At 41.3% G+C, this 72,089-nt stretch overlaps 2 protein-coding genes across 3 annotated transcripts; both read left to right on the top strand.

Annotated features, from left to right (window-relative positions):
- The first annotated feature begins 14,377 nt into the window (after positions 1-14,377).
- Positions 14,378-33,821, top strand: DEF8 (differentially expressed in FDCP 8 homolog). 2 transcript variants are annotated; one of them, XM_072117405.1, is made up of 12 exons: positions 14,378-14,572; positions 15,586-15,708; positions 15,896-15,993; positions 17,493-17,642; positions 18,137-18,278; positions 25,564-25,728; positions 26,896-27,023; positions 27,934-28,047; positions 28,172-28,252; positions 30,462-30,602; positions 31,157-31,266; positions 33,000-33,821. In XM_072117405.1, exons 2-12 carry the CDS (start codon positions 15,597-15,599, stop codon positions 33,097-33,099), a joined length of 1,341 nt encoding a protein of 446 aa, XP_071973506.1. In that variant the 5' UTR covers positions 14,378-14,572; positions 15,586-15,596; the 3' UTR covers positions 33,100-33,821. The 2 variants fall into 2 exon arrangements, with proteins under 2 accessions (XP_071973506.1, XP_071973507.1); XM_072117406.1 differs by lacking the exon at positions 27,934-28,047.
- Positions 33,822-38,591: 4,770 nt separating this feature from the next.
- Positions 38,592-54,979, top strand: LOC140070656 (mitochondrial inner membrane m-AAA protease component AFG3L1-like). The gene is made up of 16 exons (XM_072117404.1): positions 38,592-38,752; positions 39,266-39,353; positions 42,192-42,289; positions 45,167-45,316; positions 46,211-46,279; positions 46,456-46,580; positions 46,824-47,094; positions 47,827-47,964; positions 48,383-48,536; positions 49,774-49,881; positions 50,041-50,166; positions 50,266-50,376; positions 51,161-51,276; positions 52,843-53,043; positions 53,117-53,311; positions 53,971-54,979. The coding sequence occupies exons 1-16, from the start codon at positions 38,654-38,656 to the stop codon at positions 54,172-54,174; spliced, it is 2,253 nt and encodes a 750-aa protein (XP_071973505.1). The 5' UTR covers positions 38,592-38,653; the 3' UTR covers positions 54,175-54,979.
- The last annotated feature ends 17,110 nt before the right edge of the window (positions 54,980-72,089 follow it).

The following is a 72,089-nucleotide window of genomic DNA, read 5'->3' as shown; positions in this document are numbered from 1 at the left end:
AAGGCTACTCCGTGCACCTTCATCTAGCGAAAATGGCCTGTAGCTGGTTGCCTCTGCACCGCACGGCCATAGACCTCGTTAAGGCTGCTCCAAGCACCTTCTCACTACCGCAAATGACTCGGTTGATGGCTGCTCTGCACCTCGAGGTCATAGACCTCGTGAAGGCTGCTCCCCACACCTTCACAATACCGCAAATGGCCTGTTGCTGGCTGCATCATTCACAGCACAGCCATAGACCTCGTGAAGGCTGCTCCCCGCACCTTCACACTACCGCAAGTGGCCTGTCGCTGGTTGCATCATTCACCGCACGGCCATAGACCTCAGGAAGGCTGCTCCCCACACCTTTACACTACCGCAAATGGCCTGCTGCTTGCGGCCTCATGCACCACACGGCCATAGACCTCGTGAAGGCTGCTCCTCGCTTGACGGCTGCTGTGCACCTCGCGGTCATAGACTCTTTACCCATCTTGACATTAAAAAAAAAAAATAATAATTAATAAAATTCTATGAAAAATTAATGAAAGTCTTTTTTTATTTTCCTATTATGAGAAGAAGCTAATATATTCAGAGTTCTCACATATGCGAGGTGAAGGGGCGGCCAGCTCCCCATAAGCTAAATCAGGTAACGGTGGCTGATGTGCCCGGGCAGAGCTGCACACTTGGAGGGGGCGCTGTGTTGAAGATGTTCCTGGGCCGCCTACAGACACCACATCGATGGGTGATACCACTCACAACCCATGGGCAGGGGGAGGGGGGGCGCTGTGTTTAGAGTAAAGTGGACATATCTCCTTATCCTGGACAAACCCCTTAAGGACAGTGCTTTTTGGTTTTGCGTTGTCCATTTTCACTTCCCACTTTCAAAATTCCATTCCACAATTTTTTTTTTCCATATTAGGGCTTGTTGTCCGTATAACAAATTGCGCTTCCTAGCGATGGTACGTATGTAACACTCCAGGTGTGGGGACTGGGAAGTGGCAAAACGGTTTCAAATGAAACACAAAAAAAAGCACATTTGCCCCATTTTCTTTTGGGCCCTGTTTTTCAGGCTTTCACTGTTCACTCTAAAATGACACTTTGGGGCAGATTTACTTACCCGGTCCGTTCGTGATCCAGCGGCGCGTTCTCTGCGGTGGATTCGGGTCCGGCCGGGATTCACTAACGTAGTTCCTCCGCCGTCCACCAGGTGGCGCTGCTGCACTGAAGTTCCCCGGAGGCGCGCTGGAATGCCCTGAAATTCACCAGCCTATACCTGGTGAAGGTAAGTGTAATTTTCGCTACACATTTTTTTGTCTTAAATGCGGCGGTTTTTCCGAATCCGTCGGGTTTTCGTTCAGCCACGCCCCCCGATTTCCGTCGCGTGCATGCCAGCGCCGATGCGCCACAATCCGATCGCGTGCGCCAAAATCCTGGGGCAATTCAGGGAAAATTGGCGCAAATCGGAAATATTCGGGTAATGCGTCAGGAAAACGCGAATCGGGCCCTTAGTAAATGACCCCCTTTATTCTTTGGGTCAGTGCGATTGTGGGGATACCAAATTTATACAAGTATTGTTATCTTTTAGTACATTTAAAAAATGAAAAATTTTTGTCAACAAAAAACCCCCTTAAATCCTTAATGTTGCCATATTCCTTGGGTTAATAACTTTTTCATCCTTCAGTGTGCAGAGCTGTACAAGGTGTCATTTTTGCAGAACGAGTTGATGTTTTCATTGCTTCCATTGCTACCAAAAAGAAGGGGGGTTGATATAGACCAGAATGTAACGCAGTATCTGTAGAGGATAAGTGATGTGATGTATGTACACAGTGACCAGCAGCTGGTTTCTCTTCTTCCATTGCTCTTTCGCGTTAATATACGGCTCTTTTTTTCAAAGAGTTCGGCCATGGCCCGGGACCAGTTGCTTAGGGAACACTGCTATAGGCGTCCCCAAGGTCTTATCACCAAAGATGTCTCCTAACCCTCCATTATAATAAAATAAACACAAAACCCTCCGAGCACAAGCAGGTGCATAGCTGTAAATGCAGCATGGAGGCTTCCCCTGACCTCCATATTGATGTATGATTACTGCACAGGACAGAGAGATTACTGCACAGGACAGAGAGGTTCTTGTGAGCTGTGCTGTAGATGTCTTTGCCTTAAAACACATCCTAGAACATGGCTAGAACATCCTCTCCAAAGCTAGTTTTCTCTCTGTAGTTCCTCATAGCTGTATATGACCCATATGGGTCAGCCATACAGCAGTCTTCAGCTGGTTTGCTTGGTCCATTAGTCTAGGCTCATAGAAAAACCCTTTTGGCACCTTCACTATTCAAACTTGTGGTTGGTTAAATGGGGTGTAATTCTTCTTCAAAAAAGTTGGTGGAGAGTCCATTATGCTCTATACAGTTAATGCATCAGATAAGTAACTACTTACAGCTCTGAGAATACTTAGAGAATCTAGTCTGGTGGCCTGTATAAAGAGGGTTTCTGGTATCTGCATTAGTTCAGATGATGCAATCAGGGGGTTCATTTTGGGACACATAAGTGTGCAATGTTGTCCATGTGAAATTCAAAATGGATATCTCTCCTACTCTAGCGGATCCAGAACACTTTTACATTGCACCTATAGCCTATCAGTATGAAACTGTACAGTTTATTACCTAGTTTCACTGTGGTCACACTATAGAGGACCTCTGTACTTGTAGTCAAGTCCCCCACAAAGATGGGCAAGAGCAGCAGTACAAATGAGAAAAGATTATACATAAAGAGTCTTTTGAGGATGTTGAAAACTGGGTCCATGACTTGACCCATGACTTGGCCCATAGCATGATGAATAACATAACATACAAAAAATCATTGATTCACCAGTTTCTTAATGAGGCATATACACGTATTCTTGCTTGCTGGAGATCTACGGATCCTCCATCAGTAGGCCATTGGCTTCACAGGATCAATGATATATACCGAGAGCCTGATACACTCCAACCAGAGCTGCTGGGGAGGGCCGACATAAGGCTGTACATAAGGAATCCATAGGGGGTGAGGGGGGCTTTATAAAAAACCCAAAAAACATGAAGTGGCTGTTTAGTATGATGAACTAGAGAATATTTTAGGAAAACGGAAGACTTTTAGTTTCTGAATTTTTAATGCTGCCTCGTGTTTACTGCAAAGCGTGCTATTGAGGCTTTGTAGCCCCAGGGCCTATTGATACCTGGAGCCGACCCCATGTGCTTCTGATGGATTTCATTGTACATGGTCTTTCTGGATATCCGTTAGTTCCACATCTAGGTTTAGAGAACTCCTAGGCTCTTGATTTTGACAAATTCACCCCCCCCCCCCCATTTATTTTTCTCTTTTCCACTTCTCCTTCCTCTGCCCCCTTTTTTTCCTCTCTTCTACTCTCCCATCTCACTAATCGATAGCTATTATTCTTGTGCCCCTCAAAGGGTTTTTCCTCTGTATTTGGTTTTTGGTATAACATTACACTCTTAAGTATTTTTGTTTTTAGAGGTTCCACGATCAAAGGAAAATGGCTGCTTCTTCCAAAAATATCCATCCGATATTATAGCTCTGCTCTAGTGAAGTGAAATCCTTTTCAAAACTGCTGGGTTTTTTATGAAGGGCCAGTCATGTTTTGATAATCCTGGAGACGTTCTGTAGGATTGATGTAGGTCCATATAGAAGAACGAGGCTGAAGAGCAGTTTGTAGGTGCCCTACATGGTAATGAAATGTAGTAGTCCAATAGGAAAATGATATGGGTAGACACCAGGAGCTTAACTGTAAGGTGTTTACCGTTTTGTTGAACTGTATTGGAACTTGAGAATATGGGGGTAACGAATACTTGCTTTTGTACTAGAGCCCACATAGGACCATCTCCATGTTCTCCAAAACAGCCACACTCCATGGGAGAAATTGACTAATTCTAGTGAAACTACCTTGTAGACCGTACTTGCTGGGAAAAGGCACCAAACTCCTTCAAACCTTGTAAGCCCCCGAGTCATATAACATAGTCCAGGTAACACTGCATGTAACACTCACTCACCACCAGTCTCATGATATCAGCAACTTATTATGTGCAACCAACTCTTAGAGACCACCCCTTGGGACCTCCCTATTTTACTCTGGAAAATACAACACAGGAAACAAGAGTTTTTTTCTCTTAACCATGTTTTTAATTATCAGCTTCATATACACGTAGATAACGTTCCATCTAGACTCTTACAAAAGTATATTTTTACGTTATTGTAGAAGAATTTAGAAGAGAGCAGTTTGCTGCACGGCCAAAATCTACACTTCCTGGCTTTCCCAATGTCAAGGGTTGACACAGAGGCCTCCAAAGTTTTTGAACTTTTTAAGATAGACATGTAGAATGTGTTACAGAGGAAAAAAGCTATAACAACTATGCTCAGCTTCAAAGGCCATTGTTTTAAAAACCCAGTTTCTTCAACCTCATCAGTGATCTGCAAAGTACAAGATTACACAAGTTGGAGACATCAGATGAATGCTTTATGGTTAGGGCACCTCATACATGATAGATCAAAATTGTTTGCATATTTCAATACTGGGCTGGTTAGGCTGACTGTCTATTACATTTGGAGCTCCACAACTCTCCTCTGTAGGTAGATGTTGGGAGAAATGAGGATTGATAGGATTGGAGAGTTGATTTCAAAATTGCCCCACCCCTTTGTTTTCAGAAAGCCACAAATCGGTTCTATCCACTCATTACTAGTACATTTTTATCTACTGTGCCAGAGGTCAGACACTTGGCGATTAAAACAAGTCCATCACCCTCATTCGAGTGAAGTTTTACCTTCCTATCTTAAATTAGTGCATGGGGCCCCCTTCCCCTTAAAAAAATATATACATATTTGTACAGACATTTATATACTTATTGTTACGGCCACACACACGATCCTCAATACGGATTGCGGGTAGAACCGTGCCCTTCCATGTGGCGCGGCACGCCCGGCCCTGACTTACCTCTCCACCGCTCCTGCTTCCCGGCCAGGCCACATACTCGCTCCTGCTGCCTGCCGAGGCAGCGTCCTTCCGTTGCTAGGGCACGCGCGCCATCTCTTCCAGCCTTAAAGGGCCAGCGTCCTTCTAATTGGCGCTGGCTAATCCGGCTCATCCCTTATAATCCGGCACCTCCCTTCACTCCCCGCCAGATCATCAGCATTCTTCATGGAACTTCCGAGGTTTCCACACCTCGCTTCCCACAGCGGTTCCTGTTGAAGTAACTGCCCATCAGCGTTTCCAGGCGCTCCTGTCCTCCAGCGTTTCCAGACACCTCCGTGTTTCCTGTATGTCTTCCAGCATTTCCAGACGCCTCCGTGTTACCTGTGTTCCTCCAGTGTTTCGAGACGCCTCCATGTTTCCTGTCTCCAGCATTCCCAGCTCTCCTCCAAGGATTTCTCCATTCCTGTCTGCCTGGGTCCTGTGCTAGCTTCTACCTGCTTGCCTGCAGTGAGTTCCAGCTCATCCTGTCGAGCTGTATTCCTGCTGTCATCCCAGGCTCAGACTGTGTCCTACATCTCTGTCATCCCTGGCTGTCACGGCGGGCCTAGTCGCACCCGTGGAACGACCTGTTGGCACCCCGCCGCAGCAAGACCATCCCACTTTGCGGGTCTGGTGAAGACCAGGTGCCACTTAGACTCCACTTACGGGTTGCGGCTAGTACCCTCTCCATCTCACGCGGTGGTCCAGAGGGTCTACTGGTCCACAGACTCCTCCCTCCAGACTCTTCCCATAGAGACTTTTAGTTCTTTAGTTTAGTTCTTTCGTTTAGTCTGTGGACCATTAAACTTATATACACCATAAAGTTCTACACTGATACAGACACTTTCATACACTTTTACACTCATACATACATTTATTCACTAATATGTACACAATTATGCACTGATATACATTAATACACTTATATTATACAGTGATATACACACAGTGCCCCACATTTATTAAAGTGTTTGCGCCACTTTTTTGTCTGACTTTGCACTGAAAGGAACATGCAAACTGCAGACAAAAATCTGGCGCAGGGTTTTTAATTAAATGGGCCATACTATATAGTACATACACATTGTATACATACATACATATAGTATATATACATCATATACTTACACAAACAGTATTAAGAACGGGTAGGAGCGTGTTCACACTGTACAGAGCAAACACCCACGATGTACACTACCAAAGGATTAAAATATATGTCAAGGAAGGTTTAGGGAAGAGGGAAGAGTTGTGAGTGTATCACTTAAAATATAACTTTTATTTATTCTTGTAATAAAATAACCAAGACTCATATGCGTCTATAAAAACTGTGAGGTTCTAGTGTGGCGCGGCGAACCACACTCAATCAATGTCCTGGGGGTATATATACTGTAAGCCTTGGACAGTAATGCAAGAGGAGGTCCCCTTTATTTGATCAATCCTCTTATAATGTAATGTCACGTCCTCTTAATAATTTTTGTAAGAGGATGAGAGGAGACAGTGATATGTAATTTGCATCATCCAGCGGCAAGTGCCAATGTTCTGCACGCCACTGGAGAACACAGTGCTCCTGCGTAGGCCCCTAGAAGAAGCCGGGGTGACCAGTGATCAATGCTCATAGGATAGGGACACCTACTAATATCGAGCCAGTGCATCACTGGTTTCCTGCGGCTGATAAAATCCACACCACGTGCCTGCACACGGAGGCAAGAGATAGTGAGCCGCTGCTGCTCTGTGTCTAGACAGACACGGCGCATCAATACCAGCTAGGTATCTGACACAGCGCGCCACTGTGTCTCGATCCATACGCAGGAGCACTGTGTATTCCAGTGGTGTGCAGAACAATGGTTCTTGCCGCTGGACGATGCAAATTACATATCACTGTCTCCTCTCATCCTCTTTCAAAAATTATTAAAAGGACGTGACATTACATTACAAGAGGAGTGATCGAATAAAGGGGACCTCCTCTTGCATTACTGTCCTAGGCTTACAATATATAGCCACTGTGACATTGATTGAGTGTGGTTCGCCAAGCCACATTAGAACCTCATGGTTTTTATAGACGTCTACAAGTCTTGGTTATTTTATTATAAGAATAAATAAAAGTTATATTTTAAGTGATACACTCACAACTCTTCCCTCTTCCCTAAACAGTATTAACACACCATATACACACATGCACAAGCATATGATGCTTCTCCCTTCCACCCTGGCAGTCGCCGGATCTATGAGGAGGCTAATGTGCTGTGGTGCCAGGTCCGACCTGGTTCAGAATTACGCCATAGCCTGCACCTGAACAGGCGCAGGCTATAGGCAATGTGCAGGTGCTGCAGGGCAAGAATGCAGCACAGTGCAGCAACCCCACCTCCCGGGCTGATTGGTGTACCGAAGGGGAGAAGTTGCAATTCCCGGCCTCTGTGCCAGCAATTGCGACTAAAACACAGTTTATACACCTATTTCAGGAGTACAAACTGTGATAAATGTGCCCCATACTGCGTGTACACACTGATAGGGATTTCTATGCAGGGCCCCAGCAGCCCTCTTGACTTTTGTAAGGTAAGTCCTAATTAACTCTTTCATGGTTGTCCTGGTACCAGGAACTTGAACATAAAAACTAAGACACACGTCAGTCTCTTAGTGTATGTAAAGATCTTCTCTCTCATTTAATATCTCAAATTCATAATATCACAGACAGAAGAGTCATCACAGATATTGTTTATATTATCAATAGCTACAAAAAGTACTGAGAATGTCTCTTGAAGATAAACAATATCTGTGTACAAGGTCCCTGAGAACTGAGCACAATTAATTTTTTTTTCCCAGAATGTGCTGATGACCAATAGCTTTGCAGTATACTATTCACGCCTCTTTCATGACTCTTCTGTCTGTGATATTATGCATTTGAGATATTAAACGAGAGAGAAGATCTTTACATACACTAAGAGACTGACGTGTGTCTTAGTTTTTATGTTCAAGTTCCTGGTACCAGGACAACCATGAAAGAGTTAATTAGCACTCACCTTACAAAAGTCAAGAGGGCTGTTGGGGCCCTGCATAAAAATCCCTATCAATTGGCGTCCCTTTTTGTTTGGGTGGGCTTAGGAGAGAACAACAACAACACCGAGACAGCCTCCGTGAAGGGCCCCGCCAGCTTGGTGAACAGAACTGACCAGAGAGCTCTCAGGGTAAGATATTAATTTTTATTGTCTACCTTGATATGTCACTTCTGTTTCACTAATTGGACAGACCGGGTAAGACTGTCTCTGTGTCATATATTTGCCACTATTGTTCACTGTAACCTAAGCTCATAGTTTTGGCAAAGAACCACTTTGTAAGGTGATTGGACGGTGACTGACAGAGACTGGACAGTGACAGATGGTCAGACAGTCTCTGAAGCAGTGAGACGGGAAGTAGTAACCCTTAGATGTCTGCAATGCTAGAGTGGGAGATATTCTGTTGTGATAGTCAGATTATCATAGTGTCTGGGATACTGTTTGATTGGGACTGGTTTTTCCCATAGATTGTGACAGAGTTCAGATTGCGGAGACCCACCGTGATCAGATGTGCATTTAGCTCTTTTCGGAGAGTCTGATGGGTCTCGTGTGACTGTGAGAACTAGTGAAGGACAGCAGCATGTTTTAGTCAGTCTGGAAGACAGTGACTTGGTATAGAGTCAGTCTAGTCAGGCAGTGGCTTGGTGTAGCGTCCCTTGTGAGATATTCTTTGGTAGCTAGTTTCTTTGTTTGTCAGTAAATCGAGATGTTGGCATCCGCTGAATCTTGGGGATGTGTCCCTCTAACGGTATCGTAGTTGTAGATACAGAGGGCACAGCAGAGTGAATTGGAATTGAGCCAAGTGCATTGCATTGCAGACAAAGGGATAAGGGAGATTGTTTTTCACATGAAGTGGAAAGATGCAAAGAGACGGTTGTTGAGTTAAGTAGGACTGATGGAAAAGTGCTAGTTGAGATGATCGGACATAAGGGCTGGTAGTTTTGTGCTGAAATGAAAAGTCATAGTGAAGGTTTGAGAGTTTTGGGATGTGTCAGATGATCTGATGATTGTACAAGTGAGAAAACTTGATCAGATTTGCAAACAGACACTTAGAGCCTCTGACTTTGACAGACGGACCAGGACAGAGTGACAGAAATCCTTCAGAGTGCCCATTGAAGAAAGAGACAGGCAATAAGGGACATTTCAAAGTTTTTGATGTGGAAAGAATTTGAGAAAAAGAGATTTTATTATATTTTCCTTGGAGTGAAAGATGGCCCCTGGAATCCAGACTCCACCCCTGTATCTGGTGGTTAGAGAAGAAGACACGCTCTACCATCCTTCAGTGGCGGCCACCTTAAGACAGTTTGTTTTTCAGTGGCGGCCATCTTAAGTTATATTCCCTTCAAGTCCCTGAAAATTAATTGCCTATGACTCTACTCTGTTGGCAGCCATAAAGGCTGGTTGTGGGACTTTGTAGGATAGCAGCTGACCATGCTTGAAGCGTCCTGGCATGCTTGAAGCGTCCTGGCAGACGTTTGAAAACAGACGCCGGCTGGTGATATTTCACCGTTTCGGGTGTCTGCTTAGGGTCTTGGAGTGTTTATTTGAGTATTATTAAAATTTATTTGATCCCGACAATTAGAGAAAAATTACTATAAAAAGTGTTGCAATGTCTCTGGTACCTGCTTTCTGGCGTTTAAGGGGTTAACTAGGCAGACCATGGGGGCAGACTTCTGCGTGGTTTGGATTGGAATTCTGTGTCTGTCTTATCTACGAGAGAGACAGTGACCTTGATGTTCTCGGAAAACTGAATTTCTCCATATTGAGTTGCTTGGAATCTGTGTTCTGTTATCTTGTGGTTCACAGGCTAGTAATAATATTTACAAAAGATAGCTGCGTTTAGAGTTCTCACTGACAATCTAAAAAAAGGGGCTTGAAGGAATTTGATTGTGGAACAAGTATGATGTGATGTCCTCCTGTGTAACCCACGAACAGACTAAGCAAGAACCAGCCCCCCAACTGTATTACAGAGCCTATGACTGACTTTTGTTCCTTTTTGATTAAAAACCAACACAGGTGTACCTGACTTTTGTTGAGAAGTTGGAGTCTGGCCAGAACTTTATAGAAAGCTCAGAACACTGGGCTGGAGATGTGGTGGAGGGACTCTGACACATTGATAGAGGGAATAGAGTAGTTTCACAGACCACGCCAAAGTGAGACTGACAACATTTCCGGAAGTCTCAACCAACCAACCCAAGTGGGCGTGTTTCGACTGCGGGGAGGAGACATTACTATAGTGAGTGGCTCAGGGTCACCCCAACCATGACTATCACTGTAAATATAGGGCTGACCAGGGTCACCCCAACCATGACTATCACTGTAAATATAGGGCTGACCAGGATGCTCCCAGGGTATCTACGGTTGGTGCAACAAAACAATGACCTTCTTTAACATTGACAGCACAGGTAACCCTGTATTAGCAGTGTCTGATGTGTACAGGATTTGTGGGGATAGGAGAGTCAGGTCAGGCCTAGAGGCTGGGAAGGTGAGTGTACTGTGATAAAATCTGTGCATTCCTTCCCCGTGATCCCCAGGAATAAGGTTGATCAGACACATAAAGAAAAGGTAGAGAATCCCAAAGGATTCTGGAAGCCTGAGAAAAGCACCTAGATGACAACATTTATAGAGATACAGTGGGAACACCAAGGGGGGGGGGTCCCGATGAGGTCAAGGTCCATAATCAGATATGGGCAGGTCTAGAGTCCATCCAGATAGCTATGAGCAAAGATGTTGGTTGGATCAACAGTTTTTATTGTAATAAACAGAGATTTGTGAATTATATCCGAGATGCTTCCCAGAACCGCATGGCTTTGGACATGATCCTTGCTGAGGAGGGAGGAGTCTGTAAGATGGTGGGAGTGGCTTGTCGCATATACATCCCAGATGACATCGCCCCCTATGGATCCATTACCCATGCACTTGAAGAGATTGAAGACTGTCCAGGGAACTCAAGAGAAACTCTGAGGTGGACACTTTGTCCTTCACTTTGTGGTTGGGGGATTGGAAGGGGGTGATATTGGGGATTGTGATTTTGCTCTTGTCACTTATTACGTGTTGTGTGGTCCCCCTCATAAAGTCCACCATGTCCCAGATGGCCGTCCAGGCGGTAAGAACCAGGACAGGAGAAGTGCCCAGAGCGGAGGATGATGCTGTCTATTGGAGAACCAGCCTGTTTACAAACCTATGAACCATGGGAACTCAGTGATGTGATTTGAGTGTGCAGACCTGGAGTGACTGGCCTCCAGGGGATCTGGTGAAGAGTTAACAAGTCCAGCAGGTAAGGGCTTAGCCTACCTGTGGGTACCTGGAGCTTGAGGAGGTCGCACAGGATGGAGTTACAGGCCAGCAAAGCTCAAAAGGGGGAATTGTTAAGGAGATTGCACTGGTTTCGGACGCCATCTTGACTACTGTCCGCCATCTTAGATATAGCAGACATGTTCGCTGACCACTGTTCAGTTAAATTCAGTTCAAACTTAATTTTATGTAACCTGTTTCAGTTCAATATTATGATTCTGGAGTCCGCTTATCTTCTTTTTCTCAGGAAATTAGTATGAACAATATCTGTGTACAAGGTCCCTGAGAACTGAGCACAATTCATTAATTTTTTCCCAGAATGTGCTGATGACCAATAGCTTTGCAGTATACTATTCACGCCTCTTTGATGACTCTTTTGTCATATCTTTTGATATTATTTGAGATATTAAACGGGAGAAGATCTTCACATACACTAGGAGACTGACGTGTGTCTTGGTTTTTATGTTCAAGTTCCTGGTACCAGGACAATCATGAAAAGGTTAATTAGGACTCACCTTACAAAAGTCAAGAGGGCTGTTGGGGCCCTGCATAAAAATCCCTATCAACACATACAGAATATACCTATACTCATTCGACACATACACTCACCGGCCACTTTATTAGGTACACCATGCTAGTAACGGGTTGGACCCCCTTTTGCCTTCAGAACTGCCTGTGGTCATAAAGGGATGGACATGGTCAGCAGCAATACTCAGGTAGACTGTGGTGTTGCAACGATGCTCAATTGGTACCAAGGGGCCCAAAGAGTGCCAAGAAAATATTCCCCACACCATGACACCACCACCACTAGCCTGAACAGTTGATACAAGGCAGGATGGATCCATGCTTTCATGTTGTTGACGCCAAATTCTGACCCTACTATCCGAATGTTGCAGCAGAAATCGAGACTAATCAGACCAGGCAACGTTTTTCAATCTTCTACTGTTCAATTTCGATGAGCTTGTGCAAATTGTAGCCTCAGTTTCCTGTTCTTAGCTGAAAGGAGTGGCACCCGGTGTGGTCTTCTGCTGCTGTAGCCCATCTGCCTCAAAGTTCGACGTACTGTGCGTTCAGAGATGCTCTTCTGCCTACCTTGGTTGTAACGGGTGGCGATTTGAGTCACTGTTGCCTTTCTATAAGCTCGAACTAGTCTGCCCATTCTCCTCTAACCTCTGGCATCAACAAGGCATTTCCGCCCACAGAACTGCCGCTCAGTGGATGTTTTTTCTTTTTCGGACCATTCTCTGTAAACCCTAGAGATGGTTGTGCGTGAAAATCCCAGTAGATCAGCAGTTTCTGAAATACTCAGACCAGCCCTTCTGGCACCAACAACCATGCCACGTTCAAAGGCACTCAAATCACCTTTCTTCCCCATACTGATGCTCGGTTTGAACAGCAGGAGATTGTCTTGACCATGTCTACATGCCTAAATGCACTGAGTTGCCGCCATGTGATTGGCTGATTTGAAATTAAGTGTTAACGAGCAGTTGGACAGGTGTACCTAATAAAGTGGCCGGTGAGTGTATACACACACACAAACACGCAGAAAGCGGATACGAATACATACAGTATATACAGCATAAAAACTGCTTATACACACAGATTCAGCAAATACAAACATACACATCATAATGTGTTTATGATGTGTATGTATCTGCTGCATAGATATGTATACACCATATAAACATACATATTTACTGTATTTGTTCTCTATCTTCTCCATTAGGTTGTTTCCTCTTCAGCCACATGTCCTCCCTGTCGAGATTACCACAAAGACATTATGGGGGAGATTTATCATGCGCCGAGGTATGATTGCGGCTGCGCCTTTCCGCCCCTTGCTGTGCCGGATATATCAAAAGGCTTAGGCCTCTTGGTGTAACTGACGTGCAGCAATGCAAAATAATTTGTGATTGTTTTACTGCTTCATCTCCCTCTTATGGTCTTCATTGTTCCTACATCTTGGTTCCCTAACATTGTTATCCTGCTGCTACACCTAACACTCTCCCTTGATTGTTGCAATATGACTAAACAGATAATCTACAATTTATAATGCCTGCAATTGTGGTAATATACAATTGTACTATCCTGATCTTGCCCTCCAATCCCAAATAACCCCCTAAGAATAACGCACACACACTACTCATTTTGGTTTACACACACGCCGTTGTGGCCCCCACAATTACTGCCGCTCTATATTACATGGGCTCCATACTTTACATTACACCCCCTCAATGCACCACCCATGGGCCAAGGATCTTTTAGACTAGCGAATCCCCGGTATCATAGTTTTTTCTGCTATTTGGTTCCATGCACACGTACGCATGAGCAGGCGTGTGCCATGAGCCACAAGCAGGCTGGAGAAGATGGGGGTGAGTGCTGCTCCCCCCTCCCTATTACATAGGGAGATGAGCAGCCTCACTGTAAATCAGGGCAGGGATAGGATCTTCCCTATGTTTTGTGGTGTGGTCGCCCATGCACGTCTATGGCGACTGTAAGATGGTGGCAGATGTGTATGGAGCCTCCGATAGGCCATGAGGAACACTTGAGTCTCTCTTGTGCACGCTGCCATTGTACATTTCAGCCAGTAGACGCTACTCCAGTGGTAAAACCCTTAGGCCTGATATCCCAAAAAAAAGATTTTGCTCATTGCCTACTACTTGGAAAAATGCTATTTTTTTTACTACAAACATTCTCACATTTATCGGGCAACCACTGATCCTCAGATCAGGGCCAGACACAATGCACCCAACCTACAGTCCTCATACACCAAGTGTCTCCTTATGATTTCCTCTCATCTACACAGTAATATAGGTTCAGCTATGCAAGGGGTCACACACCAAGTATTGCTAACATACAGTATATTCCATGCTAGGTGTAAACTATCCTGTCCAAATTACACCTTTCCCTCCTTGACTTTTATATTCCAGCACAATGGTATTTCTACCCCTTATCAGGCAGCTACAACATGGCCGGAATAATAGAATTAGGAGAAAAAAGCCATTTTATTTCCTTGTACCTGGAGGCGGGGCTGAGAGCACGGGGAGCGGCCTGCAGTACTCGCATCTTGCCAGCAGAGGTCACCACGGCTATCACATAGGAGTTATGGGCGTCTGATGACTGGAGCCGGGTGATATCGGACCCGCCCCGTCTGACAACCGGAGGGACCTGGAGGGGGGGTAGTGGTCACCGGGCAGGGACCGGAGGACGGCCGCTCCTGGACGGGGAGGCCCCAGACTGACAGGCCGGACATGCAGAGGTGAGGTGGAGGAAGTGTTTACACCGGTGCATGTAGGGTGGTATGCGGGCACCTATAGCTACCTGGCAGCTACATCATACAGTACCATATACACCACTATATAATGTTTTATCACGTGAATGGCTCCAATTACTGCTCTTTTGGATCATTGGTTCTGAGATCTGTTAGGAACAAGATCCCAAAATAATAAACTCCACATATATATTCCTGCAACGCGCCATACCAGATCTCCCATAGGTCCCCTTTGTATATAGGTGCCGATGACATGTAGTATAGTGATGTCACTGCGCCATACTGTGCATGCGTTACAATGTATCAGCGCCAGTGTAATCAAAGTGGGGCCCAGGCTTTTTCGCGGATATGGATATAGTTTTGGTTCCCCATCAGGTCAGACAAGGGGGTCTGCAGGTAGGTCAAATGCAGTGGATATTTAACATTGAGTTGTGTCTGCAGACAACGTGTATCGTGCACAGATTTTTACGTGTGGAAAAGCGGACGCATAATCCATTAGCTGAAAAGTGTCAATTCTTTTGCTGCAGTTTCCAGCGCAGAATTCAGAAAAGCTCTACCACCCCTGCTGCAGCATTAAAACGCAACATAAACTTGACAAATTAATTAAACATGATATTTTTTATTAAAATTTTGTTTGTTTTACATCACATACGCATTTACATGCTGTGAGGCAGAAATTGATCAGTCATATGGAAAGTCCCTTCTAAGTTGCAAGTCCGACCCGCTGCTTTGTCTAACCAACAACAAGTTGTTTGGGACATTGTGGTTTTGCGCAGGCCCCTAGAGGTGGTCGGGGAGGCCATGGCGTCTGGTCAAGAACAGTTCCTTTGTAGGAAAGAAAAGTCCTTCTTAGTTTAATACTAAGCCTGAGGTTAGCCCTTACCTTAGGGCACATTCACATGGCCGTCTGCGGGGACGTACATGCGGCCGCAATGTGTGATCTGCAGCCCGTGTATATCCTATAAAATATCTGTATATTAGGTGTTGCTACTCTCTTGCAGTGTGACTGGATATGGAATACAATGACAAGCTGGCCAGGTTCCGCCAGGGTCATCTCAACCCCTTCAATAAACCAAAAGAGGAGGAAAGTCCCCGGGAGGACAGAGAGCAGGAGACTTCCAAAGGTTTGTTTATTCATGAGGGCCCAACTAGGAGAGATGGAAGTTCTTGATACTTCCCCCTCCTATCAATATCCTAAATGATAGATCCACCTAGTTTATATCACTCTCTATACTTTGACACATACTAAGGTACATTGCAGGGCTGCAGAAAAGTAGGGTCACCAGTTTATATATGACTATATATTTTCAGAATCTCCACCTGGATCCCCTCTGCGTTTGCCAGAATTCCAGTGCCCTGAGCGAGTAATGGATTTGGGTGTTTCAGAAGATCACTTCTCTCGACCGGTGGTGAGTAGGGCAGAGATCTACAATCTGTGGAGTCAGTAAGACAAATTTCTGACTCCAGCTCTACCAAAATGTTCACTGCCTCTAGCAGTGCTGAGATAAATGCATTTCTCTCTAGTGGCATTTTCCTCTGATCTTTTGCACTCTAGCACTACTGAGCATGTACATAAATTGGAGTGCACATGCATCTTGACTAAAAACCTAGAAGAGGATGCACAACCCACAAAGACAAGCCACATGCAGCTTGTCAGGCTGCAAATTGCAGCCCACACCCTACTGACAGTCCAATAAGCAGTTCCATAACTGATGGGGGCATTCATGGGTGCAGAAAGCCAGGTAGCAATGAGGGAAGCTGAGAAGTCCGTGCTGCTCCCGGGTCCTCTCCTGCTTCTCCAATCTGTGTCCTGCCTCCTGACACTAGTTGTGGCCGTCGATGTCAGGGCCCAGAGCAGAACACCCCCAGGATCAGGAGAGGACCCTGCAGGGGTAAGTACTTGTCAGCTGTACTATACAGTTCCTAGATCCTCTACCTTTCCTGCTGCGGGTTCTGATACTGGCACATACAACCAGCACGGGACACAGAGCAGAGTTGCACATGGAAAAGAGAAGAAGATGTTGTGTGAAGCAGAAGGGGAGCCAGGAAAGATTATTTATTTATTTTTGTTTGTTTGTTTTGGGGTCTCTAGTACTAGCTGTCTGATCTGGGGGCCTCAAGTATTTGTAGTTTTCTGTTCTGGGATCTTCAGTAATATTAGTCTTCTATGGGGTCTCCAGTATTATTGACTACTCTGAAAGAAGTATTTGGTTGCTGGTATTTATTACTGTACTGTGGTATTTATCATTTCTTGGGGGGTGCATTTGAAGCTGTACTGTGGTTGATCTAGGGTCCTGGTTGGTGGTGTGGCCCCTTATAGTTGCGCAATATGACAATTCAGCCCTTGGGTTGTTCACCCCTGCCATGAATCCTTATACCAGAAATAGAACTGAAATTTTTTTTCTTTATTTATCATTTTCAAATACATATATATCCAAAAGAAAAAAAACAAGATCAAACATTACATACATGACATGCAATTACACCTAACAGCATAAAAGAGAAAAAAAACATAAATAACAAGAAAAGAAAAGAAACCCTCCAAAATACAAATATATCCCCACTATTTTATCACTGGCACCGCAGCACCGTACACACAATCCCTCTACCATATTTTCTGAAGCTACTGATCTTCATTTATTGTGTAGGTTTTAAATGTATAGAACTGACATTTAACCCCTTCCCGACACGACGAGCCGGTCCATTTTATCATGACTCCGACTCCACCAAAATGGTCTGATAACCCTCTGTGTCAGACTTCCAGTCATTCACATTTTTCAGCAGTGTCAGAAATTTTTTTCTCCAAATCCAACATTGAGAACGGTTGTGGTCACATACTGGTTGCCCTAGATACTGAGCTGATTGACCAACAGTAAGTGTAATAGTTTTCTCCCTATTTTGACTCCAGGGTCTCTATCAGGCGTCTGATATCCAGCAGTTGAGACAGGCGATTGAGGAGTGTAAGCAGGTGATCCTGGAGCTGCCCGAACAATCAGACAAGCAGAAGGACGCAGTGGTCAGACTCATTCATCTTCGGCTCAAACTACAGGAGCTAAAGGTGAGTATTGTTTTTTGCCTATTTCCCAACTTCATGTTCTTGACAAACAATACAGGAATGATTATCCAAAAGCCCTTTAGTATACATGAGTAATTTACTCCTATTCATATTGATATAGTTGTTTTAATTTGCTGGTGTACTGAAATATTTAAACCAGGGAAGAATTTGTTGCTTTATTATACTCAATCATTTGAATCAAAACAAAATCTAAGAAAAAATCATTGTGCCCTAAATGAAGTAGTAGAAAATAAACAGTGCTGAATAATTTGTGTTCAAGGGAAAAGATTAGAAATTCTGCCTGAAAAGAAGAACATTTAAAACTACAATTTAATGAAAACCTTTAAAATTGGGCCACTCTTCAGCCACTGAACTATCAATTTTATTCAGGCTTTCAACAGTGTGGGGATAGTGACACGGTATGAATGTGTCCACAGTCTCACTCTTAGTATCACTTAGTATTCTGTGAATATCATAAATTTATTTCCATTGTGCAGGACCCCCGCGAAGATGAGCCTAACATGCAGATTATATCAGAGCATCGATTCTACAAGGAGAAGAGTAAAAGTGCAAAACAAGTGTGTGATAAGTGCAGCACAATTATTTGGGGCTTGATCCAGACTTGGTACACGTGTACAGGTAAGAGACCATGAGGACACATGGCACCGTTCTACATCCAGTTAAAGTCCTTCTACTACTTTGTTCCTGTCCTACATACCTTTAAATCATTGTCCTTAAATAAAAACTCTACCTTTCAAAATCATGCCTAGGTCAAATTTTGGGCTGATAAAGTTGTTGTTTTTTGTATAACTGTAAGTAATGTATGTTCCAAATCGCCTACAAAATAAACAAATAAAATCCTGTTGTTTTTATGCAGCACGCTCCCCTATTGGCCTTTTCAGAAGACAAGCAGGTCTTCCTTAATGAGTAGTCAAAGCCATTGACTGGTTCCATCTGCAGTTACCATCATATATTCTCCAGCCTCATGCTGTATGCATATCTTTAATTAGCACCATTTAATAATGGAAAAGGGAATTCACAAAAATGTGTGTATTGATGCTTTATTTATAGGATATGTTTAAAAAAAACATGGACTTCAATGGGTTGTCCAATGGGTTTCCACATATAGTTGATACTATTTGTATAATGAAAGGTTTTGCAATTTTCCCAAATACTTTCTGTATCACTTTTCTAGATCTCAGCTTGCTGTCATTCTAAAGGAAGCTTCATTGTTTCAAGTACAGATCTAGAAAACCAGAAGGAATCAATACATAAAGTATATTGGAAAACTTTGTGAATTAAACAAATAATATAATTTATTTGTTGAAACTCAACAACCCCTTTAACTATTTACTTGAATTTGTTAAACTTCACTTAGGCACAAATAGGACATTGTGGTCTATCAAGCTATTGCATTAGGAAGATAGCAAACAGGGGACACAACAGCGCTCATAGGGTGATAACGTCGGATCAGGGTATAGGACGTAGTTAGACAGTCGCTTACCTGGTTTAGTTGTGCTTACACATAAGGCACAACTCTCGTATTGGCATATAGGGTCTTAGTAAGGGTCGAGGTGCAGCCGGCGTAATTGGGGTATCCAGACACGAGGTGCTAAATCGGCAGGTGTGATAGAGTCGGTACAGGAGAGCCAAGAGCAGAGGGCGCACGACAAGACTGGGTTTTCTTTTTTATTAAATCGTCATAAGTACACAGAGGATACACAACGCGTTTCGGGGAACTGTGGTCCCCTTTTTCAAGTGGATAAAGATTCTGTGGGTAGGCGAAGTACAAAAGGGGGATATGTGCATATATAAAATTTATACAAACATTTAAATACAAAGAATGAGGGTTTAGTAAATATGGAAAAATACACGAGAAGAAAATCCATAGATGCATAAATATTAGAACAAGCACCTATTAGATAACAGAATTCTTAAATATATACGACATATATATATACACATACGACATGACATATATACGAAAAAATATAAATCACGTTTCTTAGTATAATTGGTAAAAACAGTTGATAAAATCCAGTATTGATGTAAATTTAATCATAAATATTTATGGTGAGGGATGATGGTTAACCTTCTGGTTAAGAGTATTCATAATACATAAAATTGTGATGTAGCATAGGGATATATACAGAACTTCAATTAATCTCTTAGTTAAAAAATTTATAATAAATATAATAATAATATGTATAAAAAATATATAACAAATTGATGAATAAATGGATAATTAAATAATTATTTGATAAATACAAGGTATGGGTTCAATAATAATAATAATAATAATTAAATTAATTAATAAGTACATGGTATAAAAAATATATATGCTATATACAGATGCTCATTTCTATTTCCCCAACCAAGTGTGATGACGGGCTTACCAATCGCTGGAGTGATAATCGTGGGCGCTCCAGTGTGTGCGCGCGCCAGAATGCATGTTGATTAAATAGCCCGCGGTGTCTCTGTTGGAGGCGGGTGGTGACAGGTTATTGCGCATGCGCGGTCGCTGAAGTGTCGCGTCCCGCGTGCTGGAAGGTGCACGCGGGTTGTGCGCAAGCGCATTGTTGACGAGGAGACCAAAAACATGGCGTCCCAGGGTATGGCGTCATGTATTGTGTGTGTGTGTGTAACACAATGGTGTATTAGGACTTGATCCTATGTGGTGGAAAGTTAATTGCTAGTCTTTATGTAAAAGGCAGTGTGGAATTGTGATTAATGGAGGGAAAGGATTATGTAAAATAGGTAAAACAGGTCACTTGCTTAAAATAAAAATAAAAAGGTGAATGAATGAATAAATATATGGATAAATATATGGATAACAATGAGTTAGGGTGCATTGAAGTGTGGATAATGACAATGGTCGCATAATCTGTATTAAAATTATGTAGAAATGGATATTTACTAGATGAAGCAGAGTTAGATTACGTTTGGGTGTGCCAGGTTCAACAATAAGTTATCAGAAAGGGCGGGGTAGGGGGAGGGGAGGGTTGATGTTGTTAGAAATTCTCTTCAAACATTTCGTTTAGTCCTGCTGGGTGTAAGCTGTTTAATTTAAAAATCCAGTACATTTCGCGTTTTCGTAATTTTTGGAAGCGATCACTACCATCGACGGTTACGGATTCAATGGGTGTGACTGTGAATGCTGAGAAGTCTTTATCATGGCAGGCTAAGGCATGTTTAGAGACACTATGTTTAGTATAGCCATTTGTAATTTTGCTTCTGTGTCCGTTCATTCTAATGCGTAGGGTTAGGCAGGTGCGGCCTACATACTGTAGACCGCATGTGCATTCCATTAGGTATATGACATAGGTAGATGAACAATTGAGAAACTGGTGGATTTTAAAGGTTTCTCCGGTTTGATTGCTGGTGAAGGAGTTCTTCCGATGTTGAATGTTCAGGCAGCATTTACAGTTTATTCGGCCACATTTAAAACTGCCCGTAGTTTGTGGAAAGAGGGAAGTCGTTTTGGTTGTGTTTTTCTTACCCCGTAGTTTTGTTGGGGCTAGTATGCCTTTTAGTGTCTGAGACCGCCTATAAATTATTTTTGGCTGTCTGGGTAAGTTTTTGTTTAGAAAGGGGTCATTTTGTAGTATAGGCCAATGTTTTTTAAGGATGTTTGCGAGGGTTAGATGGTTATTATTGTAGGTAGTGATGAAAACTGGACAGTTGTTGGGTGGTGATTTCTGGGTAGGTTCTTGGCTTGACTTAGATGGTTGTAGACATTCAGCTTGTGTGAGATTAAGGGCTCTATCAAAGGCTGCTTCGACAAGGGGTTTCGGGAAACTCTTCTCTTTGAATCTCCTTTTTAAGATTAGACTCTGTTTTTTATAAGTGTTGGTTTCTGTACAGTTTCTTCGGATTCTCCTAAATTGACTAAACGGAATGTTGCTTTTCCATTTATTATGGTGTGCACTACCGTAGTCTAGGTAACTGTTTGTGTCTACCGTTTTGAAATGAGTGCTCGTGATGATCTGGTCGTTTTTGATGGACAGGTGTAGGTCCAGGAATTCAAGTTCGGTTGGGGAGAAGGTAGCAGTGAAGGATAAACCTGAGTTGTTATTGTTGAGATGATTAATGAATTGGTTAATGGAGGTGGCGGAGCCGTTCCAGATAATGAGTAGATTATCAATATAACGTTTGTACAATACAATGTTGGGTTGCCAGGTGTTGTTATTGTAAATTAGATCTTCCTCAAATTTACCCATGTATAAGTTGGCAAAGCTAGGGGCAAAACGTGTCCCCATAGCTGTGCCTTTAATTTGTCTGTAGATGGTGTTCTGGAAGGAAAAATAGTTATGGGTTAGTATGTAGTTAATCGCTTCAATGACAAAAGTGCTCTGTTGGGTAGGCATTGTGGGATCTTGGTCTAAGTAATATTGCACAGCTTCAAGGCCCTTTTTGTGGGGAATGTTGGAATATAAGGCCGTGACATCCAAGGATAACCACATGTAGGTAGATTTCCATTCAATTTCCTCTAGTGCTAGTAGAACACTAGTGGAGTCTCGTAAGTAGGAGGTCAATTGGGTGACGTGTTTCTGCAATAGGACATCTACATAATGTGAGAGATTGCAGGTAAGTGAAGAAATTCCCGAGATGATGGGTCTACCGGGTGGGTTTTTTGTGCACTTGTGGACTTTCGGAAGGTGATAAAACGTTGGGGTAATTGGAGTGTCTAGCCAGATGTAGTTTCTTTCTTTCTTATTTATAACACCAGAAGTGGTAGCTTTATTCAGTAATGTTTTCAGTTCCATTGTGTAACTGGCGATGGGGTTTGTGGGCAGAATCTCGTAGAATTCCTTATCAGAGAGGATTCTCAAGGCCTCTGACAGATACGTATCCCTATCTTGTAGGACTATTCCCCCGCCCTTATCTGCGTTTCTAATGACTATATCGGGATTGTCCGTAAGATTTTTGAGGGCCGTTCTTTCTGTTGGTTTGAGATTATGTTTGATTTTTAACTCTTTGTTTATATTTCTAAAGTCGCTTTCTACCATAGAAAGGAAGGTATCGATATGACTCCCTCTATGATGTGTTGGATAAAAATTGGACTTTGGTTTAAGGTTAGTGGGGATAATTGGCGGTTCTATAGAGAGGGATGGATTAGTTGGGAGGGTTCCTGGGTTGTCCTTGGTGGTTGATATACTCTCGGTGGGTTTATCTGCTAAGATGTTGAAGTGACGGGTAAGGGTCAGTTTTCTTATGTAGGAGTGAAGGTCGTTGAATAGGTCAAATTCATTGAATTTGGTGGTTGGGCAGAAGGAGAGTCCTTTTGTTAAAAGGGAGATCTCGTTTTGTTCCAAGATATAGGAGGAGAGGTTGAAAATCTTTACTTTTACATTAGTTTCTTGTTCTTTTTTATTCTTTGAATCACGGGCTGTGGTTCCGGTGGAGCCAGATTTGGACTTCCCCCCTCTACATCCTCTTCGACATTTTTTCTTTTTTGGCTTTTGATGGAGCCTTGCTGAAAAAAATGATGAATGGTGTTCAACTTGATCGGACTTTTGTCGAGTGGGATGGTGGGGGTGATGGTTTCTGATAATGGAATATATGGAGCTGAGTTGGGGGTAATGAGGGGTTCAAATTCCGGGCCAGTATTGTTCCCTAAAGAACTGGGGGTAGGGATATATTCCTCATGTATGGTAAGATCTAACAGGGGGGAGAGATTGTGGGCTATACTGGTGAACGTAGTTGGAGGTAGGCCAAGGGGCTGACCGGTTTCCAGTTGTTGCGGTAAGTTTGCGTTCAGGGGGGTGAAGAATAGGGGCGTTTCTGGGTTTTCTAGTAACGGAGTGGAAGGGGAGGGGGGAGGGTTTACTGGTACTGACTGTGTAGATGTCAATGATTGGTGGATGGAGGATGTGGTTGGGATTGTAGTGGAAATGTGCGGTCTATTTGTTTGTTTCTTGTACATGGGTTTGTTCTTTGTTTGGTTATTGGTGTTGATGAAGGTCTTATGGTTTCTATCGTGTTTGTATTTGTTAGTTGATGGGTGTTTTGTTTGGCGGTTGAAAGAGGGTTTGTCGTTTTGTATGAAAACCGTGGTTGTTTTTCTTTGGAAGAGTGGGTTTTTGGATGGGTGAGTGCTTGGGTTATCGGTAGTGGTGTGAGTGATCTGGTTAGTGGGTGTTCTGGGATTGGATGATGTATTATCGTTTTTTTGCCAGAATTTGATATTTCCACTTTGGAAGTCAAGTCTGTCCCGTTTCAGTTTTTTTAGTTTATTTTCTATCCCATCTTTTTCAAAGCTAAGGATTCTGCTTGTTATAAGTTTATCGAACTTGCTAAATTCGGCGTGTAGACGATAAGTATCTAGCAGTTGGTGATAGTGGGAAATATCTCGGTTCATAGAGCTGATTAGCTCTTCTCTTTTGGTTATGAGTTTGTCTATCAAATTTGATGCACATTCCAGGAGGTAACAGTCCCAATCGCCCTTTCTGATAACTTATTGTTGAACCTGGCACACCCAAACGTAATCTAACTCTGCTTCATCTAGTAAATATCCATTTCTACATAATTTTAATACAGATTATGCGACCATTGTCATTATCCACACTTCAATGCACCCTAACTCATTGTTATCCATATATTTATCCATATATTTATTCATTCATTCACCTTTTTATTTTTATTTTAAGCAAGTGACCTGTTTTACCTATTTTACATAATCCTTTCCCTCCATTAATCACAATTCCACACTGCCTTTTACATAAAGACTAGCAATTAACTTTCCACCACATAGGATCAAGTCCTAATACACCATTGTGTTACACACACACACAATACATGACGCCATACCCTGGGACGCCATGTTTTTGGTCTCCTCGTCAACAATGCGCTTGCGCACAACCCGCGTGCACCTTCCAGCACGCGGGACGCGACACTTCAGCGACCGCGCATGCGCAATAACCTGTCACCACCCGCCTCCAACAGAGACACCGCGGGCTATTTAATCAACATGCATTCTGGCGCGCGCACACACTGGAGCGCCCACGATTATCACTCCAGCGATTGGTAAGCCCGTCATCACACTTGGTTGGGGAAATAGAAATGAGCATCTGTATATAGCATATATATTTTTTATACCATGTACTTATTAATTAATTAATTTAATTATTATTATTATTATTGAACCCATACCTTGTATTTATCAAATAATTATTTAATTATCCATTTATTCATCAATTTGTTATATATTTTTTATACATATTATTATTATATTTATTATAAATTTTTTAACTAAGAGATTAATTGAAGTTCTGTATATATCCCTATGCTACATCACAATTTTATGTATTATGAATACTCTTAACCAGAAGGTTAACCATCATCCCTCACCATAAATATTTATGATTAAATTTACATCAATACTGGATTTTATCAACTGTTTTTACCAATTATTCTAAGAAACGTGATTTATATTTTTTCGTATATATGTCATGTCGTATGTGTATATATATATGTCGTATATATTTAAGAATTCTGTTATCTAATAGGTGCTTGTTCTAATATTTATGCATCTATGGATTTTCTTCTCGTGTATTTTTCCATATTTACTAAACCCTCATTCTTTGTATTTAAATGTTTGTATAAATTTTATATATGCACATATCCCCCTTTTGTACTTCGCCTACCCACAGAATCTTTATCCACTTGAAAAAGGGGACCACAGTTCCCCGAAACGCGTTGTGTATCCTCTGTGTACTTATGACGATTTAATAAAAAAGAAAACCCAGTCTTGTCGTGCGCCCTCTGCTCTTGGCTCTCCTGTACCGAAGCTATTGCATTATACATCAGTTACTATGTGCCTGTATACAGAGGAGTCCATTAAAATTATATAGTCATCAACTCTTTGTAAATTATGTTTGCAGTACATGTATGTTAAGTACTATTTACACTTTTTCCTTTAAAGGTTGTTACTATCGTTGTCATAGCAAATGTTTGAACCTTATTACCAAATCCTGTGTGAGGTCAAAGGTCAGTCATCAATCCGAGTATGAATTAACTATATGTCCAGAGGCTGGACTGGACAGTCAGGACTATCGTTGTGCTGAGTGCAGGGCACCCATCTCATTGCGTAAGTACAAAGAAAATTATACAGGATTGTGTCAGTATTTGATTTATGTTCCTAAAAAATGCATTAGTTGCCAGCAGATGGTATTTCTAAAAGCTGGGCACCTCTGACTGCTGAAAAGTGGATGAATGATTCAAAGAGTAAAAGACTGCAAAATGGGTAGGGGCAGATTAAGACTGCCATGGGCCCTGGGCTGTATGAATTTTATTGCCCTTAAGAATTTCAAATTCACTTCTTACATATAGTACTAGGATCAGCATCTCGGGGAATGCAGGATGCGTCTCTTCTGCCTGCTTTTAATCTGCTGGAGTATAACATTTTTTGGGTGTTTTGGGTGGCCATGGCCCTTGGACCTCATGCCCCTCATTCGCCTCTCCCCCAGGAATTCTATTCAGTCGGTTCAGTAGTGTTAGACATTTAAATGTAGGGTGTATGGTTAAAGGTAGACACTATGCAAAGCACATGCTGGTTTAGCTTATAAAGCTAGGTACATGAGAAACCAAAAGCCCAGGATTGTTTATGTAATTTGATGTTGTTTTATCCCTTTACATGATAAACTACACAAAATGCCCAAGTGTTTTGTTTAGCACCAAGTGCCATAATAGTCTTGAATACATCACTTCATTCACATCCTGGTTAGTATCTTCCATAATAACTGAAGTCTAACCAGCTAAAAAGTCTATTGGTTTCTCTGGGCTTTTAATTTTGATCGTGTCAAATTGCGCCACTTTAATTAGGCCCCAATTATTTGAGATTATGTGAGATCGAAAAAGTAATGTTGCAGCTCCTGCCCAATTTAGTTGCTGAAATCCTGAAGACGTGTGGAGCATACTGTACATGTATGTGTCATACAGAGGAAATAAGTGACTGACAATTACTTGGCCCCACTTTTCTCCAGTCGTCTCTTAGTTGAAAGGGTTGTGCAACACATTTTCAAAAACCAAACATAGACTTGGGATGATATAAACTAAATAAGAACACAATTTGCCAGTCACACTTGCCATTCATGCTCACAGGAGTGCCACAACTGCTTCTGACAGACACGGGATACTCACTGATCTAATATTGGTCATCTAGGGTTTAGGTGATGGATGAATACATTCTAGAATACTCCTTTAAATATGAACATTCTGATGTTTCATGTATTTTTCAATAATAAACCTTTTACAGGAGGAGTCCCCTCTGAGGCTCGGCAGTGTGATTACACTGGGCAGTACTACTGCAGCAATTGTCACTGGAATGATCTCGCTGTCGTTCCAGCCCGGGTTATTCACAACTGGGACTTTGAACCACGCAAGGTAGGCACAGATTGAAGCCATGTCAAATGCATAATCATATTGTAGAGTTCTGGAAAGTTTTTCTGACGCCGCATTCTTCCACAAATTTACATTTTAGACTAGGATATATAATGGCTAGATGTTCACTTTAAAGCAGTTGTTGGAGATCAGTTCTATAAAGGGGTCAAACACTAAAAGATCACTTTACTCTTTTTTTCAGGTGCTAAAAAATGGTTGTGATTTGGCTCTTTCCAATCTCTGTTAAGGAAAAGAGGAAGGAGTCACATTAGACTAACATTTCTGGTTCTTTGCTCACCACCATTGACAAGTTAACCAATCCTTACCCTTCATGTATTGCCAATCATCTTTGAACAATCAGCTGATTGAAGGGGTTATCCAGGATTAATAAATTACGGACAAGCGGCTGGGCACAGAAGCCACGCACAGGGAGCTTCCGGACGGCTGAGGTGGCTGGCCATTCCTATCCGTCCCTATCTCTCAGCATTGTAGGGTGTTTGGAGATGGTGTCAGATGGGAGCTTCCGACCGGCCGGTAACTCCCTGTGCGCGGCTTTCGTCCCCATGTAAATAAAGTGGGACATCTGGAGCAACAGAGGAGGTGAGTACGTTTTATTTTTAAAAAGCCGCTCCAGCCCGGCCCTACGCTATTTATTAATCTCTGATAACTCCTTTAACTATCATTGGTAATCGGCAATAGATAATAGATAATCAGTAAGTGGTGATGATTGATATATATTTGGATATATAATTGATGCTAGATTGATAGATGATTGTTTGATCAGTGGCTGGTGATGGATAATTGGTTTATTTATTTATTAGGGATATATGATTGCTGATAAATAGGACTGTTGTTACTTTGTTAGATGCAGGGAATTGTGGATTTCGGCCTATAGTGTGGTCTCCACCTACAGGTGTCTCGCTACAATATGCGATATCTTGCCCTTATGTTGGGACGTCCAGTGCTGAAGCTACGGGAAATTAACCCTTTGCTGTTTAACTATGTGGAAGAGCTGGTGGAGATCCGGGTAAGGGCGAATCAAACCCTAAGTTTACTTGTTTTCCCATATTCAGGCTCAACAGTTCAGTGTAATTTCTAGAATGTGGCTAGATCGGTCTTTTAACTATTTTGACATTTTGTCTCCTCTGTAGAAGTTGCGTCAGGATATCCTTCTCATGAAGCCCTACTTCATCACTTGTAAAGAAGCAATGGAAGCTCGATTGTTGCTGCAGGTCAGCATTGTATTTGTAGTGTCTTTGCCACGTTGTTTGGTGGGTTTTCCACCCTATAATCGCCCCAGAACATAATGACCTTTCCTTTGATGCCCCTCACTTTCTTTTCTGAAAAGCTAAGTTATAAGCTTTTAAAAAAAAATTCAAATTTACTTTAAATCTGGAAAATGCCATGTGCATGGGTGCTAAAACTTTACTATGCCCTGGCTCCCAGTTCCTTTGTCACTTGTTACGTAAAAGAACGACACAACCTGTGGTGTTTCAGAAGAAAGTTCATAGGGAACGAGGGCGAGAGCAGGACAAGTACAATTCAATTTTCTTAAGCAATTCTGCCCCAGATACCAAGGGATTTTTACTACTCACAGCAGCTTCATACAGTCATATAATAATCTTGCTAAATGACAGATTTGGCTGGTAGTTTTGGAGCACATGAGCCTAATGGCAGACGGGCCAATCGGCCTTAGCTGGGCATGATTTAGGGCAGTGAAAGCCAACCTTTTGTCAGAATTTTTTTTTAAAAAAAGCATAACGGGTGATCCATAATTATGTGATATTTGTAGTTCTAATAAGTTCTCTTCCAGCAGTGTTGCTGAGCTGTAATTGTGATGGGTACAGCAATAAATAAACCTAGGGTAGGTTGTTGACGTACCCCAAGAGTGTAAAATGGACGTATTAGAAATGACGCTGATCCAAAGTATTTCCAAAATGGTGTCCATTTATTGGGAAGATAAAAATGGTGCACAACAAAGACTACGTGTTTTGCAAGTTGAGTGCTTCTTCAGGTCTGTGTATACTCTGGAGCTGAGATAAGATCAAGCACTCAACTCCTTTTTGTATTAAAGAAAATGTACCATCAAAATCCAGCATAAACCAGGGACACTTACTTATAGATCCAGACACCATGACTGGGTAATCTTCTTATATTTGTTATCCATGGCATCCTTCGTTCTAAAATAAAGGTTAAAATTTTGCTAATGAGTCTGGAGGGTTTTGGGGGTGTTACCAGGGCCCATCAGTGATGTCTTTTCACTCCCCTCTCTCCCTGCGGGTGCTAGATTTACTCAGACGGGGAGCGGAAGACATGTTACGCTCATTGTAACAGCCTTTGAGGCAGCAGCAGTGAGGGGCTCTGGAAGCACCCGCCAGAACCCCTCGGGTTCATTAGTACATTATTAAAAGTTAATTTTATAAGTAAGGAGGCCATGGATAACAAATATAGGAAGATTACCACAGTCACCGTGCCTTAATCTATGGATCACTGCTTTATTTGTGCTTGATTTTGATTTTAAAGCTCTTTACTTTTAATATTGGTCCCTGTTTGCTCTGTGAATCCATAGCCTAGTAAAGTGTGGTTATCTGTGTGATTGCTAGAGTGCTGAGCATGTGTGTCTAGTGGAGTAACAGGGTGACTGCTTGAGAGGCAAGAGAAGGTGTGCAGTGGAATGCCTGATCCCAGTTATAGTCATAATTGGAGTGTGGGGACTGTCTGGGGTGTGATTTATGCTTAATTTGTGTCCTGAGTGAAAGGTGCGTGCAAGATTGGGTGAGCTAAATAAATTGACCTCATGCAGTAGCAAATCAAATCCAGAAAAGAAAGCTCAATCGAGGACACCATAGAAAAGGTCATTATTTAAAGGGAAACTGTCAGCAGAAATCTACCTAATAAACCACTGCCTGTATGTTGTCAAGCAGCTGAACACCTTCCAGATATATATGTCCCAGGGTGGTGGAATCATCGAGAAAATGAACTTTGAAGTGAGTGTAAATTTGTTGTATAAAGTCATGGAGGCAGAGAGTTTAAAACTGAATTCAAGCTTTCCCTGTCTCAGAATGCACCCTTCACTGTAATTTATGGTCCTGCAATCGGAGAGACCTTGTTAACCAGATCTCCTGAAGTCTGTTGCATGATGTTAGTCAAGGGAGGAGGTGTTCAGAGGCAGGGAGAGCTTGACTTCACTGTTAAACTCTCCACCTCCTTGACTCTATACTACCAATTCATATTTCACTTCAAACTTGACTGCCTGGGTGATGGAACCATACTGGGCTATGAAAGAAACCTCATCTGTAAGGTGTAAAGCTGCTAGACAGCATGCAGATAGTAGTTTATTAGGCCAGTTTCTGATGACAGGTTCCCTTTAAAGCAGCACATTCTAGGACTGGTTCAGGGTGTAGAAAACTAAAGATGCCTTTCACAACATGTTCTTTACAGCTCCAGGATCGCCAGCATTTTGTGGAGAACGATGACATGTATTCCCTGCAGGATCTTCTGGATGTTAGCAGTGGACGACTTGGCGCCTCTCTCACAGATATACACACCATGTTTGCCAAGCACATTAAGCTGGACTGTGAGGTGGGAAGACTAATACCCTCGGATTCTAATAGAAAATAGTGTGTTAATGGTAGAAACTTTATTACTTGCTGAAAAATCATTTGGCTATTCTTCTACTGATGGCAATCTATGACCGCTTTTATGCCACTTTTTTGGTGTAGAAAGCCTTGAAATAATCACAATTACACAGAGAACCGCCTGTAATTAAGATTATTTAACCTCTTTTAAGCCGCATACTTCATGCAGAATATTTGCACTGTAATACAGGAGCAATTTACTGGATGGGATTAATCTAATCCATACGTTGTGTAATAGTTTACCACCTGCAGTAAGTCAGTTCATTGCCAGGGATTCTGTTCCAAAATTCTATATATATATATATATATGTAAACTGAAGGACAGGAACATAGGGAATATACAGGTACATGGTAAGGAAGTAACTAAAGTTTTCCAATCCCCCCATAGCCAATGCTGTCTACAGAAATTACTGCTATTTGCGAGCCGAAAAAACAGTTGGTATTTTGTTTTAGATTATCTGAGAGGACTCATGTTCATAAGTAATCTTTACATTGCAGCGCTGCCAGGCTAAGGGCTTTGTGTGTGAACTTTGCAAGGAGGGTGACATCTTATTTCCATTTGATAGCCACACATCTGTCTGCCAGGATTGTGCTGCTGTTTTTCACAGGTAAGATACTTTACACAAAACATCATATGAATGGGAGGTCAAGTCCCCCGAGGTGATTCTATGAATTGATGCCAAGCTACATGGATGTGTTGCAATGAAGTGCACCCTCGGCATCCTATATCTTATATAGCCATGTCCTAAAACATGATTTGGGCACTGGACCCAGGGAGGCACGGACTTTGAGAATCATATAGCATCAATATAATACTGGAGTATGGATTTTGGGCAGTATATGGTCTATAACAGTGATTTTCAGCCTTTTTTGAGCCGCGGCACACTTTTTATACTTAGAAAATCCTGGGGCACACCACCAACCAAAATAGCACAAAATGACACTAAAACAGTCATAAAAGGCCTCCCTTTACTAATAAAAAACCCCTAGCGGCCTCCCTTTACTAATAAAAAACCCCTAGCGGCCTCCCTTTTACTAATAAAAAACCCCTAGCGGCCTCCCTTTACTAATTAAAAAAACCCTAGCGGCCTCCCTTTACTAATTAAGAGCCCCTAGCGGCCTCCCTTTACTAATTAAAAGACCCTAGCAGCCTCCCTTTACTAATTAAAAGACCCTAGCGGCCTCCCTTTACTAATTAAAAAACCCTAGCGGCCTCCCTTTACTAATAAAAAAAACCCTAGTGGCCTCCCTTTACTAATAAAAAACCTCTAGCGGCCTCCCTTTACTAATAAAAACCTCTAGCGGCCTCCCTTTACTAATAAAATGCCCCTAGCGGCCTCCCTTTACTAATAAAAACCTCTAGCGGCCTCCCTTTACTAATTAAAAGACCCTAGCGGCCTCCCTTTACTAATTAAGAGCCCCTAGCGGCCTCCCTTTACTAATTAAGAGCCCCTAGCGGCCTCCCTTTGCTAATTAAGAGCCCCTAGCGGCCTCCCTTTGCTAATTAAGAGCCCCTAGCGGCCTCCCTTTGCTAATTAAGAGCCCCTAGCGGCCTCCCTTTGCTAATTAAGAGCCCCTAGCGGCCTCTCTTTACTAATTAAAAGGCCCTAGAGGCCCCCCTTTACTAATTAAAAGGCCCTAGAAGCCTCCCTTTACTAATTAAAAGGCCCTAGAGGCCTCCCTTTACTAATTAAAAGGCCCTAGAGGCCTCCCTTTACTAATTAAAAGGCCCTAGAGGCCTCCCTTTACTAATAAAAAAAAAAGACCCTAGCTGCCTTACCTATACAAATAATAACATTATATACTTACCCTAGATGTCTTCTTCCACGTACCTTCACTCCTAATGGCGATCCGCCCACCTTCTGTGGCTCCTGCACCGCGCGCCTCAGGTCACGTGACTTACGCGACCTGACGTCAGGTCGCGTCAGTCACGTGACATGGGCCGCGCGGTGCAGGAGCTACAGAAGATGGGCGGATCGCCTACGCGGGGCTTGTAGGTAAGTATGGGGGCTGAAACACGGGGCGCACGGCGGCAGCGCTACACAGGGGCACCATAGTTCGGGGAACTCAGGTTGAAAATCACTGGTCTATAATATGATATAATACTGTTCTGCCATTTTATGGGGGGAAAAAAACTGAGAAATATTCCATAACTATACCTGTAGCTTAATGTCATCAGAGTATTTCCATTAGAACCTATTATCTTTTAAGCTACATAAACTTGCAGGTAGTTGCAGTCTTTTGATGTTTAAGGACTACATAATATGCCCTGGCAGTGTTTTAGAGAATCTATGTGAAATAATGTTGTATTGTTTTCACTGATTTTATTTTTCGATACCAGGGACTGCTATTACGACAACTCGACAAGCTGCCCCCGCTGTATGAGGATGAGCCTAAGGAAACAGGCACAGGAGCCTGAAGATGCGACGTGGCAGCAGTGAGGAAGAGACCCCACATGCAAGACAACTATGGGAACTATAGGGGAAAAGACACTTTTATAATGTGGGACCTGCTTAGACCTGGCACCAGACCTCAGAGCGAACCATCTAAAGATTGTGGATTAAATAATGTTTGTGAGACCTTACATCTTATGAGAGACTATAGATAATCCGGTCTGTAGCTCTCATGTGGTGCCTTATTGCCACATTCTACACATGTGATTTAATAGTGAAGTTTTGGGGAGTGGAGCTGAGATGAGATGGCTTTTGCTCTCCCCTGTGGCCACTGCCATGGACAGCATCATGTGAAGAAGTTTTATTGTGCTTCTTCATACATTTCCTAACTTCTGTATATACAATGTACAGTCTCTGGCAGTATTTCCAATGTAAAAATGTATATGTATATTCGGTCTCCTCCAGCTAAGATTCTGAGGTACTTTTTGGAAGTTTTAAAATGTTCTGTGGATTTGTTCCACAGGGGCAATTTACATGAATCCTGGCTTCTCTCAGCACAAAACCCTGATGTCTGCCCACCTGCAGAATATTTGGGATACTGTCACACATTGCAGTTAAAACTGCATTCCAATCATCTTTAAGGTGGTTTTAGGTGCAGTTTTGTAAATTTAACAGGTGAAAGACATTTGTGGAGCAGGTTTCTCCTTCAAAATCAAATTCACCCGTTCAGTTCATGTCTTTCACCTGTTAAATTGACAAAACTGCACCTAAAACCACCTTAAAGATGATTGGGATGCAGTTTTAACTGCAACGTGTGACCGCACCCTCAGGGTGCGGTCACACGTCGCGTTTAACGCATGCGTTTAAAAACGCATTGCAATAGCTGGAGAGTGATTTGCCTAATTAAACAGTTGCTAACACCTGTGTTTACAAAACGCAACCGTTAACGCATTGTTAACACACGCGTTAACATCGCGGTTAACGCATGCGTTTTGTAAACACAAGTGTTAAGAGGTGTTTAATTAGGCAAATCACTCTTCAGCTATTCCAATGCGTTTTTAAACGCATGCGTTAAACGCGACGTGTGACCGCACCCTCAAAGCAAACCTACCTACTCGTTAGACCTAAACGATGCTTTGCAGAGGATAAGCAGCCCTGGCTGGGTGACATCATCGGGAGTCGGAGCACTGGTGGTGCTTTGTTGAGGCTAAATTTACATAAGATTTCCTTTAACGTGCCATAGATGGAAGGAACAATTTAGAGGTCTTAAATTTAGAGGCCTCTATGTAACTGTAAGACGAGTTTGGGGGAATTCTGCTACCTAATCAATTATTGTAAAACATTAAAAAAAAGTGATAGCCAATAGGACACATATTGGATTGAATGAGGGGCTGCCAGAATAAAAATATTCATTAAGATCATTATTGCTGTAATTTATCACCTTGTACATTAAAACTGATTTTGTCATTAAAATCAATGGCCATTAATGTAAGCACTATCAGTGTTTTTTCTGATATATTACTTCACCCTATTTAACCCTTGCAGGACTCAGACTTTTTTCGTTTTTGCTTTTCTGTTTTTTACTCCCCTCATATCAAAAGCAATAAGTTTTTTTTTGTTTTTTGTTTTTTTACGTTTACAGAAATTTACATGAGCAAAAAGACTACCCAAAGCGAATGTATAATACAAGAGCCCCCCCCCCCCCTCAAGCAGACCTATAATACAAGAGACACGCAGAGCATAGCACAGGAGACCCCCCAGGGCAGATGTATAATACAAGAGACCCCCCCCCCCCCCCATATGTATAATACAGGAGATTGTAAAAAAAAAAAAAAGATAATCAAGCACTCGCCACGCCCTTTTGTCAAGCTAGTTGTAGGAGAGCCAGAAAATGGTTTAAACCCCTTTATAAATGTGGTGCAGGAAGATTATTTTTTTTGTTTGTGCAAACTACGACATAATTCTGTTATAGACAGAATAATAAATCTCCCCCAGTGTCTAAATGGCGATGACTCGGTCCTCAAGATTAGCACTCAATTTTAATGGTGACCACTCTTCCTCCATGACATGCACTCCTTCACTATGGCGACCACACTGTTTCCATGATGACCATATTGGGGGGAGATTTAAGTGTCTGAAAGCAAAACTTATAGTTGCTCAGGGTCGGCTCCAGGTTTCTACATTATAAATTGCCTGTGTGGATTACTGTATGCAGGTGAGACCACCCATAGGGTACGGAATAATAACTTCTTGCTACCACTGGCGGCACATTTTCAATCCATGCATCACAACCTGGCACAGCTCAAATTCCAGGTAACAGAACACATACCCCGACTGAGGAGAGGGAGAAACGGCATCCAGCTATTGAAAAAGTCGGAGGTATATTGGATACATACCCTACAAATGTTGGAGCCTCTTAGTTTAAATAGAGAATATGATATACTCAGATTTGTTTAGCTAAAGTTCATGTTGTTTTCTAATTATAACTGCTATGTTTATGCACATTAACACCATTCTTTATCTTTTTCTCCTACAGAAAATCCAATACAGAAAATATTTACCTGCACAATGTAATAGATGGACATGTGTAGTGTTTACAGATACCTCATAGTGATATGTTCACATGAATAAATCATCATCATATCACTAAAACGGAAATAACTAAATATCTGCTTTTTAGCTAGAAATTCACAGTCACAGAAGTGAACAGTCATAACCTGCAGAATATGGCAATAAAATCTATATATTTTTTTGAAAGCAGACAAAATGCTAAAACAAAAACCATGCCCTTTTTGGTTGCAATCCACAAATGTGTTAAAAAATATATTAAACACAAAGTAAGAAGCTCCTATTCTATCAAAATTATTTTTTTTAAAGAAATCACCGCCCACCATATATACAAAAATAAAGTTAAAATTCTTACACTCTACCTCTTTCATGCAACTTTGCAACAAATTTCCTCTAAAATATGTACAAATCCAGAATACTGATATAAAGAGAACATACTTTGCTAAAAACAGTAAGATGTGGGGAGATCATACATTCCCCACATGTGTATATTCACCCAAATATGCAGCAAAGGTAATCTTAAATCCACAGGTGGCGCCAAATAATTTTTGCAAAAAATTGCACAGAGCGTCACACAGATATATTATTGTATGTTCCCTTACATAATGGTAACGCAAATAAAAAACTATATATCCATAAACCAAGTTAATGAGATAATAAAAGTCACGTTTATATAATGGAACTCACCACGGTTCATAAGAATGCGAGTAAGAACACCATAACATAGGTACCGTATATACTCGAATATAAGCTGAGACCCCTCATTTTACCACAAAAAATGGGAAAATCTATTGACGCGAGTATAAGCCTAGGGTGGAAAATTCATTGGCCAGTATATAGCTAGTCAGTCCCCTTCCCCACTAGTATATAGCCATCCAGCCCCTGCCCTCCGTGTATAGCCTGTCCCCTGTCCCAGTATATAGCTAGTCCCCTTCCCCAGTATATAGCCAGCCCGTCCCAGTATATAGCCAACCCTCTGGCCCTGTATATACCAGCCCCTTTCCCCAGTATATAGCCAGCCCCCTGCCCCAGTATATAGTCAGCCCTCTGGCCCTGTATATAGCCAGCCCCCTGTCCCGGTACATAGTCAGGCCCCTGCCTCGGTATATAGCCAGCCCTCTGGCCCTGTATATAGTCAGCCCCCTGCCCCAGTAAACTTGGTTTATACATCAGTATATACTGTATAAATAATGGATTGTTGGCAACGTACGCGCTTGGCGGGGCTGTAAAGAGAGATTAAGGTTTAGTGGCCAGACGGAGGCAACAACTATGCCTCCGTCTGCCACTATTTGTCAACGTATACGAATGTGTTGGGTGAACCCAGCCTTAGTTACAGCTGACACTCCTGATGCTGCTTTAGCTCTGTATGATGTATCTATCATTGACCGCAGATTAAGCACACACAGGGAGATTAGATGTAACTCATAGTCAGCACCATAGACACCAACACTATAGGGGCTTAAATATAGATCTCTATGGGAGTGATCTCTGGAGCCTGATATTTTACACCCATACAAACAAAATTTATCATTAATGGGGTATTCCAGGAACAAGCATAATCCATATACAAGTGGGGCCACAAAATATAAGCTAATATGTAATTAGTTATTTAAAATTTTGCTCCCCTTAGCAGAAAATGCTGTGGACACTATGTATATACTATAATGAAGAATTAAAATGCTACTGGCCTTTTAATCAGTCCAGTGATTTTCTCTGCATGAAGCAGACACAGGACAGAAGATGGCCACTGGTCACATGTCCACCTCACGTGTCCTGCAGCTGCCTGGGCAGGTCATGTAATCATCACTATTTTGGCTGCAGTCGGATGGTTGCAGTGCATCCAGTATGGCCAGTGTTGTGGTGAGACGTCAATCGCTAAGAGGAAGCCTTGTCTTACATCAGAATCTCCAATGGAAGCCGTCTCCAGTGTTATCATTTATGAGCTCTAAGCCATTAAGAGGTATGCAGTGTGTGATGACGTGAGGTAATGTGCAGTGATGGCAGTTACACATCATAACTATGGCAACAGAGCAGGACAGTCTGGTACATCACCACTGGGAGCATAAGAGGGAGGAGTTACTGAGTAGTAAAGGATCATGGGACTTGTAGTCTCCAGTGGTGGCCATTTTAATAACTCCTCCTACTTTAGAGAGGCCATAAATTTTGTGAATCATAAAATCTAACCAATTAAGCTCCATTTTGTGACTAATGACATTGAGTATTGTTATATTAATTTATTTATAGCATTATGGGTTGTTGTATCAGACGTTCATATTCCCGGAATAGCTAGTTAAGCTAGTTCGATGTCCGACTTAGTAGTTCTGCTGGTGGTCCTATTCATTAAAGAGGCTTTGGCCCTTAAATAAATGCTCTTTTGCTCTACTTGCTGTCTGGGATTTTTTTTTTCAGAGTCAAAAAAAAGTTCTGAAATGCATGAAAAGTCCCAGCACATATGCCAGCAGAGGAGTGGGATGACTTTTTTTTTTTTTAAAAAAGTCTGAATTCATGAACCTGGCTTTGCACAGCGTTGCACTAGCAGTAGTTCTATATTTACGCCCATATACAATATATTGAGCTAGATATTATATATAAAACACCCATAATTATTATATGTATTGTGACTCCCCGCTAATAAATTGTATTATATGCCTATTTCCCCCAATGATTAATTTAGATATAAATAGAGTCCCCCAAAAAGTTTAGGCCAGACCCTCTCTGAATGGGGAGTCCTATCAGTGGCTCACCAGCTGTCCAGCCCGCACTACCCTGTAGTGTACATTACAAACTGAACGCGTGACCAAAGTATGTCTAGTACCCCGGCAGCGCTGTAATAGTTAGGAACCAAACTGTAAACGATATGTTCCCTACATTACCACAATATGTGGTGAACACTGAAGGGCCCAGAGTGAAGGACCCAATAGAGTGCCCAGTAATTGCCTGCCTGCAACGCTGCTTTTCTATTGGCTAGAAGTTGACCGGCGTAGTTAGGAACGTAGTAGCTGCCAGTTTCAGTGACATTGCCTCAGCGAGAGAGATGAGTCCCGGGCTCGGACGCCTCTTCTTCTCCGGGGCTGGGAGATTCTATCGTGCCGGCTGGTGGCGGGGTCTGTCCTGTGGAGCCGGGGCACGGCAGGTAATCTATGTCCAGCACTGCCCCCTGTCTGTTATGTGCGTGCATTCTTAAGAATGACAGCATGATGGTTTCCTGGGGCTTCGTGTGATTCATGTTCTTGGATGGTGAAATGTTCTGCAACTACTGACTCCTACTAGTCCTCTTTATTCTCACTATCTCCGCTTGCTAGCTATACATTGAGACATTCAAAGAGCGAAACCTGTACAGTCTAAACACCTTCCACAGCTGAAGATAACCCCCCCATCCTTGTAGGGGGTTGCCAGCATTTACAACTTTTCACCAGATAGTTATTCTCTGCTGTGAATGGGTATTGACATTTAAAGTTGGCACTTTAAATGCTGGAGTCTATTCATCTATTTCTGTTTGATCCATTGCAATAAAAAATTATTTAAAAAAAATAACATGCTGAGAGTTGTAGTATCTAGGTTGCATACTGCTGCTCTAAGGGTTTTTTTTATTTTATTGCTACAACACAGATGACTAACAGTTGTGCTATGTTCTATCCTGTTGCAGTCGCTAAGAGGAAGCCTCGTCTTACATCAGAATCTCCGATGGAAGCCGTCACCAGTGTTATCATTTATGAGCTCTAAGCCATTAAGAGGTACGTAGTGTGTGATGACATACACTGTGCTAGAAGTAAGATGCATACACTGTTTGATCATAATCAGGAAAACATAGCGACCATCTTTAGAAGTAGTGACCCGCCTGGCATTGCAGTTAAGTGAATAGGACTGAACTTCATTTTCAACCTGTGGACAGGCCTGATGCTTTGCAATGGGGATAGATTGTTTCACTGCACTTTGACTCTTCTCACCTTATTTTCCCTTAAAGGGACCCTGTCATCAGAAGTTGGCCTAATAAACCACTACCAGTATGTTGTCAAGCAGCAGAGCAGGTTCTATATCATGTTGGTGGCCTAGCTTGGTGGCATCATCCAGCAAATCATCTTTAAAAATGTAAGTTAGATGTATAAAGTCAAGGAGGTGGAGACTCCCTTCCTCTGAACACCTTCTCCCATGTGATTGACATCATGCATCGGACTTCAGGAAATCTGATTAACCTCTTAACGCTCAGCGTCCGATATATCGGACGCTGAGCTCAGTGACTTAGCGCTCAGCGTCCGATATATCAGACGCTGAGCTGATGCCGGTTTGGCTCAAGATCTGAGCCGAACCAGCATCAGGAAAGACGGGGTGCCGGCTGTGACTGATAGCCGGCACCCCAGTGTAACACCCGCGATCGGAGTTGTCTCCGATCGCGGATGCTTAACCCGTTAAATGCCGCGGTCAGCGCGACCGCGGCATCTAACATGCATCTGGGGGGTCTTTCCCCCACGATCGGCCCCCCGAACCGTTTTCGGGGGGCGCCGATCGTTGCTATAGCAACTCTGGGGTCCAATCTGGACCCCAGAGTTACTTGCAAGAATTGCCGGTAAGATGGCGTCTGTGACGTCATCTTACTGGCACAGTGCCAGCCTATGCAAGTGTATAGGCTGACACTGATAATATTCTGCAATACATCAGTATTGCAGAATATTATCATGACCAAGCAATCAGATGATTGCTTGTTCATGTCCCATGGTATAAAAGTGAAAAAGTAAAAAAAAAAAAGTTATTCAATAAAAATATAAAGTCATAAATCACTAAAAATGCCCCAAACCCCCAAAACATATAAAGAGACATATAACTCAAAAAAAAGTATAAATCATAACACAAACCCCACATATATAGTATCACCACGTCCGTAACAACCCGTAGAATAAAAGTAAATCATTATTGAACCCCCACGATAAACGCCGTAAAAAAAAACTGTTATAAACCCTCCAAAAATTATGATTTTTACCTTTTCAATCCCACAAAAAATGCTATAAAATGTGATCAAAAAACCATATGTACTCCGACATGATACTGGTGCAAAGTACAACATGTCCCGCAAAAAACAAGCCATCAACCAGCTCCGTAGCCAAAAAAGTAACAATGTTATGCCACTCGGAAGACGGCAATACATAATAGATAGATTTTTTTTCCCCACATTAGGGTTTTGTTTGACAAATTTAGTAAAACGTAAGAAAAAATATTCATGTCTGGTATCCCCGTAATCGTATCGACCTATAGAATAAAGATAACATGATTATTAGTCTATACGGTGAACACCAAAAAAAAAAAAGTAAAAAATCCAGTACAGAATTGATGCTTTTCTACTCCTGCCCTCAAAAAAAGTTCCTAAATTTTCAACAATAGGTGATACCAACCCCAAAATGGTAACAATGGAAAAAGCATCTCATCCCGCAAAAAAAAATGGCATCACATGGCCCCAATAACGGAAAAGCGAAAATTTTATAGCCTTCAAAAGGGGCCAATGAGGAAACTAAAATCTTGGCAGCTGCAGGGCCCTCCTTCCCTTCTGCACCTCGCTGTGCGCCCATAAAACAAGTCCCAGCCACATGTGGGGGGTCTTTGTACTCAGGAGAAATTGCAGAACAAATTGTATGGTGGGTTTTCTCTTTTTATATTTTGGAAATGTGTAAATTTTAGGGCTAAATGAACGTATAAGGGAACAATATGACCATTCTAAATTTCACCTCCATTTTGATTCAATTACTATGAAGATCTCAAGGGGTTAACAATCTTCGTAAAAGCTGTTTCTGATAGCTTGAGGGGTGCATATTTGAAAATGGGTTGGTTATATAGGGGGTTTTGATGCTAAATATGTAAAATTTCATTCAAAACTGTATTTATCCCCAAAATAGTCAATTCAGAAAATCCGGAAAAGCAATATTCTATTTGTAAGCCGCGTGACATCAAAATAAATTATCCAGACATTTCAGAAATTATGAAAATGTAAAGTAGACAAATGGGAAATGTTATTCAGCAACTTATTTAGGTGGTAAATCTATCTGCCTGAAAACGCAATGATTTTGAATTTCGAAAATGGCAAATTTTTCAAAACATTTATCATATTTTCTTTTTTTTGTAAATAAACGCAAAACTTATCTGCCAAAATTTACCACTAAAATGAAGTACAACATGTGGGGAAAAAACTATCTCAGAATCGTTTTGATAAGTGTTCAAAAGTTATAACCATATAAAGCGAAGCAAGTCAGAATCCAAAAAATCGGGCTGAGCCTTAAGCTACAAAATGGCTGCGTCCTTAAGGGGTTAATGATGTCCCAGGGCGCAGTGTAGGGAGTATTCTAAGGCAGGGGAAGCTTGAATTCAGTGTTAAACTCTCCTACTGGACTTCATAAAACCAATTTACATCTAACTTCAAAGTTTATTTTCTGGATGATGTTACCACACCAGACCATGAAAGAAACATCATCTAGAAGCTGCTCATCTGCTTTACAACCTACTGGTAGTGGTTTACTAGGTCAAATTTCTGCTGACAGGTTCCCTTTAATATTGGCCTTGTGATATAAGTCTTTGCATTTTTATTACAGATCAGGAAAAAGAACCTGGTTCACAAGGCAGTGGCTGGAACCCTAAGAAAAATAATGGAAACAGGAAAGAACCCACCTGGTGGCAGCGGATCCAGAAGGTGTGTGACTATAAGCACATTAGGACGCCCTATATAACGAAAACCACAGAGAACTACACTGTTTTCCCATTGTTTAAAAAGGCATCTGTCAAAATCCCATTCACCACAATGTAACAAAAAGTGTAAATGTGCTCTGTGTAGGAGTTCTCCTATTGTAATAACTTGTTATGTATTCACATTCATGCATTTGGTGAGGGACCCCCTCTAAATGCAAAACAATTTAAAAAAAAAAAACAAAAAACAACTTCTTGCTGTGCCAGTGGCTGGTCCAGAGGTGATGATAATGTTGTGCTTTAGTGGCTCGGTATCTGCGGCAAAGCAATGAAGTGTAAAAGATTCCTCCAGGTCCAATATACTGTGCATCATGTCACACAACATCTCACCACCTCCCAGGTCAATGGTAGGTGGGGATCACACCTGTGTCTTCCATTCTCAGAATATTTAACAAGCTACAACACAATGGGGGGTGATTTAACAATGTGTCTCAGGTTCCACCAGTCTCTAGCTGGAAAACATTTGTCTTTTGCTGCGGCAGTTACCACTGTGATGATGAATTCTGGTGCAGTATAAGACTGTCGGTTCCTTCTTTAGACCTACTTTTAGTTGGTCTAAACTGTGCGCCAGAAATTTGGGGACTAGGACGATTTTCCGCAAGCCCCTTTATCTAGAGGCCACGCCCATCTCTTGAAGGCCACGCAAGTCGGGAAAGGGGTGCAAGGCATTTTTTGGCCCAAAACCACCAGAATTGTGGCGCAAGTGCGTTTATAAATGGGAGAGGTGTAACAATCTGTCTACGCCAGAATAGTGAAATAATTTGCGCCTGAAATGTGGTGCGCCCCATTTTTTTGAGGGTTTTAGACCATTTTTAGGCAGTTTTCTGAAATGTGGAAAAAAGGGCATTACCTCAGTAGAAGGGAGTGTGGCTGCACCAAAAAATAGACTGTGCACCAGAATATTCAATATTGTGGGGCATCAAACAAGGCCAACTAATAGGAGGTGCAAAGTATGACTCACCAGTTTTATACTGCACCAGAGTGGGTGACGCCATTTGGACAGACTGAAGGAATTAGAAATGGGAAGTTATGCATATATGCAGAGGGCAGCATGATGAGAACATGGAAAGGCTGAAGCTGTTAAAGGACACCTGTCATCAGGTCTGTGTCACTTGTCCTGTCACTACTACCTGTTGGAGCAGCTCATTAGGATCCCATCCCAGCCTTTATCTAGTCATTTCATACATTATTCATTGTAAAATCACATATTTTTTTATCATATAAATGAGGCTGGTCACATGGTCAGAGGCAGTGATGTCACCCCTGTTACCCCTCCCCTCTCCTCCCCCTGCTCATGTCTGTCTGTACTGTATAGTAAAGCATGGCTAGTGTGAGTGCTGTGTATGCTGACATGCTGCATCCTCCTAATACACAGGTGAGAGACACAGACATCAGCTACACATGAATCTGACATGTTCTGCTGTAACATGGCTGCCTGGAGCTGCTGTATCTCTCCTAAACACACACACATGCACACACAGGCTGCAGGGGGCACCAGCACCAGGAAGCACATCATTATACAGCCTCACATCATTATACAAGCTGTCAGTCATGCACTGGGGGTGTGGCTGTGCCTCCCACTCATGAATAGAGTGGACAGCTTGATTATGCTAATGCTTCATTGGACATTTCACAGGTCATTTGCATACAGCTTTAGGACCTCATTGCTTAGGTTTACAGGCATGTAGAGGGACAATAAAGGGATAGAGGCAATACTTTCTAATGGCAGTTTATGAAAATATATTTAGTTTAGGGGGGTTATTTTGCATGACAGGTTCTCTTTAACACCTTTGTTTTGTGTTTTCATTTTTCACTCCCCACCTTCAAAAATCTATATAAGCTGTGTATGAACTTGTTATCTGCGTAACAAATTGCACTTCATATTGACAGTATTAAATATCCCATGCCATGTACTGGGAAGTGGGCAAAAATTTCAAAACGCAGTGAAATTGGTGAAATAAACACATTTGCGCAATTTTCTTGTGGAGTTAGATTTTACAACTTTCACTGTGCGCACTAAATGACATGTCTACTTTATTCTTTGGGTCGGTGTGATCGTGGCGATAATAAATTTGTATAAATTTTATTGTGTTTACAAATATGCAAACCTTCTGTACAAAATGAAAATTCTTCGTTCTGGCACTAATAATTTTTTCATACTTCAGTGTATGGAGCTGTGGGTGGTGTCATTTTTTTTACTTGAGATGTTTTCAATGCTTCTACTTTGAGGACTTTGACCGGACATTTTGGGACGCGGCGATATCATGATAATAATTTTTATTGTTTGTTTATAGGTTTATCACTTATAGGGAAAGGATTTGAATTTTTTTTATTATTATTTATTTTTAAACTTTTATTTCTTTACTATTTTTCAGACCCCCTAGGGTACTTTAACCCTAGGTTTTCTGATTGATCCTACCATACACTGCTATACTACAGTATACGTCACTAATATGTCTATGAAGCAGGATTTATCAAGGCCAGAAATGTGTAACCTTTTTGTCTGCTTGTGGCCGTTTATCTTGTTTTAATCATGGCATATATTTTTGGAATATTTTGCCATTCATTACAAACAATTGCATTTTGTTTAAAATAACTATTTTATCATCATTAACTTTTTGTGTTATAGCAAAATGGCTTTTTTTTAAAGCAGAGATTTTCCTCAGGTAGATGTAGAATTTTTTTTGTGTATTTTTTTTTTTTTAAATGTTAATATTTAGTGTTCTGAATTATCATTATACGTCTGCATGTAGTTGTGCGTTTACTCCAGGTGTCTTGTGTTTTCTAAATCATTAATATTTCTTTATTCATTTCATCCTTATAGGGTGAGTTCCCCTGGGATGATAAAGATTTCCGCAGCCTTCTGTTTCTTGCAGCTGGATTAATCACCGGATTTGGAATATTTTATTTTAGAGACTCAGGCAAAGAAATAAGTTGGAAAGAGTTTGTCCATCTCTACTTGGAAAGGGGACGGGTATGTGACGTTGTGTATTGCAATTGTAACACATGGGTGTTCATTGTTTTTCTCAATGAACCTTCATTTAGACTTTTTGTAGAGATTGTGGTTCCAGAAACTTCTTTTCCACAGAAGGCCCAAGAATTTTGACAATTCAACGCATTGCCATTTCAACATGCATGTGGACAATGCTGGTCTGCAGGTGGGCCGACATAGCCATGCGTGACACCTGTGAGGGCGGCTGATTTGATACTACATTGAGTTGTATTCTGCTCCCCAACATGCATTTTTTTTTTTTTTTGTCCTCAGATCTCCACAAACTTGCTTGTTGGTTACCGCTAAAGGACAATATGTCCCCACATTGTACCCTCGGGACATACAATTATGATTATTTGGAGTATCAACACCTGCATTAGTTATATCAGACTCTACCATTTGTCTTTATTCTGTTTCGTATGTGATGTTTACAGAGTATTTTTTTTATTCTGGGTTTCAATTATTTTACTTTTACTATTGCTGATTGGAGTTTGGGTCACAAAGGGAGCTTGAGTTTTTAGTATCTAGTAGTAACCCTCTTATTATTTGGAATATGTTTATTTGCTCCATGTGAATTTAGTGTATGCATCATCTTGTTCCAATTTTTACATATATGGTACGTTATAAATTGCTTTATAGTTTTTGATTTGATGGTTTTTTTTGGAAGTTTGTAATGTTGTTTGGGCTTTATTTTGTAAGCGACATTATGTATTAAATTCAACCCCTCCAGCCCTTGTTTTGTGCCTACGCATTACATATTGTACTTGGGAATGGACAACCACACTGTGTCATTTCCAGGAGATGGAGCGGACATAGAATCCCTTCCACTTCCAGCATATATTGAGTTTCATTTAGTTTTTCTTTTATTCACTGCAGGTTGATCGTCTAGAAATTGTTAATAAACAATATGTGAGAGTCATTCCAGCTCATGGGGCTTCTGCTGAGGTGTGTAAAGAATTCTTCTACCTACACTACATTTTGTCAAGGAGAAAGTTTAAAGCTATGGCATTTAGTACTCTGCTTCCTGCATGGCTAAGAGTATTTTGGTAATCAATATTTTGACTAAATCTGTATTACTGTAAAGTATGCAATAAATTCTGCACTATCCTTGTGAATTACAGGCACAAGCTTGGTTTAATATTGGTAGTGTGGACAGCTTTGAGCGCAACCTAGAGATGGCACAGCAGGATCTTGGAATAGAACCTGCAGATCGCATTGCTGTTGTATACAACACTGAAAGTGATGGGTAAGTTCAAAGAGACGACAGTGTAACGATATATAATTAAAAATGCCTGCAGTACCTTCTGTTAGAATACATTTAACTGCTCGCCAATAAATATGGCTTAGACATTTAGGTGGAAGTTCTTTAAAAACTTGGAGCTATTTAAATAATTTACTGCTGTTTATTTTAGGTTGCTGCACAATTTGTTGGTTCTGTGTGCATAGAGAATTTTTTTTTTTTCTAACCTGATTCTGCTTGTTTTTACAGATCTTTCCTAGTGAGCCTGATTCCCTCATTACTTATAATTGGATACATATTTTATAGCCTGCGGAGAGGCATTATGGGCTCTGTCCGTGGAGGGAAAAGTGGTGGAATTTTTGGTGTTGGGGAGACCACAGCCAAAATGATGAAAGGAAACATTGATGTAAAGTTTCGTGATGTGGCTGGATGTGAAGAAGCAAAATTGGAGATAATGGAATTTGTGAATTTCCTTAAAAACCCCAAACAATATCATGATTTGGGGGCAAAAATACCTCGGGTAAGCGAACTTGAAGAAGTTGAAAAGCTATGAAGTGGGACTTTTTCCATTTCTAGTTTATTTGTGCCATCTCCCCTAGCATGTTAAATCTATTGATGAAAAAAACATTAAAAATGGCATCTAACTCCATCATGGAGACTGTTAGGGCTGTTTTGAAAATGTCTAGGTTTATTTGAATTAAAAAAACTTCCCTATTATTGACAGCATTGCTGGAAAGGTGACATTCATTTTAGTTCATTTAATTGATTGGTCACTAAGTAGCATGTAATCTATGTATTTTACTGAAGAATTAAAAAGGAATAATTTATATAATGCTTGTTTAGAAGCAGGTGTTCAAGCATGTCTGCCATTTAACCAAGTGTTATTGACTATGTGATCAGTGAGTGCTCTATTGCTGGAAAGTTTAGAAGAACAGGGTTCCTGCTTTCACAAGTGAATGGTGCAACAGGTGAAGAATATCTCCTGCTCTTCCATTCACTATGTATAGGAGTGCTTGAAGTTGCCAAGCACAGGACTCTTTGAGAGCTGGGAACCCAGGTCTGACTCTCCCATAAAATTGAATGGAGCAGCAAGACGCATGCAGGACCTATCATTCCATCAGTTAGTGGGATCTCAGTCGCCAATCAAATTGTTTTTCTCTTATTTTTACATGGAAGATTACAATAAAACAGTTTTTTAACTATGACAACCAATAACCTGACTGGTTTGATTTATTTCTTTTAACTTCATTAGGGAGCAATGCTCACTGGACCCCCAGGTACTGGCAAGACCTTACTTGCAAAGGCAACTGCAGGAGAAGCTAACGTACCATTTATAACTGTGAATGGGTCAGAGTTCCTTGAAATGTTTGTTGGAGTTGGCCCAGCCAGGGTAAGTTTATTGTAGGATGATGCCAGGTGCTTGTCTACATTTTTATTTAAATGGATCCTGTACAGTGAACCTCTAGTCTAATCTGCAGGCTTTCTTGTTATAGAGCAGGAGGAGCTGAGAAGATTGCTATATTGATGTTATGGGAATATATTCTGTATATTTTATGATTATTTGAATTTCTGCTCTTTTTGTTGTGGTGGGGGCATTCCATCTCATAGACCTATATCCCCTATATATTTTAATAAGTCAAACAATCTTTTCGACAAAACTTCATTTTCTCTTTAACATGTTGCTGGAAGATTGGACTACATGTTCAATAGGATAGGATCTCTCTAATATAGATATTCAAATTGGGCATTTTCATTCTTGTTTTAGAGGTTTCATTCCATAATTTAATTGTTCTTTCATTGTTTAATAGGTGAGAGACATGTTTGCAATGGCTCGTAAGAATGCTCCCTGTATTCTTTTTATTGATGAGATTGATGCTGTAGGCAGGAAACGAGGACAAGGGACCTTTGGAGGTCACAGCGAGCAAGAAAATACCTTAAACCAGCTACTAGTAGAAATGGATGGTGAGTGCTTAGCCTATAGTTCTGATGCAGCACTACAAGCTACGTAGCTTTTCATAAACACTGCATGGTTGGCCACAAGGTATCATCATGCTGCGAGTTCAAGTCATTAGAGCCACAATTGGTCAACGATAATACTGTGTAATATGGACAGATTATGGTCATTTGCACACTCGGATATATCAGATCAGATAATCCAGTTATTTGGTAGCTACCCTGCTGGATATAATTTTGTGCTTCATGAACCACTGTAATCTGTGAATTATTAGATGATGCAGGGTCTTGTGTAAGAAGTCTGCATCTTGGATTCTTAAAAAAACTAGCAGGGGGCAACATAGAGCAACTGTGGCACCTATTCTTCTGTACATTGTATTAGCGCAGTGATTTTCAGACTACAGGTGTTTCCCCTACACCCGACTTACAGTCAACCCCTAGTTACGTACGGACGTCTCTGCCCACTGTGACCTCTGGTGAAGCTCTCTGGTTGCTTTACTTTAGTCCCAGTCTGCAATGATAGATGTAAGGTGTCTGTAATGAAGCTTTAATGATAATCCTGGGTCCCTTTTATAGCAAAAAATGTTGAAAATCCAATTGTCACTGGGACAAAAAAAAATTGTCTGCAGCTACAATGTTATAAAATATACAGTTCCAACTGACATACAAATTCAACTTCAGAACAAACCTAAAGAACCTATCCTTTGCGTATCCTGGGGAATGCCTGTACCTCCTCAATGGTAGAAACAACCTTTAATGGTGTCACTTTTAGGGCCATTTTCTGGTTAGTCTATCTGGTTAGTTATTTGAGCAGCTGCAGGGTTAAAGCCTATGACTGTCCCCCTGCACAGTACCAGCTACGGGATGACAGCGCACTCCACATCTCTGCAGTAGCCACTGGAGAGCTTAGATGACATTGATCTAGTAGACCATAATCCAGACTATAATGTTTTTTTCCTTTTTTAATAAATTTTTATTGAAAAACCAACAATGAGTTTTCCATTTTTTTCATATTTAAACAACATAAACAATAAACATGCCCTTACCACCAACCCTCCCTTGGTTGGTGAATAAAATGACCAAGTGTCCATAGTACTCAGATCCATCCGAAGCACACTTGGGTTTTTCAGTAGTCCATATTGCACAGTAGATCAAATGGCAATACACATAGGTGGAGAAGTGACCGCTTGATTTTGCATTAAATAGTGCTGCCAGAGCTCATTAATTATATTTACCTTTGTTCCAGGTTTTAACTCTGACACAAATGTGGTAGTCTTGGCGGGCACCAACCGTGCAGATATACTTGATCCAGCTTTAATGAGACCAGGACGATTTGATCGGCAAATCTTCATCGGTAAGTCAGAGGTCTTAAGGAGAAGGGCTTATACCGGCTTCTGTTCCTTTGTGTAACACTGACAAATTGTTCTACTGTACTAAATTAGTTTGGATCACTGGTAATGTAAATAATTGTCTTGAGAAACATGATTGCTAGCAAGAGTTCTCTGTCCTACAGGCCCCCCTGATATAAAAGGTAGAGCCTCGATTTTCAAGGTTCATCTGCGCCCTTTAAAATTGCCCGAGAGCCTCAACAAAGACGATTTGTCTAGAAAGTTGGCTGCATTGACTCCAGGATTTACAGGTGACGTTGTTATTATTATTTATTATGATTATTATTCTTTTGGTGAGCGTACTTCCTCTTTTCTGGCTGATTAATGATGACTTACATTGCTGATCTTAGGTGCTGATATCGCCAATGTCTGCAATGAGGCAGCTCTTATTGCAGCAAGACACTTGAATGAGTATGTTGTAGAGAAGCACTTTGAGCAAGCCATTGAACGTGTCATTGGAGGTGAGAACAATGGAGATTCATGTCTGTTTTATATTCCAGAACTTTGTGCATTAATAAGATTCTTGTTGGGTTTCCAGGGCTGAGACCTACTCATTGGGTATTGACATATCCATAAGTATATTAAGAATACCCATAGATAAAAATAAACAGTGCCGCTTTTTGGTGCAGTTGTTCCCAGTGTAAGGTCAGAAATAACCTACTCAAAGTATATATTAAAAAATGAATAATGACATCATAAACTAAGCTTAATACAAAATTGTTATTTACCGGCCGGCACATACTACGAGCTCATTAGCGTCCGCTTCATAGTATGCGCCGGCCAGGAAGATAACATGGCCGCGTCCCTGCCTGCTGTACAGAAGACAGAAGAGGAGCCGCGCCGACATTGTGGAGCCGTGCTGAGCATCGGGACCGCCGGAGTGTGAGTATATCAGTTTTTTATTGACTCATGTATAAGCCGAGGTGGCATATATACTCGGCTTATACACGAGTATATATGGTAGATGGGACTCAACTTTGCCCCATATGTATAGTTGTCTTTTTACAGTGATGCCAATAAATTGGAATGTATTCAGCAGCTTTTTGAGTAGAGCACTATAATTGTTAAATAACTCTTTATACAGCTCCATCATATTCTGCAGCACTTTACTGATGATGGGGTATATATACAAATAACAATAATAAGACATTACAGAGTAAAACATAGATTTGTGAAACAACAGGAGTGAGGTAATTGATCTGCAGAAGGAAATGACAACCAATGTTACAACATTTTTGCTTTTAGGACTGGAGAAAAAGACTCAGGTCCTTCAGCCAGATGAGAAGCGGACAGTGGCATATCATGAGGCTGGACATGCAGTTGTTGGCTGGTTCTTGGAACATGCAGATCCTCTTCTCAAGGTGACCTTATGGCTAAAGTCATAACTGTATTGTAAGCTCAGTTTTTCTGTTTCATTAGAGAAACTGATCATCCCTTGACCCACGGTTTTCAAGAGGGGTTTATATAATAGCATTTTTGTGATTCCTCTAAGGTGAGGATATATAGATAATGATGATGTTGCAAATAGGTGCACCATGTTAAACTTTGAAAGTGTGGTAAATTAGGTCAAATAGGACTTGCCAATAGCCAGATGAATTCATCAAGAGATGGTCATTTTTGAAGCTGCCATTCACTTATATTGTCCCTTTTGGAATGATGAAAAGGATATCTCACTTCCTGAAGCAAGAGGTCAATATTAGACAGATACACAAATTGTAAGGAGGTAGGCGGCACTCACCGAAATCTTGTGCAAACAACTTTCTTAGAGGGATGCAGTACAGCAGGGGTGCAAGGGCCAAGCAATGGGATGTTTTGCGCTACATTGGCACATTCTCAAGCTGTTCTCACTTGGACTCATGTGAGCTTATGCTATGTGAGCTTATGCTATGTGAGCTTATGCTATGTGAGCTTATGCTATGTGAGCTTATGCTATGTGAGCCGAGCACCACTGTGCATTTTCGGAGAGTCGTGTGCTTCCTGCTGTTACCTAGAAACCATGTATTGCTGGCTGAGGCACTGCCTTATCAAGGTACAGGGCCAAAAAGAATGAAGAACAATTCAGACATTTCAGACAACACTGAGACAGAATAGATGGTGCTGAGACTTTGCAAGTGAGAAAATGTAGCCTAAGACCATGATCAAGCCCATGCCGCAGGAAAGAAAGAATGGGGAAAAAAAAAGAAAAATGCATCAGAGACTCATTCATCACATCAATCAAAAAAAAAAAAAATGTTCCTGGTCCTGTGGGGAAGCCTGAAAGAATAATGCTGTCTTGCCTTTAGCATAGTTCTAATCAGATGGTAAGAGTAAACACTGGAATTTAAGAATAAAGACTCCAACAGTGATGTTGTGAGACATGGCAAAGAACCAGAAACTAGATGAATTCTGTGTGTTGCCTAGAGTGGGTTGACTTCTGGATACTAGCCTGGTGGAAAGCTATTATAAAGGCAGGAAGGACCAGAACTGAGGTTTGTTCATAATTAAGGCTAGAACTTTTGTGAAGTCACAAAAGCACAGTAGTCGACTCGGAAGGTAGGGCCTTTACTGTAAGTGACTGATTTCAGTGTCCGGTTTTGTTTGAAGGAAAAATGGGTTCATGTAAATAGGCCTCTTTGATATCCTGCCTTGCTCCATTGATGCAATAACAGACTTGGGAGTGTTTTGGGCTAATGCACAATGCGCCAGTCTCAATAAATTCCCCACCATTGTTTTCAAGAGCAGTGGCAGACGTATCATAGAAGTGTTAAAAAATAGGCACAATATTAAATCTTTTTATATGTATTATTTTTTTTTTTTTTTTATAAAATTGCTGCATAATCTGTGTGCACTATATAAATAAAGGAATTATTTGTATAACACTGTTAAATAATACCCAAGGTAGATTGCAAGGCAAAGCACAAGGTAAATCTCACTTCATCCACATCTAGGTTTCGATCATTCCTCGAGGGAAAGGCTTAGGCTATGCACAATACCTCCCGAAGGAGCAATATCTATACACCAAGGAACAGTTATTTGATCGTATGTGCATGATGCTTGGGGGCCGTGTGGCTGAACAGATCTTCTTTGGTCGCATCACAACTGGAGCACAGGATGACCTCAAGAAGGTCACACAGACTGCGTATGCACAGGTGAGGACAAGGTAAATTATATAAATATGTTTAAGGTGTTTTTTAATAACTTTTAATTTGCTTGTCATTACAGATTGTGACATTTGGAATGAGCAAAAAGTTGGGTCAGGTGTCATTTGACCTTGGACGTCAGGGGGAAATGATTGCAGACAGACCCTATAGTGAAGCAACAGCAGAGCTTATTGACCAGGAGGCCAGGGACCTCATCAACTCTGCTTATCAGAGAACTGTGGAGCTGATAACTCGCTGCCGGGATGAGGTAGAAAAGGTAAGGGGATTCCTCATCATGATGGTTGTGAGCTTTGTATTACTAGAATTGGTGTATTCAGGTATGGATTGTCCTGGTGTTTCTTAGTCCCTGTGCGAGTCACTGATTTCCAGAGTTTCCTTCCTTGACTAGTGGGGATTATTATATCCAATAGGATTCAGTCATGGGTTACTATTGTTTAGATACTTCTGAGCCTTTCATTGACTGTAAAAACTAGAAAAGGTTTCAATTACCCATTAATGGTTTGCCCATTAACTACAGTATGTTGACAGAGGCCATGTGTGTTTGAAACACATTGGCTTATTTTAAAGCTGTTTGGATATTGTCACATGTTTATGGTCCATTATAAAAGCATGGAGCATTGTTCTTGACAATATTGGTGAGTTTGTCCTGTCGCTGGATCGAAATAGTGTGGGATCTTCACTATCTACCAATGAGACCAAAAGGAGATTGGTGTACTCTGTATGGTAATTGATTCCCCTTGTACATATTTGCTTTTATACAACAGGGCCTAAATGAGGCCACAGCTGTAACGTGCACTGGGCCATGCTCATACCCAAAAGTAACTAGTTATATTAAGTAACCTTCTTTACTTGCATAACTTTACTTGCATGCAAGACACAAAGAGTAATTTTTCTATTTTTTTTTTTGACCAACAGGTGGGGAAACGGTTACTGGAAAAGGAAGTCTTGGAAAAATCGGACATGATCGACCTTTTAGGTCCTAGGCCTTTCCCAGAGAAGTCCTCCTATGAAGAGTTTGTAGAAGGGACAGGAAGCTTTGAAGAGGACACCACGTTACCTGAAGGCTTGAAAGAGTGGAATCAAGAGAAGACTGAAGAACCTGATGCAACAAAGCAGTAAAACAGCATTTACCTCATTCTCTGATATGGACCTATGAGTAAAGTGTTTACTCGGCTAATCTCAGGGAAAACAATGGGCCAATTTTCTTAAGTTATTAACCACACAGTACCATACATGCCATCAGTGCCTCAACAAAAGCAAATAACACATCATCCAGCAAGACTGGAATCCAATGATGAACAATGGAGGCATTGAAATCAGGAGACTTGCTACAAACAGTGTATGCTCGCTTACTTTGTAAATTATTGAAAAGATGACTCCTTTATCCAAAGTGTTAAGTTTGTACATTGCGGGTGCAAATTTTTACAGAATTCTGCCATTATGACGTGTGTAAAAGAGATCACAGAACCACACCATAGTTCCACCTAGTAGGTGGCAGTGCAAGTGGAAGGCTACTAATTAAACTGAATGTTTCAGGTGGATAATGCTGTATAAAGACACTCTGTCAACCTTCTGGTATCTTGCATTTTATGTAAGTAATGTAAAGGTGCTAGGAACCAAAAACAATCCTTCTTCAGCTCATTTTATGGTGCTAATTTAGGTACTCTGTTACAGAGTGGAATTCCATTACATACAATGAATTTGATGAGTTACTACTTAACAAATGGTAGAATGACTCTCAGATGGCTCTACCAACAGAAACCTGTGAGTTACTTGCAACTGCATTACTATCATGACTGGTATTGTAACTCTGCCTTATTAAAGTGAATGCAGCTGCTTTGCAAAATCCGACTGAGGACATGTTCAAGAGTATGTGGATGTGGATGCAAGCAGACATATTAATAAAGTTTTATTCCTCCTGAAATCTTAGTCACCATATACAGGTAGTCTGTTCCAGCAGTAGTAGCTCCCTAGCGATTACTTCTTGCAATGTTCCATTGCTGTTCAAGTCCCTGCTGCAGCAAATCCCTGGATTGTCGTAAGTTGTGCCATGTTTGTAGGGCAATAAATATAACGCGACATTCCATTGCCATTCAGGTCACTACTCCAAATAGTAAAGGTACTAGAGCGTTGTACTACTGTTTACACCAGAATTCTGACAAGGTCTTCCACAAAGAATTTGTCCACTACAGTGACAGGTGCTTGGGCAAGGGCCACTGTGGCAGCACTTGTTGAATAAAACTTACCGTATATACTTGAGTATAAGCCGAAGCACCTAATTTTAAAACAAAAAAACTGGGTTAACCTCGAGAATAAGCCTAGAGTGGGAAACACAGTGGTCACAGCCTCCAACAAGTATAAAACTGACCAGCCCCAGTATATAGCCTGCCAACCTCATGCACCCCAGTTTATAGCCAGCCAGCCCCTGACCCCCAGTATATAGCCAGAACAGCCCCCCCCCCTCCAGTATATAATCGTCCAGCCCTGCCCTGAGTTTATACTGGGGTCTATTAAAAAAAAAAACAATGAACACTGTACTCGCCTTCCCGAAGCCCCCGCGCAGGTCCTCTTCTTGCTTCAGGTCCTCCGACTCCTCATCTGGTCCTCGCATGGCCGGCACGCTCAGTCACTTCAACTGCTTCCCAACGTCTGTGTTTGTGCTGTTACCCAAAGGAGCTGGAGGATCCGAAGTGATTAAAAAGTGAGTACAGTGTTAATTTGTTTTATAGACCCGAGTATAAGCCTAGTTAGGCTTATACTTGAGTATATACGGTAAGCACTAAAAGTTGGTGTTAAAAAAAAAAAAAGGTTGGCACTGCAGTTTATGTAGATTTGGCACACCACACACAAGCCTTACTAAAGCTTGTGCCCACGAGCCTGTTGGGTCTGATAAGCTTGCTCCCTATGCATGTGGGATTTACTGGACTGCACCAAGAATCACTGACCTGAATGGACATGCCAAAATAATTTCAAGTAAATTGCGATATATGTTCATGCAGCGTGAAGCTGTGAGAGTTTGTGTCAATTTTTCAAAAGCGCTTTCCCCTTTAGGCCTGCTTGTTTTGATAAAGTGATTTGCATGATAGGTGGCAATGGTGAGCACAGAGGAAAGTTCATGTTGAGGGCCATGAGGTCATGAGGACCACTTGCCAAGCCAATGGATTTGACTGATAGAATAACTATCCAAGAAGATGCTTAGACGAACGTTGTCTGTCTTGCTTGACATGGCTGGTTATACAAACTTTCTACATGCAACGTTTACATGATCAGTGAAATAGTATTTCTTAGTTACCCTGGGGTTACCCTGTCTTAGGGGTTGAACCTATGGAGTACAAACATCCATCAAGAAAGACGCCACATAAAGTTGTATAGGGAATCTATTTAGTACACCATCCCTATAAAACTAACCATATGGCTATGTAGTATAGGAATACCTTTTTTTTGATCGTTCAAACTGTTGAGGCAGATATATTTTCTTTTTTCCAATGAGGTGATTGGCACAATAAAGCCAAATCTCTAGTGATTATCCACTAACACTGTCCTGGCCTTCAGGCAACCTCAAAAAATAGCATAGGACTGGCCACATAAAACTTAACTTTTAATATTATATATGATAAAAATCACTTCATTAGTAAAGACACAATGATAAACACAATAATTTAAAAAATGGAGCAGTCTTACCAGTTCGGGCGACAGGATTCGAGATATGTATTTCTATAAGGGACCTAGGAGGGAGATACCTGTATATATTTGGTAAGACTGCTCCATTTTTTAAAGTATTGTGTTTATCATTGTGTCTTTACTAAAGTGATTTTTAGCATATATAATATTAAAAGTTAAGTTTTATGTGGCCAGTCCTATGCTATTTTTTGAAGTTTTCAATGAGGTGATTGGTGCAAAAACCACCCAGTGCTGCCACTTTGTTGTCCTCCTTTCCCAGTGCAGTGCTTTGTTGTCCTGTGCAGCCAAACAGTCTGTAGCAGATTTAGTTTAGTCATGGGGAGGCATGAAGGGCAATGTTACAGTGGGGTAGATGGTGTTTTGAGCGTTGGAAGCATGGACCTTCAAAATAAAGCTGTTGCCGATCGATTCCTTGTTAAAGGTGACCTCTTGCATCAAAGAATCCAAAGTCATTTCCTTCAATCTACTTAGGGTTATTTAGGGTTGTGATGTTAAAATGCTTCAGTAATACGGACCCGGACTCTTTTACCAAGATATTCTCTCACGTTTTCTAAGATGTCTTGATTACTGCAAATAAAGTATCAATTGACCCTGATAGACCCTAAATGTTCCTTATCTTTTATCTGGCATTTATTACGGTGGGATATTATTATGAGTAGAGCGCCAAAATATTACGGTAAGTTCTTCAGTACTGAAAATAAAATAGGACTGCCACATGATATAGTGTTATTCCTTTACTTACATTACGGTCTGTTCATGAGTTAGGACAAAACTGTGCCTGTACATATAATCTTCATAAAATGATAACTGTGTATACAGTGTATCACTGATCCAGGGTTACAGCTTGCTTTATACTGCAGAGCTTCACTCACAATTATGCTACTTATGATGAATGGACTGTAACTTTATATTGGATAAATAGAAGGTAGTCTAAATAATGGTGCACGTTGCTACGTCTAAAGCTATGCCATGTTTCCAACAGGGCTGTTCCTCTTGTCAGACATGTTGTAAAAAAAATTCTAAAACCAGGATAAGATGGAATACTAAAGTTTGCTTGGGAAATGTATTTAATAATAATCTATAAACATTTTGATATCTTTGCAGCACTAGTACAGTGTTTGTACATAATAACTGTAATTCCTTATGTAATCTGGCTTTTCTACTTCATCTATACCGGTGAGTGCTGCCTGCTGTGTTTGGGCCTAGCTGCTATGACACGCTGCTTTCCCTTCCCCTCTCCGTAGACTTCTATATAATTTGACATGTATGTGAACTTTTTGTCTTTCTTTTACTAGATTCAACAGACATTTCAGAGAGGATGTCAAGTTGCTGGAAAGGGAGGGAGCATTTGGCAGTACTCTTTTCTCTGCCAAAATATCCTCCACATTTTCTTTTAGCTGATTTAGGCAAAGTTTTATTAAAAAGTTAGTGATCATTTAAAGCAATATAATGTTGCAAAATCTAGCTGTTAACCAGATGAATTGTGAATGTTGCTGTGAGGTATGAGTTGTTTTTTTTTTGTGTAATGTTTATATTTTAACAGCTGTCATGGCCAAGAGAGCGTTTTATAAATTTACCATCTTCTTTGGGGCCTTCCAATGCTAAGTTTTATGCATCTAAAAGCATTTTTTCCACTTTATCCTTTTATTTCCTTATTGCAGCTGCCTTCTTTCTGACCCACTCTAATGGAGGTGGGAGGGGGGTATAAAATTCCTACAAGGCAGAAATAACTTGCACATACTGTACAGGTCCCTCGAGTTTAATCTTTCTCTTGCACCGTCCCCTTGCTATAGTGAATAATAGATAGAAACCTATCCAAACCTCCGATAACACACTAATGAGAGCAGTTTCCTTCATTGTAGCGTCACTCGGGCCCTTCCTCTCCTGTGGAGTCATTCATTAATAAATCATCCCTTCCCTTCACAACACGACTACTAATTATTTATAAGACCCAATCGTTCAGTTTTTTTCTTGTCTTTTAGGTTTTCTAAATGGCTGAGCAGGAATAATGGAGGAGATATCCCAGGCTTTCACTGCATCACAGCAACGGTGCACAGAAGAGGAGAGGCCAGGAGCCCACAACGCAGGCATTGTACATGACCTAAGTCACGCCTGTCTCCATCAAAGAGCCATGATTTATGTACTGTTAATTCTTACAGCTTTTATACAAACCGTCACATTCAAGCTGGTTACTGAAAGGTGCAAAGTCAATTTTGAATATAAAGGGAAAGGGATGTGTTGGTTTCTCTATATTTATAGGCTGCTTGTAGGAAATTAGGCTTAGTAAAGGTACATTCATAAATGGTAGATTTTATGCACTGTTGCTTTCATCTCCATTAGATTTTTTTTAAACCCAATTTATTTGATTTTAGGTTGTGGTGCACGGCAGTGTCTGAAATGACTCTCCAACTTTACAAAGGTGTCATAGAACTTGATTTGCTTTCTGTGGATCTAAATGTGTAACACAAATTGGGCCAGGAAAAGCTGTCATAAAACTAGAAGTGTGGGGATTCAAAATCTGCGGGCAAGTTGAGCGACAAAATAAAATTACTCTTTGGTGGATAATTATCAGGCCTGCATTCTGGAGTACAAGCCCTGAAATAATTGCTGGTGAACCGCCAGTAATTGCAATTGTTTCCTTATTTTCGCCACTTTCACGCCAAGTGGGCATGGAGGGAGATGTGGCGATCCTGCCCTGCGGCTGCACACTTGCTATAACCACTCTCAGGCTGCAGTGCAATTCTGCACTAGGAAGGACCCAGCAAAGATTTGTAATTTGATACATTAGGAGATTGGTGTATCCGGCAGGACCAGTGGGGCAGGGACATCCCCCATTATAGCTATTCAAATTGTTTATTCATAATGTGTTTTTCCCCGCACACGCTTGCAGTATGTTTTACTTTTGCAGCAGACAAGCATTGAAGTCTATGGGGGATGCATCAAAATGCATAGCACTGTGAGGCTCCTTTTCCTGGCATGTGGGACGTAGGGTGATGCCACACATTTTTGTGTTTACTATGAGTTTGGCTGCTTTTAAACTGTTTATCTTCATTCCTAGAAGTGTAAGCAGCTGTGAAACAGATTAAAACCAGCCAAACACATGGTAAACATTCAAAAACGCATGCGCTTTAAAGCTTGTGTTTTCAGTCCGTTTAAAAACGGTCCAAAAACGCGACGTGTGGCATCACCCTTACAGACTCTGACCCATTGTATTCAATGTTTTTTATCATGTGTTTCACATGTGCCTTAACGTTCCATTAGATGCAATGTCAGAGGGGTGAACTCCTCACAGTGTGCAATTAAATAAATTATTCTGGATAGTTTTGCCCTGATGCTTTATGTTTATAAGAATCTATCCATGCATTGCATTGGGACAGAAATTGCACCTTCAAGAGCATTCATGACCTCCTTTTCTAGAGTTCTTTTCTATTCTCCATTTGAAGTGCTTCTGTGGGAATTTTTGCTGTTTTATTAAAAAAAAACATTTGTGAAGAATACTGGTAACGGGATGAGAGGGCATTTCTGGTAGTGCCGGGGGGGGGGGATCCTTTTTGGACTGTAGTTATTAGTCCACCTCAGAATTGGTGACTTTAATGTACTAAATCCCACAGCACCCCCCCCCCCCCTCCTCATTTATCTTCCTGTGGCATAGTATCTGTGGATCCTAAGGCCTCTTCCACACTAGCGTTGCGTTTCACGTCAGGGTGCAATGCGTGAAAAACTGACGTTTTTGGCAGCGTTTTTGTTCCATTTTTTCCTTGGAGTAATTAGCGTTTTTGCGTTTTTCACGCGCGTGTTGTTAGCGTTTTTTTGCGTTTTCGGCGCATTTTTCACGCGCGATTCAATGGGAGACTCGAGCATTTTTCAAAGGGACCATGGTTTGGGATTAAAATGTGTTATTTAATTGAAAAATAATGTCTTCTGATAATTTGCAAACATCTGCGATCTATTCTTCACTGTTCCGCACGTATATTATCTCCCGACAAGTTAGCAGATGTGAAGAACAGTGAAGAATAGAATAAAAACATTGAACACAGTGACCACAGGATCATTTAAGAGAAAAACACAGTGCAGAACACAGTGAAGAATAGATTACAGATGTTCGGCACATCTGCTTACTTGTCGGGAGATACGCGCGGAACGGCGCAAACAAAATAGCATGTGAAGAACAATATATATGTGTGTGAAGAACACATTGCAGATGTTTAAATACATCTGCAATGTGTTCTTCACACATATATATTGTTCTTCACATGCTATTTTGGGCGCACCGTTCCGTGCGCATCTCCCGACAAGTAAGCAGATGTGCCGAACATCTGTAATCTATTCTGCACTGTGTTCTGCACTGTGTTTTTCCCTTAAATGATCCTGTGTTCACTGTGTTCAATGTTTTTATTCTATTCTTCACTGTTCTTCATTGTGTTTTTTTAATTAAATGCTCGATCGCGAGCAGGGGAAATAATGTTATTCTGGTCACCTAGCAACCCTTACGTTTAAAACGCATTGCACTCGCATTGCACTTGCAATGATTGCGAGTGCAATGCGTTCTTGATGCATCTCCATAGACTTGAATGGGGCGTGAAAAACGCGCGTGACACGCAAAAATAGAGCATGCTGCGATTTTGACGCGCGTGAAAACGAACGCAAGCACGCGCGTTAAAACCAACGCTAATGAAGAAAGACCCATTGAATACAATGGGACAGAGTGCAATGCGAGTTCTGCGCGTCAAATGCACGCGCAGAACTCGCGCGTGAAAAACGCCAGTGTGGAAGGGGCTTAAATGTTTAAACTTATCAATGATAACTCTCACAGCTTATACCTTGAAGGGGGTAAACTTTATGCAGCAGTGACATCATATTGCTGTACCACACTGGAATATTGTGAGGCCTTGAGAAGGAGCCATTCTTCCCAAAATGTTTAGAAACGGGACTTTTCACAATGGGACTGGATTTAGATTGAGTAATCAGATACAGTACATAGGCAATCTGATTTTAATGGCATCTATGCCACAAAGCCGTGCCCTATACCATGTATGTGATGCCATCTGGCGCACAGCATATGGCATCCATCCCTGAAGAGACTGCTGTCTACTTTATCTATACATTAACAGCTTTATTTGTAGATTGCAGTCTCTGTGCAATGTTACAGAATATGCTGGCACTAAATTAGCAACAGGATGAAAAATAAATCTATCCCAAAGACATTTGCAGAAAATGCCAGGAATTCAGGCCTTGAACTTACTCTTATTAACAAGTCAAAGCGCTGACTCAAGCCAGCACCAGCCTCCGATCAATAAAAGCTCCATTATCTAACTGTGACTTAGATGAGAATGGGAAAACAAACGAGAGCTACACATGAATGTTAATGGTTGTTGCCTAAGGAATAGACCTCCTGTGATTCTGCCAGTTTAGCAAGGGTTACATTTCTATATTCCAATTCCTGACGTTTATAAGTGATTTAGCTTCATCCCGCTCCCCTATGCACTTTTATTCCATGTTGCAAACATCATTTTAGCTGCAGGCAAAAAAGGTCAGACTGACGCGATTTCATATTCCCTGCAGGGATACCATGATGAAATGCGTCATTACAAGGGGTAATGGAATTGCACATGTGACACCTTTAGATACGCAAATGCTTCAGATGTTCTCTGACATATAGTATCACAGCCTGATGTGAGCTGCTGGCAGATGAACAATTACCTCCCAACATCCTGCTACCCAATTAACCATCCTGACATTCTGCTTTATGGCTTAACTAAATCTACAGATTGGATGTGGGTCGGTGTTATATAAGTCTCATGAGTTATTAACCTCTGTTGGAGCTTAAAGGGAAACTACTCTATACCAGACTGCAGTTACTTATAATGAACCCATCAATGGGAAAGTCATATTTCCCAAATTTTGAGAAAAATTAGAGAACAATACACAATTTCCTAAATGTCAAGGTCACTCTGTAGTCCTATGTGAATACATCCTACCATGAGTAAAATAGAAGTATTTAAGCTTATTTCATAAATTGTATATATTCTAAGCACACAATAACAATGTAAATGAGATCAGTGTAAAAGAACACTGATCACAATTAGAGAACACTTTCTATAGCTGCACATTAATGGTGTTAATCTGGCACCTGGTGCTAATTTCCTTAATTATCTGACAAACCCTTTTTAACTGGCATCTTATGGCAACGGTCACACCTGGCGCATTGAACAATGTAAGACACTGGGTGCTGGTTACCAATCACATTAACAGGCATATATGTGAACATGACAATGCCTGCCCCCATGCGCTTGTATTGTATTTTCAAACCCAATGCACATGGTGCGTGTGACCACACCCTAACTTTCCAGTTTTTACTGACTTCGCAAAATTGGTGTGCTGTTCCAAATAGATTGTCCAAATCAAGCAGATGACCCTTTTAGCCATAACAAGAGAAACTGGTTGTTCCAAGCCATTGACTTCAAGAATATTACATCTTTATAACATCACAAACTTATTCGAGTTTCAGAAGGCTGGTCATCCTTGAAAGACCGATCCAAGGTAGGATTGGATAATGTGGAGAATCTCCATGGGTAATCATTTCAACACTGCTGATGGAATTGTTTACCAGTTCAGTAATGAACAGATGATCTGCCTCATCGTACGGTGTCTCACCATTTAATAGTATTTGGAATGAAAGCCCAGTCTGTAGTGACCAAACCTCTCATTAGCAGAAAGATTCAAAGGGCTAGACTCGCCTTTGCTAGGAGCATGTTGTATGGACAGATGAGAAGTGGTCCACACTTCATCTTAGTGATGAAAGCAAGTTTATTTTATTTGGATCTGATGGGAAACATTACGTTTGTTGACAAACTAGGGAACGACTGAACCCAGAGTGTGTAAAGAAGTCAGTGAAAGGGAATGTTTTCTGCAGCAGGAGTTGGACCTCCCACACAAATACATGGCAGAGTGAATGCATCAGAACCTGTATCAGAACCTTCTTTAACAACACATGGTTCCTCAGGTACCTCAGACAAAGTTATGGCCACAGAAACCACAACCGCACATAACTTGAAGAAGAGTGGACTGGAATCAGACCAGAGCAGTGTGAGAGACTGTCCTGTGGCTGCAAATGTGCTGAAGTCATTCATAGCAAAGGCCTGTGCACTCCTTACTGATTGGTGACTGCTGTAAATGTAATTATAATATTTTTCTGTGTTTTTTGCAAAATAAAGGTTTTATGTTGAGATACTTTGGTAATTTTGTAAAACCAAATAAATAGACTCCCTAAAACATTACCAGACCCCATTCCTTTTATAATGATCCTCGCCCCTCTATAGACTCCTAATGTATCTGGCAACGGGGTTGCACAGCGTACAATTCTACGTCAGTTATGAAAGTTTGCAGGCTAGAACAAGTGCACAGGTGCTGCTGCAACTCATTTACACCCACTTGGCATGGAAGTGGCATAAAGGGGGAATTATCACAGTATTTATGATTATTACAGGGCTTGTATGCCAGAAAACTGCCCCCCCCCCCATAGATCCCAGATTAAAGGGAACCTGTCATTAGGCAAATCGTTTATAAACTACTAAATGTACATTATATGCTTTTTTATGGTTTCTGCACATGTGTTTATCAATCTCCAATGCTACCTTTATCCTGCAAAAAATATCATTTATTCTTGGACAGTAACCCAACCCCATCTTTCTCATATACAGACCCAACGGCAGTCCCTAGGCCAGCGGCATAGAAATTCCAAATGACAGTGCTGGAAAAAACTGGCCCAGCTCTGGGACAGAATTGTAGTGGTAGTGAAATGGGTTCATTTTGGATGGCATCTGGGAATCTACAACAAGACCAGGGCATTGTTGCCGGCATACAAAAAACTGTCAGGGGTAAGGGTAACAAAAGAGGCTTGAAAGTGGTTTTCCAACTTCATTTATTGGAAACAATCTTCCATGTCAGATCAATGAGATCCAACACTTGAAGGAGCTGCTCAGGCAAGGGAGTTGCCATTCAGCTCCAATTTATTCAAGTGATTCGGTTTTCTAGTTTAGTCACTACATGGAGAACAGGACTGTTTTCTGCTCCATTCACTGTAATAATTATGGTGTTGTAAGCCCCCCATAAATAGTGGATTTTGTGCATTCTGTGCATTTCAGTACTTTGGATCTCCAGCTGCTGTTTTTACTTTGATAATGTCCACTGTATATGGACATTTGCACTAAAATGTGTATATATATGTTTATACATTTGTATATGCGTGTATTTTCTATATATACATACACATATATAGATTTACAGAATGTAACAGGACAGACCTATTTTCTTCCATGAAGTTGGGGATGGGATCAATACCTATACTATGTCTTACCTATACTAGAATCAATTGTATCTTTATCTGTAGATATTAGACTGTGCAAGGCTCCTTCTCTAAGCTTTTGCCTGGTCCTCTCTCTTCAGAAGGGCAGCATTTGAGCACGTTGAGCACTTTGAGTATTTGAGCACATTTCACTGTATATGTGAAAAAACTATTGTAGGCACTGCATATATGTAAAAAATATATTTCTGGAGCCTGGTTCTGGTGCTGTGTTTCTGTACCAAGCTTGCTTCTGGTACTGTATTTCTGTACAGAGTCAGGTTTTAGTGTTGTATTTCAGGACATAGCCTTGGTCTGATGCTGTATTTTAGTTGTGGAGATACATTTCTGTAAAGAGCTTGGTTCTGGTGCTGTTTACTTTTACAAAGTTCCGTTCTGGTGCATGGCTTCTGTGCGGTTCCTAGGTCTACTATTGTATTTCTGTATGGAGCTTGGCTCTGATGCGCTATTGAAGTAAGGAGCTTGGTTCTGGTGCTGTATTTATGTAAAGAGAGAGTTTCTGGTGCTATATTTCTTCTGTACAACCTACTATAGGTTAGATATTCAAATTGGAGAAAGGCACGTGAAATTGCCCAATGGCTGAAAGATTTTGCATTGGCTACATGGTTCTTGCCTTGAGCGAAGACATTTCCACACTTAATTTGGAGAGGTATTGACCTTAACTTTTCATTCACCTAGAATGTGTTAGTGTTATACATTGTATACTTGTGTATATGAGCCCTGTGGTCGTGGAGCCCTGGCAGGACACCATTTTTTTTTTTTAAATCAGCCACTTTATGTGGTTAGAACTTAGGTAAAATGTAACTTACTAATGCAATTTAACTTACTTTGGGTCCCCGAGCACTGCCGTCGCATATACATACATATCATAGCAGCTATTAACCCTAAGTGCTTTGACACAGCTTCAAGGCACATACAGGAAGAGGTTGGTCTCTGCCCACTTCACTGTGAAGAAAGATTTATGACAAGTAGCTTCAGAACAGAAAATGCCATAACTCTGGAAAGAAAATGGCGAGCAGCACAATGTGGGCTTCATTCTGTTTGTTAAAAAACTGCAATCACACTTAACTATTTGGTAAAAATCATTTTGACATCTGAGTTACGATCTAACCCCTTACCAACGTACGCCGTAGTAGTACAGAGCGCGTCAGGTCCTGGTGCATGGAGAGGGCTCATGGGCTGAGCCCTCTCCATAGCCGGTAAGTCTTTGCTGCGTACTGCAGCAACGACTTATCAGTAACACCCACCGAGGATCGTCACCATGACAGCCTCGGGTCTTCTGAAGACCCCAGGCTGCTTCGTGTTAACCCTTTCATTACAATGCGCTGTCAGCACATTGTAATGAATAAGGCAGAAAATCCCCATATACTGCCATATAGTTATAAGTTACTGCCATAAGTTATAGATTTTTGAAGGTGGGGAGTGAACAATGGTTGCTACTCACCTATTTCTTTCTCACTCCTAATAATTATCCCCTCCTCTCCCTGTCACCACATTTTTCTTCAATCTCTCGGCCAGCTTTGTTTTAATACTATACTTTTGTGTATCTCATTATACAATGGTAAGTAAAGTAACCAGTTCTAGCTGGCGGTCACTAGCCCTCACCTCTACTGGAAGTCCTAGGCCTAGCGGCCCTGGTCGCTAGGCTATCAAATTCATCAGCACGTTAGACAAAGCCCTTTCAGCGGGTATGAATATTCATTTATTAAATGGAATTACTGTGGATCTTAAGTCTACAGGATCGATGGGAAGTGACCCCGATGTCTTCTGAGGAAAACAACAATCACACATGCTGAATGTATGAAGCAATATGATGCTTGGGACAATGTCAATAGACAGGGAGTGAAAATGGGCAGATCAGGCATTGTGCAGTAATATAACAGCAAAAGGTCTGGGAAGCAAGCATTGCTTTTTTTTATTCTTGATTTTGTTTATCAAGAGATAAGGGGAACCAGCAAAATGTGGTAGTTGCTTTTCCACCTCTAGTTTATGGTAATGAACATTAAATGTCAGCTATATCAGTTTTTAGCGGTAGCAGATGAGAACAATAAACAAGGAGAACAGAGCTGTTGGTAGTGTAGAAGTACATGGGTGAGCAGGCTAGTGGAGGTCCCTGGGTAATGTATCTCAGGTCCTCTGGGAGCCCCACTGCTGAGCAGGCCCCTTGTCACTGAATACTGTGTACAATGCTGCAAAATAAACCATTGCTGCATCCATAAAAGAAAAACATCAAAATATATATTACATGTAAAATATACATGTAATCCCACACTTCATGCTATTTTGTGTATCCCATGACTGAGAGACGTTCAGCAATAATTTCATCAGAAAAATAAGTAACTGTCGAGGGACCAGAGCATTACGTGAGCAACCTACCAACGAGTCCAACTTATCATTAGCTGCAAAATTACACAATACAGATGACACCCAGGAGGGATAGGAAGAACTTTTGGTACCACAGAAACTGGAGCCTTTGTTAAAGATTACAGTTGCATATGACACATTGACTTCCAGAAAACTTATTGTTAAGATTTTTATTCCTTATAACTCTTCTTATTCACTAGAGATTATTCAAACAGGCCATGAAGTACATCTATGGCCTTTGCACAGAAAACAGGGAAATTCTTAATTTTGAGATTCTTGTTTCATGAATGTGAAGCTAGATCTACAGAGAAGACTGACATAGAGGCCACTTTCACACAGCAGTCACTCACTCATTCTTTCTTTTTTTCTTTAGGGTCCACTCCTGGTTTGGGATTAAAAAGTACTGTACAAAATACTCCGTTTGGCCTAGTAATTTAATTTAGTTCTATACGTTGCACTTTTTTATCATTCAGGGTGCCTGGATATATGCACTGATGTTTTTTTTGTTACTTAACGGTTACTGTATAGAAAGGGACAAAGAAGTTGGGTAGGTATAGTTGTGAGTGTGTTTGTGTTAAAACGTAACTTATATCTCTCAAGCTCAGTTAAAACATCATACATAGCTATGTTTTCGCAGTCACAATCGCTCTCTCCGCATCAGCTGATTGGTGGTGTGCTCTGTGCATGCTCCCCCGCCGGCTCGCTTTCAACGAGGTATATGCCAAGCCTAGAATGTTCCTAATAATTCTGTCCCTGTGCTGTGACTGGGAGTAGAGCAGAGTCCCGACCTGTGTTTGTCCGAGTCTTCTAGGCTTCTTTTAGGGACACAAATGATATATACGATGTATATTGGTTTCTACTTTGCTGTCGTCTTCTACTACCAAGTTAAAAGCAAAGATGAGGATCAATGTTTTACTATATGACAGGGTGAGTATGATGTTGAGGTTGTTATCTTTCAAACAGGCAATGAATGAGTTCTTCTGTTCCTTTCCAAATAAATACAACATCGTCTATATATATTTTCCAAAATACGATCCAATGTGTGAAATCTTGCAATGTCTTACCAAATACCTGCTATTCCTCCTACCATCCAAGGAATAGATTGGCGAATGTGGGTGCGCAAGGCTATTCCCTGGCTCTGGGGGAAAAGCGGGCATCAGAAATAATGTAATTATCTCTGAGAAAAAGTAATGCTTCTAAGATGAAATTGTGTCTCATTGGACTTTTTTCCTGATATCTTTCCAAAATTATTTAACTGCATCACGTCCAGTCTGATGGCCTATACTGGTATAAAGACTTTCGAACAAAAGAAACTTTTCATTGCCTGCTTGAATGATAACAACCTTAACATCAAACTCACCCTCTCATATAGTAAAACATCTCTCCCCTTTTTGGATATTAACATAGAAGTAGAAGACGACGGCAAAGTAGAAATCAATATATTTCATAAGGAGAGAGCGACAAATAGTCTCCTACTTGCTAGCAGTGCACACCTCCAACGTAACATCAAAGGTATCCCCAAAGGAGAATTCTTGATATTCTAGGAATTGCCCAACATTGAAAAGATATAAGGAATATGCCCTTAAGGAACATCTTTGGCAGATAAATTACTCAGCATACAATTCTAAATTGCATACAGAAAGATCCAGGTTCTGGAACCTTCTAGAGCAGTGGTGGCGAACCTATGGCACTGGTGCCAGAGATGGCACTCGGAGACCTCTCTGTTGGCACGCGGGCTGTCTCCCAGGCACAGAGTTTGCCAGACATGGCACCTTCCTACAGTGTCAGGCAGTCCAAGTAGTGCCCTGCTATTTTAAAGTGACCCACCCTGTGCTGCTTGGTCCTTTCTGAAGAGTGAGGAGGTGCGGACAGGGTCGGATTGGATCTTAACGAGACTGGTAGCAATAAGTTTATTACTACCTAAATTGCCGTGTTGGCACTTTGGGAAAAGCTAGTGTCTTTTGGGTCTCATTTCAGGCACTCGATCTCTAAAAGGTTCACCATCACTGTTCTAGAGGGTTCATGACTCCCTCAGACAGTTCCTAACCTGGAGAGGCCGCTGTTCGCAACTACTCCCCTGCCATTGTATTTGCAGGGGTGTTGCATATGCCAATTTCTTGTTAAGATGAAATCCTTTCAGGACAAGGATAGCAACATCTGTGAAATAAAGAAACATATCACATGCTCGTCACCTGGAGTTATTTATGCCCTACAATGTCCTTGTGGTCTTCTTTACACCGGTAAGACCAAAGATGTGGATTAGAGAACATCTTAACGGTATTAAGAATTATGACAAGATGAAAGTTGAAGCTCGGAAACAGAACAAACCGTTTCTGCTGACTCTGATTGTAGAACATTTTAAGATAAATCATAACTGAAACCCTGGGGGCTCAAGGGGAGGCAACACCCAATGAAGTTTAGGAATTTGAGGTGGTAACCTTGATACCATACTTCTTCAAACTGTAAGTAAATGGATATACAAATTGGGGAATTTGTTACCTTACAGCCTAAACAATAATTTCGGCTTTTGATGCTTCTTATGAATCATATGGATCGGTATTCAATTTAAGATAATTGCCAACTGGTGTTGGTTAACAATAACATTCTACTACATTGCTTTCTTGCCGTATCAAATAGTACATTGAAAAAGATATATGAATTGGTATGTCTGAGACCCATTGGTCAAAAGGACAAATATAACCAAGTTCTCTTTTTATTAATAAAATGCATTATGAATTAATTCTAGCGAAAACAACTTTTGAATAGAAAATTTCATTAATACGTGTTAAAATTAATTTGCAGTGCTTGAAATAAAATGCTCCACTGTATACTTTTGACTTTGTATGCCTTCTACGGTCTTTATGCACATTTCTTGACCTCCAAACTACCATCAATTTTTGTCATGTTTAAACAATGTTTATCATCATCATTACTACGTTCCAATATCAATCTGATATACTCATAATGAGACATGAAAAGGGGTATTACAGACAGATTCCACATTTATAGATATAATGGATAATATCTATCTTTATGCAGTATGGTGGTTTCTGATTTCTATACAACCTAGATTTAATTCAGGAGCCCCTTTGGTAACACATACAAAATTAATAGATTTTTTAAAATAGATTTTTAATTAGATTACAGCACTATAGGCAGTTGAACTAAATCTATAAATTCAATATATAGATTCTGTTTCATAGCTAGCCAGATTAAACTGAATCAACCCATGGGGCTATTTATTATAGCCCTTAGGCTACATTCACACGTAGTTGGACTGGCATACATGGGCGGCGGGGAGAGCACTGTTAACCCTGCCCCTCTCCATAGAGTAACATATGGCCCGGCGCCGTATGTCCTATCTTTCTTCGGGCTACGGAACGGTATGTACCGCTTCTGTATGGCGCCTTGCAGCTATTGCGGTGAATGGGGGGTGTACATTTGCAGGAAATACGTCCCCCATACCTCTGTGTGAATGTAGCCTTAAAGGGCTTTTCCCACAAAGGAAAGTTAGGTCCGATCCATGGGATAGGGCCTAACTTGATCAGTGGGGGTCTCGGCAATTTCCATCAGCTCCATAGAAATGAATGGAACAGAACGGTCATGCGCAAACATCTGTTCCACTAATCTGACAAAGGGACAAGTGATCCAACGAACCCCTCGTTTTCACGATCTGCGGGCGTCTTGCAGTTTCATCTGAAACAATTAGATACAGATTGTTTATCTTTAATTCTGTCAGTTTATGAACTCTAATCATGCTTCTATTTACCTGATACATGCCTGCAATTGGCCCATACACCTGCATGATCCAAATGAAAGACGACTGGAATGGGCCGGGGAGACAAGGTGAAACGCATGTTCTTATGACAATCCAATATTTTTAAAATCCAATTGTCACAGAGACCAAAAAAATTTTGACTGGGGTTACAATGATAAAGTATTACATACAAACTCAACTTAAGAATAAACCTACAGAACCTATCTTGTATGTAACCCGGGGACTGCCTGTAATTGAATTCAGTCGGTGGTTTACACCGTGAGGAAACCTTTAGGAAACCTGAGATTTTATTTCTGCCAACAGGATCTAAGATCTGCAAGACAGAATATTTCTAATGTAGTCTTCTGTGAGAAGAGGTGACCAGGATATTTTATTCTAAGAAAACAGAAGGTACCTAAATTTGGATGCAATCTATTTAGGAAAGTGCAAAATGAGTTGGAAGCTGCTGATGAAGAAATATGGTGTCTTCTGCAGAGAGACAGCTTATTACTGTGAGAGTATAAATCATTCCCATGTGTCATAAAGAGTGCAAATTGTCAGGTTACAGAGACATTTGTCTAATAGCATTCTTAAGGGGGATGTCTGTTGGAGTCAAGCCTTATTTGTATGCCCTTTTAGAGGATGTTAATGTACCGTATTTTCCGGGCCATTAGGCGCACCGGAATATAAGGCGCGATGCGCCTTATATATGTAATAATTCCATATATAAGGCGCTTCGGACTATAAGGCGCAGGGTCCAGGGGCGTGGCGGAGGTCCGGGGGCAGAGCGGAGACCCGACGGGACGAGACGCGACGCCGAGACGAGACGCGGAACGCGGGGAAGGTGAGCGGGGAAGGTGAGGGGGAGGT

This window comes from Engystomops pustulosus, chromosome 7 (genome assembly GCF_040894005.1).
Source record: "Engystomops pustulosus chromosome 7, aEngPut4.maternal, whole genome shotgun sequence".
Taxonomy (NCBI): Eukaryota; Metazoa; Chordata; class Amphibia; order Anura; family Leptodactylidae; genus Engystomops; species Engystomops pustulosus.
Note: the sequence above shows the minus strand (reverse complement) of the source record. Positions and strands in the feature narration are given on the sequence as shown.

Coding starts and splice junctions, on each gene's coding strand:
- DEF8 (XM_072117405.1), top strand. CDS start 15,597: ATGGAATACAATGACAAGCTGGCCAGGTTCCGCCAGGGTCATCTCAAC. Junction 17,643..18,136: donor TCAAACTACAGGAGCTAAAG/GTGAGTATTGTT, acceptor TCCATTGTGCAG/GACCCCCGCGAAGATGAGCC. Junction 27,024..27,933: donor GGGACTTTGAACCACGCAAG/GTAGGCACAGAT, acceptor CTCCACCTACAG/GTGTCTCGCTACAATATGCG.
- LOC140070656 (XM_072117404.1), top strand. CDS start 38,654: ATGAGTCCCGGGCTCGGACGCCTCTTCTTCTCCGGGGCTGGGAGATTC. Junction 46,581..46,823: donor TACAACACTGAAAGTGATGG/GTAAGTTCAAAG, acceptor TTGTTTTTACAG/ATCTTTCCTAGTGAGCCTGA. Junction 49,882..50,040: donor TGATCGGCAAATCTTCATCG/GTAAGTCAGAGG, acceptor TCTGTCCTACAG/GCCCCCCTGATATAAAAGGT.